Source organism: Carya illinoinensis, chromosome 11 (genome assembly GCF_018687715.1).
Source record: "Carya illinoinensis cultivar Pawnee chromosome 11, C.illinoinensisPawnee_v1, whole genome shotgun sequence".
Classification (NCBI taxonomy): Eukaryota; Viridiplantae; Streptophyta; class Magnoliopsida; order Fagales; family Juglandaceae; genus Carya; species Carya illinoinensis.
The window spans coordinates 28,242,058-28,314,146 of NC_056762.1; the positions used below are offsets into that span (position 1 = coordinate 28,242,058).

General features: G+C 36.5%; 4 protein-coding genes across 7 annotated transcripts; 3 read left to right on the forward strand and 1 right to left on the reverse strand.

Moving 5' to 3' along the window:
- Positions 1-1,803: 1,803 nt before the first annotated feature.
- On the reverse strand, positions 1,804-4,279 carry LOC122281830 (rust resistance kinase Lr10-like). Its single transcript, XM_043093633.1, has 3 exons — positions 3,522-4,279; positions 3,193-3,219; positions 1,804-3,113 (listed from the first exon to the last, which is right to left on the reverse strand). Exons 1-3 carry the CDS (start codon positions 4,234-4,236, stop codon positions 2,002-2,004), a joined length of 1,854 nt encoding a protein of 617 aa, XP_042949567.1. The 5' UTR covers positions 4,237-4,279; the 3' UTR covers positions 1,804-2,001.
- Positions 4,280-15,891: 11,612 nt separating this feature from the next.
- LOC122282875 (pentatricopeptide repeat-containing protein At3g49170, chloroplastic) lies at positions 15,892-18,929 on the forward strand. Its single transcript, XM_043094931.1, has one exon. It carries the CDS (start codon positions 15,946-15,948, stop codon positions 18,511-18,513), a length of 2,568 nt encoding a protein of 855 aa, XP_042950865.1. The 5' UTR covers positions 15,892-15,945; the 3' UTR covers positions 18,514-18,929.
- A 13,149-nt stretch (positions 18,930-32,078) lies between these two features.
- LOC122280861 lies at positions 32,079-42,996 on the forward strand. 4 transcript variants are annotated; one of them, XM_043091928.1, is made up of 8 exons: positions 32,079-32,332; positions 32,523-32,861; positions 33,002-34,288; positions 34,383-34,556; positions 41,349-41,753; positions 42,213-42,507; positions 42,593-42,717; positions 42,810-42,996. In XM_043091928.1, the coding sequence occupies exons 5-8, from the start codon at positions 41,437-41,439 to the stop codon at positions 42,820-42,822; spliced, it is 750 nt and encodes a 249-aa protein (XP_042947862.1). In that variant the 5' UTR covers positions 32,079-32,332; positions 32,523-32,861; positions 33,002-34,288; positions 34,383-34,556; positions 41,349-41,436; the 3' UTR covers positions 42,823-42,996. The 4 variants fall into 4 exon arrangements, 3 of the variants coding, with proteins under 3 accessions (XP_042947862.1, XP_042947863.1, XP_042947861.1); XM_043091929.1 differs by lacking the exon at positions 32,079-32,332 and having other exon boundaries at positions 32,346-32,861; positions 33,002-33,340; positions 34,022-34,288; XR_006230051.1 differs by lacking the exon at positions 32,079-32,332 and having other exon boundaries at positions 32,343-32,861; positions 41,832-42,507.
- Positions 42,997-57,832: 14,836 nt separating this feature from the next.
- On the forward strand, positions 57,833-68,454 carry LOC122280888. The gene is made up of 7 exons (XM_043091993.1): positions 57,833-58,163; positions 58,258-58,392; positions 66,811-67,223; positions 67,302-67,580; positions 67,689-68,001; positions 68,136-68,260; positions 68,353-68,454. Exons 1-7 carry the CDS (start codon positions 58,080-58,082, stop codon positions 68,363-68,365), a joined length of 1,362 nt encoding a protein of 453 aa, XP_042947927.1. The 5' UTR covers positions 57,833-58,079; the 3' UTR covers positions 68,366-68,454.
- The last annotated feature ends 3,635 nt before the right edge of the window (positions 68,455-72,089 follow it).

Here is a 72,089-nt window from a genome sequence, read left to right on the forward strand (position 1 = left end):
TATGTCACCTTCTTAAGCCTCTCGTTCATTTCCGCAAACCTTATCTCCATCCTTTCATTTGTTCGCTATCCTATTGTAAGGGCCTCCTAGTCATGAGTCGCCTAAGAGCACATTGTTGCAAGCATGCGAGAGGTACGTTGCAACAAGTCGATAAGAAACAGATCCTATAGACGGTGTCAACTATAGATAATGTGTTTTGTATGCTCCCCTTGGAGATTCCACCTACAAGCTGTTCAGAAGAGTAATGGCCCTCGGTGGTGGTAGGGATTGCTACTCTGATGGGTAAGTCAGCTCTTTTTTGTGTTGTAAATTCTAAAAGAGAACTAGAGAGAGTGTGTACCTTCCTTCCTCATTTTTTTTTATATGTATCTCATTCAAAGGTTGGTGTAGTTTCGTTTCCTTTGGGTGGCCTAATAGCTCCCACCTTTGAGGACGCACGTTGCAGCATTTAATGTGATAACCCTTATAGATTTCTTGATAACCTTTCTGAACTTTTGGGTTAGTGTGGCCTGACACAAGCATGTTTCCTGAGAGGAAAATTTACCACAGTTAATGCGATAACCCCTCTGAGTCTGAGGTGTGGTGGGCCATTTTGACATGACTTTATCATTGACCCACCCAGCCAAAGTATGTCAGCTAGTTTTGAAGGTGTCCCCTCCTCCTGTGGTGCCTAGCCAGGGCGCAATTGAATGGCCTTCTTAGTATGCTATTTCTTCCTTGATAGGCTGCTACTTCTCACCTAGAAGGGCCCTTTGGGGCCCACTCCCTGCTCTCCCTTTTTGCGTATAGGATATCTAATCTAGTCGAGCCTTGTGCTAGTCAGTCAGCCCAATGGGGCTAGGCCCTTTCTTTGGGGTAGGATTTGGGCCTAACAATATAGTTCGACATAAAAGCTTACGTCCATAAGTCATTTGAAGGGAAAATCCATTATATTTAATGATTGTATAGTCTTTCATGGCTCCATTAGCTCTAAATACAATAGAGAAAATAAGATTAAATGGAGATTGAAGAATATGTTCTCCTTTTGGAGAGAGAGCCCCACGCGTTGTATAATAGTAAAGAGTATTTTCTTATAAAGTTGTTAGATCCTTACAGATCTATAGAGACCCCCTTTTTTTATAGAAGTTTAATTCCTTCATTGTGATAGTTGAGTCTTATTTAGCTTATGTCATTTTTACATTTTAATATGCCAAATTAGCTTCTTTTAATTTTACATCTTCCTTATCTTATACCATCTTCTTATTTTTGAAATGGTTGGACCTAATTTATTTTGTATGTAACAATAGTCTTTTGAGAAGAAATCATGGGTTGATTTTACGACAAAGAAAGGGGGGGTGTGGGCCACGGATCCTCTTAGGGTCTATCGCCTTTTTTTTTTTTTTTTTTTTTTAAGTCGTTAAGTTATCCTTGTCGTTAAGTTATCGCTATTCAAGAGATAAGTCAGTGGCTCATCACGTTAGCACAATTCATCTATTCCACAGTAACACCGGGTCCACACGGTTTCCATGCGAAACCATTTATTACGGGATGGTGCTACAGGCACCGTTGGTGGCCACCGTTAGGCAAAAATAATTTTTTGTTTTTTTTTTTAAATTATTTTTTAATACTTTTAAACATTTTAAAAAATAAAAAAAATTATAATAATATTAAAAAAAAATTTCTTAATCATTAAGGAAAAGAAAAAATAAAAAAAAAAAAAATTAGGTCAGCGGTGGCTCCAACGGGAGCCACCAACGGTGGCCTAAGTGTTTTCCTTTATTACGTAGCCCGTTAATCTTCACCAATCATTTCACTCTCCTTGGAAAAACAAAATACGACATATTTCTAAAATTCACAAAGAAAGATTCCACACATGCAGGTTTTTCTTGTAGGAAGAAACTTTTATAAGTCTTTACATTGACTGCAATAGTAATGGTTCTAATAATTTCCATAATCATGACATGACTTCTACAGTTCTACTTATATCATGATGATGGCAAACTTGTAGTTTACATATTTTTTTTACTCTGGGATGGCTTCTAGCTCTTGGTTTAGACGTCTCGGAGGCATAGTTGAATTGATCATTCTCGTAGAACCTGCGGAGGCAAAGGGATTAGGAGGCATGGTTAAGTTATTTCCTTCCCCTTCCAACATTTGAACAACGTTTTTCATAGAAGGGCGATCCGCTGGATGCCATTGAATACACCATAATCCCACAATTGCAAGTTTCTTTGCAATTCTAGCATCTTCATCAGTTTCAATAAAGAGTCGTAGATCTTCTTTTTCCTCCAAAAGATTATAGATCCATTCTGGAAAGTAGATTTGGCCAGTGTTTTCCGGCGTAACATCACTAGTTTTTCTCCCACCAACTGCTTCAAGCAACAGCATTCCAAAACTATAAACATCTGCTTTGTAGGACACGTTCCCGAAATTCCTAGAGAACACTTCGGGTGCTATGTAACCCATTGTTCCCCTAGCTGTGGTCATAGACACCGCACTTTGATCCTTAGCACACAACTTTGCAAGACCAAAATCAGAGATCTTTGGATTGAAGTTTTGGTCTAACAAAACATTGTGAGGTTTGATATCAAAATGAAGGATCCGTTGATCACACCCTTGGTGAAGATATTCAATTCCTTTCGCAATGCCCAGAGCAATATCTTGTAGTTTCGCCCAACCAAGGAAACGGTCCTTGGCATCTGCTGAAGATATAAACTTTTCTAGAGAATCATTGGGTAAGAACTCAAAAACTAGAGCTCGTCTGAATCCATCAGCGCAAAAGCCAACCATACGAACCACATTAACGTGGTGGATTCTACCCATTGTCCCCACTTCGTTTATGAATTCTTCCCCATTTCCCTTAGAGCTATTCAGGATCTTCACAGCAACATAGATTTCATTGGAAAGCTTTCCCTTGAACACTGTTCCATAGGCTCCTTGACCTAACTTCTCAGCAAATTGATTCGTAATCCTTTTTAAGTCGGCATATGTGTATCTCGTGGGCTTCAAATTCCTGTAATCCTCCAAAAATCTTTGGATCCTGATTTGATTTTCCTTTTCAAGTTTATCATACCTGTAGAGACGGTAGAGTGCACAAACCGCTAGTGCTAAAAAAATAGAACCTAAGATGAAACCTGCATGTCAAACACTTGTGAATAAGAAACTCCTATCTCCCCCTATGAAAAAATTTCAAATGGCCAGCGGATAACTTACCAGCAGTCACTAACTTTGATTTTATATCTGCAAAAGATTTTAACAATGTTAGCATCTCATTAAGCTGAATAGAAAACTAAAAACACCTTGTTTGCACTGAGTTTTTCTTTATAAGAGTTAATTATTTATTCTGATGAACCGAATCAGCAAGGCAGGGTTAGCAAATAATTTATTTTATATTTCTCTGTTGGTTCGAAACGTAAGACATCATGAATACAGGAAACTTGCGGTCGTAGAGAGCAGTAACAGGCCAAACTTGACCAAATCAATATATGTTTGCTGGAAAATTGTGAAAAGTACAAAGATGGAAATTTGACAGAAGAAGATACCTTTTCTGGTTTCGGGAAAGCACACAGTCTCGTTTCCAGTACCATTGCGCTTCAACGTACAGTTCTGGTTGTTTGCACAGCGTCTGCAATCGGGAGTGTCCCAATTCAATTGGAGCGTATCATCACTTCCGGGAGTGACAGGAAATCGCTGAAGATTATACATCTTTGTACAATTTGCTAATGGCAAATCGGTGATGTCCTTTCCAGATCCAAAGGCATAAACTTTCTGGCCAGGTTCTCCCAGGCAACTGATAAAAGTTCCATCCGGATCTCTATCAGGGGGATGGCAACTGAACAAGGCAAAGTTATCAGGGCTTATGTTTGTGGATTGGAAAGGCTCGTAAGATATGTCTTGCTTAAATTGTTTTGGTAAGCAATTATCTGGGTCAGATACTCGAATCGTCTGAGACTCGTAGTCAATTTTTGTCACAAAAAACTTTAGGTTTGGCAGCTGGAGCTGGGTTTCGGTTCCGTTGATGCAGGAAAGAGTAAAGCCGGGATGGGGATAACCACAGTCCTCTGGCTGGGTATTCAATCGGAAAGGAAAGTGGATGGGAGGGCCAGAGTTTCCACACCGTTTTACATGGAGACACTTAGGATTGAGTTGGTCTCCTCTAAGGCCAGCCACGGATACCACAACCAACAAGAAGAAGGAGATTACCATTTTTGAAGAAACAATAGCCATCTCTGTAGTCTGAAGGTTTCTCTGCCTCATAAACACTCTTATCTTCCTAGATTTATGGCCCGGTTTTTCTACGATGATTGCCTAATTTTACGTCTCACTTCTACCAAGTGAGCAGGAAATTTCCGGGTCAAAAGTCTTTCCATTGACTCGGCAAGGGCCAATTATTTAACAACTTGCCACCCGCATTTTGGTCAATGACAATAATGTAGGGGACAGTCACAGAGAATGGTGGCCTGATAAGTGCAAATATATTTTTCTTATTTTTAATTATTTTATATATTTATAAATATTTTAAAAATTAAAAATTATTAATTTATTAAAATAATCGCTTTCTTAACTATTAAATAAAAAAATTAAAAATAAAGTCAAGCGGTCGAGTTTATAAACAGAAATTCTCGATTCAAATAACATTTTCCTTACGTCAATCATATGGGAAGGAAATTACCAGGGTGTACTGCAGGTCTTCTTCGTATTTAACTTGAATACGTCAGAAAGTTTTGGAAGTGAGATCTACGCGTGGTTTGGATAACGAAAGGTCTCATCTTAATATATAGATATTACAAATATAAATAATTTTAAATTTTAAAATTTTAAATTCTTCATTTAATAATTATCAAATTATTAAAATTTTTTTAGATTTTAAAATTAAATACAAAATATAATTCAATTTTTTTAATTTTTAAAATAAAAATAACATTTAAATAATATTTTTATTTAATTTATTTCTCTCTCATTCTACAAAACTTTTTAAAATATTTTAACCTTAGATCAATTTTAACTCATCTTATCTTGAATTCAAATATCTTATTATTATTTATAAATCATCTTAACTCATTTCATTTCAATTCATTATCCAAACCAATCATAAAAAGTAAAGACTCTAATTAATAAACAGAAAGAGATTAAGAGAAAGTAATACAACAATTATATTTGATTGCGTAAGTCTTATATGCTTCTTAATCTAAAATTTACATTAAAAAAATCAGATATTTACGTAAATGTGCATGTATTTATCATTTCTCTTATTATTTTTATCAAGAAATATGAGATTAGAATGATTAGACTCCATTCATTAAATGTTTTTCTATTTCAGATATACTACTTTCTAAATTCACTTTAAGCTAAGATTACGTTTGGAACATAGAAGAAGTTGAGTTTAAATTTAAGTCTAGTTTAATATTTAAATATATAATTATCAAATTATTAAATATCATTCATCTCAAGATTTCTATATATGTAAGATTCGTAATCTTTTTTAACTGAAGATCTCTTTACATATGATATCTATAACTTTTTTTAATTTCATATAAATATATTTAAATTCATCTTAATATTTAAATACATCTAAATTTATTTTTAATAACTTTTATAAAATTCACTCTATCATTTTAATTTATTATTATTTATAAAAAAAATTTAATTTATTTTAACTCAATTCAGTATTTAAATATAACCTAAATCGAAAAAAGGAAACTGATGATAATATATAAATCGATAAAAAAGAAGAAGTAATAAAACTAAAATTTAAGAAGAAAATCATCTTCGAGACAGAGACAGAGACAGAGTCAAGGTCCACGCCCAACTTTAATTCCATCAAAAGAGTGTGGACAGAGTTGTGGAAATATTTGCAAAACATAATCATTCCCCACTTAACACGGTGGAGTGAAATCTCGTGGAAGGCACACCTGTCTCTTTCGGTCTTCGGATAACAAATTGGACCGGAGCGTGCGAATGGACCTCTTGAGAGTACGATATCCACACAATATTTATATATATATATATATATATTAGGTCAAAACAACGTGCAAAACACGTTTATCTAGTTAAATTAAACTTCACGGTATTATTTTGTAATTTTTAAATTGTAAAATTTAAATAATGTACTTTCTTGATATTAATAATTATTTTTATATTTGAATTACACTCTAATTTAAATTATTTTATTGTTGGAGGTTTTGATTATTTTATTTTATTAATATTTAATTGTAATGTTTTTATTTGATTTTTCTTGATTTTTATTTTGCCTTTTTTACTTTGTTGAATTTCTAATTTCAGGTGGGCTTTATTCTAGTGGGTTTTTCTTTATTTTTGGGCCGAATTCCTTTAGTTTTCGAGCCCAGCCCGTATGCCTTAAGCCCAGCCCCCTTTCTCCCCCAAAATGACGCCGTTGCCCTCCAGCCCTTAGGGCTTTCTTTCTTCTTTCTTTCCTTCTGCTAACGCCGCTGCTTCCTCTTTCTTCTTCTTCTTCTTCTGTTTTCTTTTATTCTCTCCCTATCCTTACAAATCTGTGTCCTTTTACGACCCCATTTTCTCAATCTGATGTTTTATAATAGAATTGTTTCTCAGGGTATAGAGATATAGAGAAAGTTAAGGAAGGAGTAGTGATAGCCACATCACCAATATCATCTTGTTCCTTTATTTGTAAGGCTATTTCTTTGTTTGATTTTATTTCAATGTATGCTTTTTCTTGCACTGATCTTGTGCTGCCTCACCTCTAATTTCCTTTCCACACTCTCGTACCAGTGTTATTCCTCTTTACATTTTCTATATCCTCACCAGCTGCTAGTGCATCAAATCCTCTTCTTGCTACCTCTACCTCTTCCGGCATCCCTTTACTTTTACCTATAATTCCATATTTCATCCTATAGTTGATATGTCAAAGGACAATACTAGGATGGCCACTAAATATGCACTGTTAACGTCGTGTTTCACACGCCTTTAGGTTAGACTCTCAGCAACTTGGGTCTTTTGTCTTGGGATTGTGAATATAAAGAAACACCGTGAGACATGGACTATGGTGGTGGCCAAGGAGTCTCCGATGCCAAAATCAATATTGTCTTAGAGTAGAGTGTAAGTAAGCAGAGAGTCTAGAGAGCGTTCCTGATTACATAGGAGTTGCCTTTTATACTTGACCACTTGGATCAGACGCCCATGCTCTATGTCAAGGGGAGGTGTCCTCTCCGCAGTTCCTTTCGCCATGCTCCTTTTAATACGCTGTGGCTCTCTAGGGGGTGCATTTAATGCGGCGTGGCTCTCTGCCTTGTTCTGCCAGGGAATGCGTGCCGTTAGGATCTTCCTTCTCCTCTTGATAGAGGATCAAGGGCTCTTCACTATCTGCGCCCACCTGTACGCTTAAGGTTACATAGGATTCAGTTCCGGCGGGGTGGCGGGTTGATCCTTAGGGCGTTGGGGCAGCCAACCTTGAAGGTGTGGGGTGATCGGTCCCGAAGGCGTTGGGCCGACCCCGTCGGGCACATAGCGGACTTAGATGCTTCAGAAGTGGGCTCTATCAAGTTCAATGAGGACCCTGACGCCTCCCTTGTTTGATTTTGTATTTCCTTCACTATTGACTTGATTTAATACAATTTTCCTATTTCATTCTTTCCTTTTGTACAGACTTTGATTATTAACAGACCAATATACTTTTTTGTCATATTGCCATGTGCTCTGCTTTGTGGTGGTTTTTTTTTGTGCTTTTCTCTTTTCTCCCTTTTTTTTTGCACCAATTAACCTGACGGGAATCTATACTTTTTTGTCGTATTGCCATGTGCTCTGCTTTGTGGTGTTTTTTTTTTTTGTGCTTTTCTCTTTTCTCCCTATTTTTTGCACCAATTGACCTTACGGGAATCTCTACTCGCCTTGGCTTTCGCATCGTTACTTCGGCCGTTACAGTTTGGTGTCGTTCATTCTTAGAAAGGGTGACCCTTGTGCCTTGCACCTTTTACACACTTCAGGTCCCGGGACTCTCTTACTAGACTTGTTTTTCAGCTGATGAGATGTAAGTTGGTCCCCGCATGCTTCGGGTAGTTAATGCATTAATGGTGCTAGGTGGCCTCTGCCCCTCGTGTTGTGCGGCGCGAGATTCGTGCAGTGCCTGATGCGAGATACGCGTAGTATGGGCAACAAGATTCACACGGTACATGCCAGACTCGCTAGCGTTTTGGGATACGCATGTTCCCAAAACCTTGGGGTACGGGCTCCACGAGTGCCCATATAAGCCCTTCCTTCACAATTGGTGGTTGTTGTATCTCCCTTCCTGCCCTTCAAACGCTTAGGGCCCTTCTAACTTTCTTACGTGGGTTCTATTTTGGAGAACTCCAAGCCTGATGAACCTTTTGGTTCTTCTTGAGGCCCTAGGGATGAAGGCTCGCTATAGGTCCGTACTGAAGTAGACATTTGGTGACTTCTCATGGCGTTTGGCCGTGGCCTTGGATGGGTTGGAAACGTCGAAGATAGAATACAAATTGTTTGGCATTATCGATTTAGGAGTACTTTCCCTAGACAAGGGCGTTGCAGACCTCGAGGGGATTGTGTCAAAAGTTGAGCTGTACCCTGTCACTTGGTGGTGTGTTCAAGAGGCGATAAGGCCTGGGAGCCATGATCGTATTGTTAGGGGGAATTTTAGTTAGGGGCCTAAAGCGCATGCTGACAGCCCCAAACTTATCACCTTCCCTCAATTCCATAAGTCAAGATGTCACCGGTTCAAGCCTGTGAGGGCCCCCCCAACAGCTCAAGGCGGGCCCTTGACCTGTACGGGTAAGAGGCAACCACCCACTTTGAGATGGGAAGTTGTTGGAACAGCACGGGAAACCTCGACAGAGGAAAGAGAGAGAAACATGCCAAAAAAAAGGGATAGAACTGATTAGTAATACCAGAGGACCATGCCGCATTAAATGGAGATACTAGACAACCATACCGCATTAAATGATTGACACTATGAGACCACGCCATATTAAAGATAGCATGGCGGTGGAGGCTCCAGGAGAGGCCTCCCTCTTCCTTAGAATGTAGGGTATGATCTCCTAGCTTAAGGAACCGAGTATAAAGGGACGCCCAAAATTACAAGGTAAGGGAAATCAATTGATGACATAAAACTGTTATTAGACTTTTGTATTTTCTTTGAAACATTTTCCGAAGAAGAAGACTGACTTAGGTATGGAGGCTTCCAGGCCACCGAGGGCTACTCATTTCCTTGTTGCAGGACACCGATCGAGTGAAGGCCCGGACCACTAAGCAGCTCGGCCCAAAGGTGTACGAAACACGACGTTAATAGTTTGTGTCGTCTGTGGGATCCAACAAATTTTTAAGTCGAGCGTGTCCTTCATATGATTGCTAGGACTCGTTTTCAGTTGGTACGGGATCAAGATGAAGAGATGACAAACGGCGTGGAAGTGAGGGTGGTTGCTATGGAGTAGCTCGTTGAAAGGCTCACTAACGAGGTGGTTGTCCTTCGAGAAGAAAATCAAGCCCTCAAGGATAACTTCCGCTAGTCGGTGCATCAGGAAGACCCTAGTGCCAGCGAACACTAGGAATCTAGAAGGGAAGAAGAGGGTGGCAATGCCCTGGAAGAAAGAAATCGCATGCAGGATGAGCTACGTAACCTCCAGGGAAAATATGAAGAGGTGATGAGAAAAATGGGGAGCTCGTCCTCGGTATATCAGCTACTTGTCAGCATGGGCTTGCCTTACAGTGCAAGGGTAATGGCGGTCCCGTTGACACCGAAGCTCTGAATCCCATCCATGGAAGTGTACGATGGGAATCGAGACCCGATCGAGCACTTCGAGACCTTCAAGGCCCACATGATGTTGCATGTGTTTCTCGGAGAAGTGGCGTGCAGAGCCTTTCCATTGACCCTGAGGGGACCTGTGAGAAGATGGTTCGGCTCCCTAGTGCCTGGTTCTATCGAGAACTTTGATAAGCTGGCGTATCTATTCCTCACTCACTCCATGGCTAGCCGGAGAAGAAGACGCCCAGCCGCTTTTCTCCTCACCATCAAGCAAAGAGAAGACGAGAACTTGAAAACTTATCTGGCTAGGTTTAATAATGAGCGAATGACCACGGAAGATTAGGACAAGAAAATTACGCTGGCAACACTGCTTGGAGGAGTCTGGCCCCGATCGACATTCATGGCAGAGTTGGCGAAGAAGATCCCCGTGACTATCTGAGAATTCATGAATCAAGTTGACAACTTCATCAACATCGATGATACCCTCCACACCCTGACTGAGCCCAAACGATGGGAGGTAGATGGGGCACACAAGAAGGGAAAGGTCTTGACCAAAGGTCACACCCGGGAGAAGACGGAACATAAACAACAGGAATCAAGAAGGGAAGAGCATGCCGTGAGAGGCGCACCGCATAGGCATATCACTCAACGTTCACTATCATGAAGGAGGAGAAGCGGCCAACCTTTGAGGAACGTTGCTACTGAACCCACCACCGAACGACCTCCCACAGTACTGGATAATGCCAGTCAACTTGGAAAAGTCACGCTCCACCGTGATATCCCTCTTTCCAACAATAGGAGAGCCCATGGAGAGGACGCTCCAGGGAAAGGAGCCCTGCCAGGGAGTATCGATAGGGGAGGCGGGAGAGCCAAAGGCAGAGGAACCTCTAGCGCGAACCACCATGCTCCCTTCAACAAATGCCCGGGGGTGAGATTCGCACCATCGCAGGAGGGTTTGTCAATGGAGGGGCAAATTCATCTATGAGGAAAGCCCATACTAGAGAAGCCCGATACCGAGAAGTTTACGCAGCCTCCTACTGCCCCACAAAGTACCTCAAAACCGAACCCGCTAGTATGATCTCCTTTGGAGAAGCCGATGAGGAAGGGGTGTTCTATCCTCATGATGACACACTGGTAGTCACCATGCAGATCGCCAACTTCACAACCAGAAGAATCCTTATGGACAATGTTAGTTCTGCAAACATTTTGTTCTGGGAGGCATTCATCCTCATAGGGATAGATGCGACTCAGCTTTGGCCGGCCCTAGTGCTGCTCAAAGGTTTCTCAGGGGAAACAATCCAACCAGCAAGGGCAATTGCCTTGTCAATCTTGGCGGGCAACCCGCCTTGCATTGCCTCGGGATTCAGTTCTGGTAGGGTGGCGTGCTTCTCCCTCCTTTACGCCAATGTGGACTTCCCACTCTTTCAAATCTGTAAACTGACTTCTGCTAGGGGCCAAGAAACCTTTAATTGGGCCATTAGATTGTTCAGTCAGCCTAGGCCCCTCATGGTATTGGGCTTAGATATTAGGCCTTGGGCTCGAGGGGAAAACCCCTAAACATGCACACTAGTACAAATGAGTTTTTTTTTAATCATTTTTTAAACATCCTTAACTAGCAAGAAAAAAATTAAAAATATATACAAAAGCACTAATAGTCACTTTCTTAACTATTAAAAAAATAAAAAATATATAAGTGGGCATATTTGGTAGTCATATTTGGTAGTCATACTATCATTTTCCTATGTCAAAAGCAGGTATTTATCAAAACATCTTTTTGACTACCAAGCCTTGTACAATACCTGACACTCCTTTGTTTCCTTCAACACTATCACCCTTCCACCCGAACCTAAAACCTTTGCTTAGGCCAACAAGTCCACAGCTTGGACTCATGCAATGGCTACCGAGTTTGAAGCTCTAATTAAGGCCAATCAAACATGAGAGCTATGTCCATGACCATTGAATAAAAGTGTGATCAACTGCAAGTGGGTATATAAATTAAAGCTCAAGGCTGATGGTAGTATTGATAGACACATAGTCAGATTGGTAGCCAAAGGCTTACAATGGCAAGACGGAGTTAATTTTACTGAAACTTTCAATGCCGTGGTAAAACCAACAACAATTTGTTTGGTTTTAGCTCTAGCAGGCCCATTATAAGTGGCCAATCCGTCAATTAGATGTATTGAATGCCTTTCTACATGGCTATTTGAAAGAAGAAGTTTTCATGGAGCAGCTAGCTGGTTTTCGAAAGCGTCGTCACCTTGATTTTATTTGCAAAGCTGATGGTCTTCACCTCTACCAGTCAAAGTACATCACTTACCTGTTTCACAATGCTAAACTGCTTGGTGACAAGCCATAATCCAATTCCTTAGCTTTTAGTTCAAATATCTTTAAATTCTTTGAAGAGCCCTTAGCTGATGCAACCGAGTATAGACAATTGGTAGGAACACTTCAATACTACACCATCACGAGGCCAAACATAGCTTTACTTGTCAACCAACTATGTCAATTTATACACTCCTCGACAACTGATAATTGGTTTCCTCTCAAGCCAGTGTTAAGGTATCTCAAGTCTACTGCTGATCATGGCCTACAATACACTCAAGATCCTATCCAACTTTAGACTTTTTGTGACTCGGATTGGGTTAGCTATGTTGATGACTGCCAGTTCACCACTAGTTTTGCTATTTTTCTTAGACCTTGTCTTGTCTCATGGAATGCTATGGCATTGGTAAATACAAAATTATTTTGGATTTGCATGCTACTCAAAGATCTTCATATACATCTTCTCTCCACACCTATGCTATGGTGTGACAATTTAGGAGACATTGCTCTTGCCTCCAATCCCATCTTTCATGCAAGGACAAATCATATATAGATCAACTACCATTTTATTAAAGAGAAGCTACTCAACAAGGATATTACATTAGCTATATCTCCACTTCAATTCAAATTGCAAGCATTTTTACTAAAGGTTTGCCCGTAGCTCGATTCTCCTTTCTTCGTGATAGGCTCATAGTTTGTAGCGCTCCCATCAACTTGCAGGAGACTGTTAAGGAAGAATGAGCAGTCATATCTACATCAGCAATATCGTACTTAACTCAAGCGAAGACACACGCTAAGGGCATTGGCAATAGTAACATAGCTGTACCATCCATGATTCAAACACAACATGCAGACAAATCATTTGAATCTGGTTATGGCTAATATGACTTGCTTAATCTATGATCCTTGTTCCCTTATCTGTAAAGTTATTTTTTTGTTTGATTTTGTTTTCATGTATAGCATACAAAAGTAATGTATAGCTGAATGTATAAATAGGACATTACTTAATGAGAAAGATATACACTTTTTCTTTGACATATTATTTATTTCAAAAAGTATGTGGATGTGAATTTGTTAATATTGGTTTGTGATTGCATTAATTTGCAATTGCGATGGTTGGGTGATTAGTTGTGTATGAGTTTGAAAATGTGAGAATCTGAGTTTTATATTGAGAGAGAGAGAGAGAGAGTGAGTTTTATATTGAGAGAGAGAGAGAGAGAGAGAGAGAGAGAGAGAGAGAGAGGGGGGGGGGGGGGGGGGGGTGTTCCCATTTTGAGATTTTGGTCGGCTTCTCCTTGAAGCACTACTTTCTACCCGTGACAATTGGTATACGCTCTTTTAGGCTATGACTACATTTGTGTTCATCCATGTTTAATGATGCAAAGATCACCATCACAAGGGATAGATTTATGTTAATGTGTGAATATGAACAATAACCAGAGGCTAATTCACCAAACAAGATAGTAGAGCCACCCAAGAGGACTCCATGGCCAAGTGCTCTCTTTTTCAAGCTCAACACCATTGCTGCTCTCTTTAGTTCTTTGGGCAATTCTATGCACTTGCATAATCAACAAATCCTAGCCCATATCCCGAGTTAATCCTACATTCCATTGGTGAATACCAATGTTAATAACGTGTTCCACAGTCCTCTAAAGCTCTCTACCTGCAACAAATAAAGATGGCTGCCTAGGGTACCGATGCTCTTTTGATGCCTAAGTCATGTAAGAATGTCCCTTCTTACCTTCTTATCATGTATATATAGGCATGGTAGATTATCAATAAGTACCGGCGATAGACTTGACCCTCTAGTTATTCATATCAACTTGTATCTTCGATAGGATAGTCATCCTGAATATATTGGATTTATCCCAACTATTTAGTTTTATTGTCCTACCCATCATACCTGGTGGTTACAAAATGGAGTCATATTGGTCTCTAAGACCTAGTAACTACTTGTTTTGCCCTTGGTCTCGTATCAGTTGGGCATCTCACCAGTTGGGCCTCTAGACTGGGCCCGTTTCCTACTAAGGACTATAAGAACTCTCCACCCTAAGTTGACCTCTCAACCATCTCATTTGTGCTTAAATCATGTTTAATTTGTATAACATTTATTCTAAAAGACAGCTTCAATTAAAACTTCTCTTGGTCAGAGAGGACGATGAGAGGTTGAATACATCCATAGAAACGTGGACTTGGAAGCACTTTCAAATGAACACATAAAGGTAGAAGTGTAGAATTCAAGTAGGATATAGAAGTTGGATCTCATTTTATTTTGAAATTTTGGAGTCTAATCATCTCACTTTTAGTTTAGAAGGACAATCCTGGTGCATTGGAGTCCATGCATCTATCTAATCTTTTTTTTTTTTAAGGGTTAAATGCAATGGGTGCTTAGGTGGATTTAAATATTTCAAAATATTTATTCAGATTTTAGAATATAAAAACAAGTAAAATGAGTATTATAATATTTATTAAATATTTATTTTTATACAAGAAATTAACTCTGATAGTTGTGAATGTCATGGAACGCATTTTGTATTCATCTCTCTATTTTATACTCTAAAGTATTTCTTGACAAGTAAATTCAAAGCTTTTATCCAGTGGTATGTTATTGGGTAGCACTACAGCTGCTAGGGAATCCTCCAACAAGGCCATTTGAACCTTTTTTTTTTTTTTTTTTTTCCATACAATTTTTTTATATTCTTAAACATTTTTTAAAAAAAATGTTTTACAACATGGTTAAAAAATAATTTTTTAATCATTAAGTTAAAATAAAAATTGAATCCGAAAAATGCCGGGACCATCTCTTGGTGGCCCAAGCATATATAGAGAAATGATATATACAAGCCCCAAATAGAAAAACTTTAAATAAGCTTTTGTAAAAAAGTGAACCACATCTAAAAAAAAGTGTAAAAAATTTTTTTAATAGTGGAACCCACATTTTTACAAAAATACTTATAAAAAATTTGTTTATTTGAAACTTATACATAGCATTATTCTTTCATATGATATATCTATGCGCAGTCTGCAGTATCATACAAATTGCATATCATTTACCTTCAGATAGGAGAAAGACGAAGAGCATTCTTATTGACTTGACCAAATGCATCTTTTAAATTTAGCCAATATCACACTTTTTTACATTTTCTATTTCATTTAGATTCAATCCTCACATTATATTATTCATTCACTTTCTATATAATAACAAAATATTATTAATTTAATAATTTTTTATTTAATTTATTTTTATAATATTTTATAGTTCTACTAATTAAATATTAATAATAATTATATTTTAATTAAATTAATATTAAAAAATCATATTTTCAAATGTAATTTAATGTTAATAACAAAAAATATTGGATTAAACTCATCTAAAATTCTATCTAAATTTCTTAATTACAAACCTAATAATATGTTTGCTTGGAATGAGAAACTAATATTTTAATATTTGCTTTGAGTGAGAAACTAATATTTTAATATTTTATAAACCAACAGTGGACTTCTATATTTGGCCAAGTAGCTGAAATCCAAATTATTTTAAATATGCCCAACCCAACGTGGGGGTTTTTTGGCACAAATTATCTAAATTTTGGCCATCAGCCTCCTTTGGTTAAGCTAATGAGAATGCTTTAAAGTTCTGTTTGGATATAAAAATGATTTCATTTCATTTTATTATTATAATATTTTTAAATTTTTACATAAAATATAATAAATAAATCAACGTTTTTAAATCTTAAAATAATAATAATAATATTAAAAATAATTTTTTAATATTTTAATTTTTAATTTTTATTTGAAATTATCCCTTCTTATCTCAAAGGAAAAATTACACCCAACTGAAATAGGGAAAAAACGTACAAATCGTATCTTCAAAGTTGGGGAGTTGGTTCTGTTTGAGCTTCGAAGAAAACATGCTCGCCTACTCTTTTCCTTCTCCCTCCAAAGTCCCCTTAGCTTCTCCCAAACCCTCGAACCCTTCTTCAGGCCGTAACCTTCCATCGTCAAAACTATCATCCCCAACCCCAACCTTTGAAGTCCTTAACCACCGTCTGACCCATCACCACAATGTGGGCCACCTTCACGAAGCAATCTCCACCCTCGATGTCATGGCCCGAAAGGGTGTCCATCCAGACCTCACCACCTACGCCGTACTCCTCAAATCATGCATCAGGTCCCGGAATTTCCAACTCGGAAAACTTGTCCACAATCGGTTCATGCAGTCCCAACTTGAACCCAATTCCGTCATTTTTAACTCTCTAATCAGCTTGTACTCAAAGTGTGGGGATTGGGCTAAAGCAAAAGCCATATTTGATAGCGTAGGAGATAAGAAAGACTTGGTTTCTTGGAGCGCAATGGTCTCATGTTTTGCAAATAATGATATGGAATTTGAAGCGATTGGGACATTTCTTGAAATGCTTGAAAATGGGTTTCATCCAAATGAGTATTGCTTCGCGGCAGCGATTCGGGCGTGTTCGACTGTGGATACTATTTTGATTGGGAAAATGATTTTTGGGTTTGTGATAAAAAGTGGATATTTTGAGTCCGATGTGTGTGTTGGGTGTGCATTGATTGATATGTTTGTGAAGGGCAGCGGTGATGTGGATTTAGCATATAAGGTCTTTGAGAAAATGCCTGAGAAGAATACAGTGACTTGGACTTTGATGATTACTAGGTTTATGCAATTGGGGTGCCCGAGAGACGCAATAGATTTGTTTTTGGATATGATTTTCAGTGGGAATGTACCGGATCAGTTTACATTAAGTGGGGTTTTATCGGCTTGTGCAGAGTTGGAATTGTTGTCTCTTGGTCAGCAATTGCATTCTTGGGTTACGAGGGGGGGAATGCCATTAGATGCTTGTGTTGGTTGTTGTTTGGTGGACATGTATGCAAAGTGTGCATCAGTGGACGATTCAACCAAAGTGTTCAATCGAATGGTAGATCATAATGTCATGTCTTGGACGGCAATTATCACAGGATACGTGCAAAGTGGAGAATGTGATAAGGAAGCTGTTGAGCTTTTCTCTGAAATGATCACGAGTCACGTTTTGCCAAATCACTTCACCTTTTCAAGTGTTCTCAAGGCATGTGCAAATCTTTCTGATCCGCGTATGGGTGAGCAAGTGTACACCCATGCGGTGAAACTAGGTCTTGCGTCAGTTAATTGTGTGGGAAATTCTCTTATTAGCTTGTATGCACGGTCTGGAATGATGGAAGATGCTCGGAACGCTTTTGATATGCTATTTGAGAAGAATATGATTTCTTACAACGCGATTGTTGATGGGTATGCCAAAAATTTGAATTCTGAAAAAGCCTTTGAGCTTTTCCATGAAATTGTGGATACAGGAATCGGGGCTAGTGCTTTCACATATGCTAGTCTCCTGAGTGGGGCTGCTAGTATCGTTGCAATTTCTAAGGGCGAGCAAATTCATGCCACTGTACTGAAATCGGGGTTTGAGTCAAACCAATGCATATGTAATGCTTTGATCTCCATGTATTCTAGGTGTGGAAACATAGAAGCTGCTTTCCAAGTTTTTAATTATATGGGAGATCGTAACGTTATATCTTGGACTTCCATGATCACTGGTTTTGCAAAACATGGATTTGCCTCTAGAGCTATGGACATGTTCCACAAAATGCTTGAGGTTGGCGTTAGGCCAAACGAAGTCACCTATATTGCTGTTCTATCAGCTTGTAGCCACGCGAGGCTGATTTCTGAGGGCTGGAAACTCTTCAATTCAATGCACAAAGAATATGGGATTGTTCCGAGAATGGGACACTATGCATGTATGGTTGATTTATTGGGCCGATCAGGATCCCTTTTAGAAGCCTTTGAATTTGTTAACTCAATGCCTTTCAAGGCTGATGCGCTAGTCTGGCGTACATTTCTTGGTGCCTGTCGAGTCCATGGTAATAAAGAGCTTGGAAAACATGCTGCAAAGATGATTCTTGAGCAACACCCACATGATCCAGCAGCATATATCTTACTATCAAACTTGTATGCTTCCTCTGGTCAATGGGAAGATGTGGCGATAATTAGAAAGACTATGAAAGAGAGGAACTTGATCAAAGAAGCAGGTTGTAGCTGGATAGAGGTGGGAAATAAGGCGCACATGTTCCATGTTGGGGATACTTCACACCCCCTAGCACGTAAGATTTACAGTGAACTGAACCAACTAGCGTTGAAAATAAAGGAATTGGGATATGTACCTGATACGGATTTTGTTCTTCATGACGTGGAGGATGAACTAAAGGAGCAATATTTGTTTCAACACAGCGAGAAAATCGCCGTGGCATTTGGTCTTATAAGCATGTCCAAATCAAAACCCATTAGGGTATTTAAGAATCTTCGTGTTTGTGGAGACTGTCACGCTGCTATCAAGTTTATTTCATTGGCTACAGGAAGGGAAATAATTGTAAGAGACTCAAACCGATTTCACCACTTCAAAGATGGGTTTTGTTCATGCAGTGATTACTGGTGAGGTTGTTAAAGAACGATGGAATTTTCTCTATGAGAGTTCTGTGCTTATCGGACAGCTACATAAGTTTGTTTTCAACTGATATGAGATTCTCAATCTTCTGCTCATTTCTTGTCAAAACCCTTCAAAGGCTGTTTCTTAGTGTGCACGAACAGCAGCTTGCTTTCAGTACGGATCCCACAAAATGGAAAAGAAAGATTCAGAAGACATGATTGCCAGCTAAAAAATTAACGTTTTGAGTTTGATGTATATTTGCCAGTCTCATTCTTTCAGCTTTAGATGCATCACTTATATATTCTAATAGCTGTAACCTGTACCATACATTTACATTCTTTATGTAAACTGCATATCTGTAAATTTCATATATGTACCCTCATTTGATCGCATAATTTACAACTATATGTACTTTTTCCCACTAATATTGCCTATTCTTCAGATTTCTCTCACAAACTTCACAGGTCTTCAATTTTTCCATTTTTAATTCTTCGGCAGCCAAGATCATTTTAGTACAGAGAAAAAGTGCTCGATCTCGCAAACATTTCACGCTGTTAGTGCCTTCAAATGTCTTCGTTTTTCTATGATAATGAATCAACGAATCGGGGATTGCTATGATAAGAATGTAGGAATTACAACTCATATGATGGGTAAAATAAGCCCTATCCTCGAATAAGCACAGAAAAGGGATCCTGGGCTTCAGCTCTGTTGAATGCATTTTTCCAGCATAGCCGGAGCCCAACAATACGGTTGAATGGCCCACAATGATAACTTGGATGTCGGTAGATTCTCATTTATGAAATAAATAAAGCATATAAAATATAAATAAAAAGATATAAAATTTTACGTGATTCGGCATAAAGGCCTACATCTACAGGTCGTTCGGGATGAAATCTATTATGTTTGATGATTTTACAATATTTCGTGACCTTACATAACTCTCACTAGAATATAGGATATTAGGGTTCCTATGAGGTTGAAGAAGATGCCTTGGCTTAGAGATATGGAGAGGAGCCAATAATTTGAGGGGTCTATATGTAGAGAAGTCTATAGAAAATCTATAGATATTTAGAGATCCCCTCCTTTTATGTATGTCTCTTTCTTTCTTTAGAATAGTTGAGTCATATTTGTCTTATGTCATTTCACATTTTGTATATGAATCCACTTATTTTGACTTTATCTCTTCTCGACTTATTTTTTCATGGCTTTATTACTGGTGATGGGTTTGAACTGCGTTGGGCCCGGTTCATTTTATATCCAATAGATGCTCTCGATTCTTATGATCAATTTGTCCAACAAGAATGCTTTAAGAATCCTCAAGTCAATCATGATAAAGATAGTCTATAGAAACTGTAGAAAAATAAATGATGGAAAATTGTCCCTGGTTTTCTATTGTGTAATACAATGAAGATCTCCAAGGGCAAAACTCGAGGAGATTTGCAAAATTCTTGGTACGGGCCTTTGAGAGTGGGCTTCCAGGAAGTTTGCTTGATGATTGGGCGTATGACTTATAATTGCATTGAATCGTTCTCGAAGGCAACCTATGCAGGCGGTTATGGAGCTAGCAACAGTTATGGTGAGAGAGGTAGCCCTGGTCACATACGCATATGCTGACACTTCTCGCTCCTTGGAGCTTCGCTCGTCGTTGTTGTGACAGGTGGCTTGCTTGACTGCTTTGTTGAGGTGGAAATATTAACCTCCATTGGATGTGTGTGCGTTAACCGTGGTCACTTGTTTTGTAGGGACTCGATTGCTTATCTTTTGGGGCGGCTCTACTTTTTGTGCGAGTGTTAACCCCAGTTGCATGCGCGTTAACCTCGATTGTCAATGCCGCGAGTACTAACCAAAGCTTTGAATATCGTTTCGGTCAAGGCACTTGAATGAAATATTTCGGTATCAGTACCATTTCGTGTACCGTTTCAGAATAGTTTATACATGGATAAATTATATATGTACATGCATAAACTATATCCCAAAATAACAATAAAATAAGTCATAAACTCAACAATACTTTTTAATACAAGTCTTAAGTTTTAACAATATACATACTTGTAAAACTAAATAAGTTCTCAATCCAACCATTAAAATAAAATCACTCATCTTATCAAGTAAGTATTTTTACTTAATAATATAAGTAAGTATTTTGAATAAATTTATTATTTTTATTTTTTTAAAAGAAATATTTAATGAATTTAAAAAAAAAAAATTAAAGAAAAAAAAAGACAAGTTCTTTTTCTCTCCATATTCAGTGACTCTCTAGATAATTGCAAGGATCCATGCACCTCATCATCACACAAAACCACCACCTCTATTTATTTGCTCTCTCCTTATTTTTCAGGTATGCCCATCATCAAACATTTTTTTAATTTTTTTTATGAAAAAACCCATTAGCACACATAATCCGTGCACCTTCCGAAATCTCTTTATTTTACGCTACACTGAAGAGCGTGGATGTTACCATCCGTATCATGAAGGACACATGCTAAATACATATTCTGCATGATGATAAACACAACTATGTGGGTGGGTCAATGAATGGAGACAGAGGGAAAAAAAAAAAAAGGAAGACTGGAAGACGATTAGTCCAGAGAATACCCTACAATTTTACGAAAATGACCCTAAAGTTTACATAAATTATAAAACTGCCATCAATTACTAAGAAGTTAATGTACCTGGTGAAATTTGTATTTCGGCCAGTATCTTGGATTTCGGCCGGTACCGGCCAAAACACACCAATACGGTTGAAATTTCTTTTGGTACGAAACATGGCTCTTCTCTGTATCGGTTATTGTTCCAGTACGGTATATTTCGACCATATCGGCTGGTATAGTATGATTTTAAAAACCTTGGTACTAACTCCAGTTGCATGCGCGTGTGTTAGCCCTGGTCACCAGTTTCGTGGGGGGTCTAACTTTCTTATATGAATGTTAGCTCCAATCACATGCGCATACGCTAACATTGCTCTAACGAATGCATAGGTGTGCCTTGTTTGCCAAGGTGGGAGGTTCAAGTACTTGACTCGAAAATGGCTAGGCTATTAGTGGTTAGTGTAAACAATCCAAACCATGAAAGTGAGATGTGCAAACCTGAGCCAAGCGGCATGATGTAACACCCCCTTCACTTAGGCTAGAAGTGTCATGTGCTTTTCTTAAAATAAACCCAGCAAGAGATCTCATATTTTTAATAAAATAAAATGAGCTTTTATTTCATAAAAAGAATCATTTAACAACAATAAATCTCCATAAATATTAAATGAAATGAACTAAATAACATCCATTGTCATAAAAATATCATATTATTTTAAGAAGTCTAGGATTTAATTGACTGCTTCATCTAATCTTGGCCCGTCCGCTCATGGTCATCATCCTCACTTGGGTGGTTAAAAAAAATAAAATAAACTTAAAATGAGTTGAAGACTCAATAAGAAATCCATCACAACGTAAACGTAACAAATATATGATTTTTCATAAAACATTTCATGCTAAGAATTTAAATTCATGCTCATTCATATGTATACTCATGTCATGCATGACTTATCTTAAATTATTTGACTTATCTTACTTATCATACTGACCAATACACTTAACCATATGTGTGAGGTTGTGCCCCAGCCCCACTTCGTGTGACCACAAGGGGAATTGCTAATAGTATTCTATCATACTATGCTGGACCAAGCTTAGGTCCATGGCTTATACATCTACCCATACAATTGTAGTGGTGACATGCATCTAAATGGTCATTATATAAAACTTATCTTATCTTACACTTAATCATAAGAAAACTTATGTAACTTGACCATAGGAAGCTTACGTGTCTTTATGTATCATGAGATGCATGACATGCATAATACATACATAATTATTGAATGCTGAATTAAACGTGATGCGTAACTTAACATGATCATGAATTAAAATGAATGCTATGCTTGCATAACTCATGACAATATGAGGTACATAAAAAAAGGCTATGAAGAATTGGATTTACTAATAATTTATCTAAACTAACATGTGATAATCCTAATTTGTAATCAAATTACTTACCTCATACCGTAGATTCCAAAATCTCGTCTCACAGATCATTACCTATATGAAATACCATATGTCACTAATTTTCTAAAAATGTAGTATAATACTTTACTTAATTAAATAAATACTATGGAGAGAACTTTAATGATTATTTTATTATTTACCAAATTAATAAATACTAAAATGATTTAATTATTAATTAGTAGGAAATTATATTTTACCTAAACTTTATCAATTAAATAGTGAGGCTCATTTCTTAAAAATAGACTTGATCATATTTATAGCGTAAAAATATATATTAAACTTGATTATACTTAAAATTCAAATCCTTGTAATTTATTATTATAATCAAATCATAATAAGTACTTAATATAATTTAAACTGTATAAAAATACAAGTGTCTACTATATAGGTGTGTAAATTGGTTCGGTCTGGTCTAGTCTGGGGGGTGATGGACCAAAATTTGGTCCATCTTTTTCCCTAGACCAAACATCCATAGGGACCAGTCCAATCCGGCCCGCTATCGGTTTGGTTGGTCCATTCGGTCCAATTCAATTCTTTTTATTTTTTTTTAATTTTTTTCATTTTTTTCCAAATAAATTAATAAAAAATTTGTTTAAATTACTAAATTAAAATTAAATGAATTGTTAATGTAGATTATGTAACTAACTCATTAAAAAAATATTTTATATGGTCAATGATAATAAATTAGATGAAAATTACATCATTAACTTATATAATTATTATATAAAATAATATATTAAATTATTAAAAATATTTTAAAAATATATACAGGAGTTCAATCCGGTTCGGTACAAAGTTTATAGACTCCGGAATCAGACCGAATACCATTCAGTCTACACTTTTTTTGACAGAGATCGACAAGTCTACAATTCGATCTGGTCCTATTTGGTTTGAATGGGTCAGTCCAGTCTGTTTTTTCGGTCTGAATCGATAAGCTTACACCCCTACTACTACATGCAACAAAGACCAAATTAAAACCAAGTCAACATATTACATTTGTAAGAAAAATAGGTCCACGTAAAGAGACCCATTTTAAACACATTTTGTCATGCACACACAAAATCTGAAAACGTACTGAGACTATAAGGTCACTCAACCCTGTCATAAGCCTTTGAGATGTCCAATTTCAGTGCCATGCTGCCAACCCTTCCCTTTAACCTGGTCCTCATAGAGTGCAAGGCCTTAAATCCTGCTATAATATTATCTAAGATCAAGCGCCCAAGTATAAAAGCACTTAGGTTTGTTGAAATTGCAACATTGAGAACCAACTTCATTCTATTGGCAAGGCCCTTTACAATAATCTTATATAACATGTTGCAAAGACTTATAGGTTTGTAATCCCCTAGCCTCTTAGGTTTTGAAAACTTTGGGATTAAAGCAACATATGTGAAGTTCAGGGCATCCTTCCAATTTCCATCATTTAACAAATCCAGTACTGTCTCACATATAGCAGCCCCTACTGTACTCCAAAAAGCTTGATAAAAAAATGCACAGTACCCTAAAATTTGCAAGGCCCCATTTGCCTCAGGGCCAAATCCACCTCTTCTCTGGTAAAGAGTTTCTCTAAATCATCATTCATAGAGCTTGTGACTCGGGAATCTAAACTGTGTAGGCACTCCTCTATTAATGCACTGAAAGGGGCAGCAGTTCTATAAACTTCATCAAAATGCTCTTTGAATGCTTAAGCAATATCCTTCTATTCTACTCTCAGTTCTGACTGCCTATCCATTACAGAGAGAATCTGATTTTTCCTTCTTCTTTGGTTGGCACACGCATAAAAGAACTTAGTGTTCTTATCTCCTATGCTATACCAGTTCCTCTGGGCCCTTTGTCTCCATTTTAAGTCCTCCTACTCCAGTAGCCTTCCCACCTCTTGTTGCATATTACTTATTTCATTTATGTTCTGAGTCCCTTCCTCATCCTGCATATCCTTGATTCAAGCAGTAAGCTGATCAATACTACCACACCTCTCCTTGTCTTTCCTTCTAAAACCACTAGCTAGAGTGCCACTGCATATGCTTAAGAGCCTCTGACTTTCTCCATAGGCTTATGACACTATACCCTTTTAGACCAAGCCTTATCACCCATGTCTTTACACTCCTCTTCCTTCAGCTAGCTGGCCTCAAACTTGAATACATAGCGCCTTCTACTCAGCATCTTATCTGATTCCATGACAGACAACATAATAGGCTTGTGGTTTGAGCTTCTTGCAACAAGCCCTTCCACCAAGACAACTTTGAACCTAGATTTCCACTTTGCATTCGGCAAATATCTGTCTAACCTCTCTTTTGTGTAAGTGTGATCAGAGTGCCTAATGCTCCATGTGATAAGATTGCCCACATATCCAGCATCAAATAAATTGTTGCTCTCCGCCCCTCGAAATCGAGTCAGATGGTGCTTAGCTCTCAATTTCCCTCCAACTTTCTCTCTAAGAACTAATATTTCATTAAAGTCACCTGCAACATACCAAGGTGTTCCTTCTCCAAGCTTAATTCTGTTCAACCACTCCCAAGAAAACCTTCTATTTATTATGTTGAGATGTCCATAGAATCTAGTGAACAACCCAATCCCCTTTATTACCCTCTCTTACTTTTGCACTCACATGCCAATGGGAATAAGTTTGAATTTGTATGGCCTCTCTATCCTTCCAAAACAGAGCCAACCCCCCTCTCTTCACTACAGGGTCAGTTGCCAGACATCCCTCCATCCCTAACTTATTTTATATAGACTCCACTCTCCTTACTTTTATCATAGTCTCAATGAAAAAGACTATTTTGGGTCTCTTTTTCTTAACCAAATGGCTAAAGTCTTGAACTGTTTGAGGTAGGGCTGTGCATTCGGATCCGGATTTTAAAACCCGGGCGAGTATTCACTTGGATTAATCCAGTCTAAATCCGGGCGGATATTCGGATTTGGACCCAGATACTAGGATTGTAACTGGATATACCTTTTTTTTCATTTTTTTTAACTGTATCATAATAATGTTTTCTAATGAACGAAAAGTGAGGTAGCAACAAATAAAGAGATAATGAGAGGCTTACGCACAAAAAAAAAAAAAAAAAAAAAAAAGAGGAAAGAAGAAGATAATGAGAGAGAGGTGGCCAGCCACCAATCCAATACAAAAACAACTCCCTCAATAGTCTCAAGTACATAAAAACTCCCCTAAAAAAATCTCCCAAAAGAATTCAACCGAAACTATAATATTCCAAATACAAGTAGCAATTTCCATCATTAGGTGGGCTTACCATGATAAAACCGAAATTAAAACAACTAAAAAAACTACATAGGAATTGCTCAAGGCTGGATATCTCTAAGCAATTTTCTTTTGTCCACATTTCCCATGTCCCAAAAAAAAAAAAAAAATTGAGGAACAAGAAATGTCAAAGTTACATTTTGAACAATTATTACAACTGTGAGTACTACTGGTCGATCTGTTTTTGTTAATCTGTAAGTTGATATCATGTTGGCATGCGATTGAAGAAATTGAACCTCAAAAAACTGTGATATAGTATTATCTACATATATATGACATGTTAATGATGAAGTATGGTGGATTTTATGATCAAATAAATGAAATGTCTTAGGAGGTTGAGGGTCTCACAGATCCAATGAGGAAGGAAGTCGCGCGGTCTATGTAAATTTAATTGTTAAGGGATCAGAGGTATTAAAAAAAAGGAAGCCGCTTTGGAACGGTCGGGCTAATAAACGGAGAAAAACAGCCTTCCATTCACTGCTTGCCACGTAAGGAAATGCACCATAAGAGAAATAGGCTTCATCACATAAAAACACTTCCAACCAAAAGCAGTCCTCACTGATTTCGCCCAAGAGCACTTCGTGTTTTCATCTCTTCGTCTTCCTGACTGAGCCTCTCTTCCACCGTCACCATCTCAATCCAACGCCGACCGACTCAGTTGCCTACGTTCCCCTTCTCTAATCTACGTTCCTCTTTAAAAATTCATTTGGTTTCAGACGAATTAATATAAATCTAGACGAATTAAAGGTTTTCTGGTTTCAGAAATATTTCTGCGAAATTCATATAGAAATGTATAAACTCGTTCACAAATCAAAGCCCAAGTGCGAGTTCGACGTTCTTGCATCGAGTGGACGTGAACCAGTTGCCATCCATTGCAGACGGTGAGGATGAAAATGGACTAAAAATCATGTTAGCATGCAAGCCTTAAATACCAAAACGATAACTCAAGACAGCTAAAAATAAAAACTTTGCCTTTTGATTTGGGATTTTTTATTCTTCAACGGTATGACTTCTGGAACCTAGCCCTGGCATCGCGACCACCGAACTTCTTGGGTTCACAGCGTCTCAGGTCAGCGACAAGCAAGGTTCCGTCGTACCTGACGAGGATAATCTCCTTTTTGCTATGTTCTTCCACACACTTCTGGTATTACCTCAGGACCTCCGTTTGGGTTGCTCGATTATGAGAGAGTCGAAGAAGGTGAAGAATGGGGTCGAGATCTTCAGCGGTGGTCCTTGGCTTGGAGATAGATGGAGTGGGTCACCAAATCAAGGGGCGTTAGCCTCTATGTCGTGAGAGGAGACGAAGCTGTGTGGGTTTCAACCGTGCGAACTCTAGCCATGCAAGATGGGGGTGCTGTGCGAGAAGGGGGGTGCAAGCTGAAGTAGTGCAAAGGACCCGCGGGGGGGGGGGAAAGGTTTTTGCAAATACACTATAATTAGCTTAACATCCAAAAGCAACCAAGAAACTTTTCCAAAAAAAAAAAAAAAAAGCAACTAAGAAACGCAAATGTACACAGACCCAAGTTCACGGATAAAATCCCATTTCAAAGAGAACTTCCAATCTCGTACTTACAGTTGTCCAAATTGCAACTTTGGAAACAAATTATGCGTTTGGAGACATATTCAAAGTTATCTGGGACAATGTTTGCTGACCAAATATGAGGTATCCTATGACAGCAACACCACCAACGACAGCAACAACACCATATATAAAGACACACAAAAGGAAACTGCACATAAAGGGAAAAAAATAATAATAATAATAATAATAAAAAATTAAGGCATGAGTGATAGAAAGGCAAGTAAAATATTTGAACAAGAAGCAAACAAGATGGCTCATAGCTTCTTTGGTAAGAATGTCACTGACCAATGAACAACGGCATATGGAATATTGAAGATAAGTGAGACAAAAGTGCGAGGTCTATGACTCTATACACAAACTTTACACAAAAAAATAAAAAAAATCAAAACACTCCATAGTTTAAAGGATCATTCTACAGCCACAACTGGGGGCTCCCCGCTTGCTTAGAAAAACTTTGTTTTTGTTTTTTTTTTACATCATTTTTTAATATTTTTAAACATTAAAAAAAATAAAAATTTCATAATAATATTAAACAAATTTTCCTTAATTAGTAAGAAAAAGAAAAAGAAAAACACTGGGAGCGGTAGCTCCTAGCAAGGGATCTAGTATTTTCCTATTTTAAACTAAATACATACTATGATTCATTGCTTGAGATGAGATGACTGTCAGATAGAAAAAGATGTTGAGAATTGCCAAGAAAGTAGCACAAGTTTGATTGTGATATTTTAATAAAGGTCCAGATAAAGGCCCTCGTTTGAGCTATTTGAAAGTCCTCCTAAAGGAATGGACTTGCGAACAAATTACTATAATATAATGTGATCATCGATGGAGACAAGACAACTCTGTTCCAGAAGCACCTCCAAACTTCCATAAAACAAGATTGGATTCAAGTTTATTCAGGCCACCCAAAAATAAATTTATTCTTTGCTTTATTTCTGAGAAACATTTTATTGACCCATAATCAATCCAAGTGTTTTTGCATGGCATAAACATGAAACAAAGTCTCAGAATCACTTTCGGGTCATATAAAGTTTTTTCATGACAGAATATGCCTCACAGCCTTCTAATTATTCTCCACAGAACCGTCATCTCCATCCATAGCAAGAACATGCATGAATCTAATTAATAATTATCTTTTCCTTTGTATCTCTGTTTGCTGATCAAGAAAATTGCAAAGATAGTCTAAACATTGCTTCGTTTATTTGAGGCTTGACTATTTTAGTCCAATAAAATTGAAAATGGTGCTCGATCCTTAGTAGGGTTCATATCATTGAAACCCACTTCCTCATTATATCGAAAGTGCATCCGGTTTTAAACATAAACACTAGGGGTGTAACCGGTCCGGTTTGGTCCGGTTTTGAATAAAATTTAAGACCGAACCGGTATGCACCGATTTTATATTTTTCAAAACCGATTACGCACCGGTTACCCTCCTAAACCGGTACTCCGGTTTTACCGGTTTTAATGTACTATATTATATATTATATAATATATATAATATAGTATATAATACTATAGTAATAATATATTATAGTATATTATAATATATATTATAATTGTATTATAGACTATAATGATATATTATATTATATTATAATATAATATATAGTGATATAGTATAAGTATAACTATTAATATACACTATATAATATTAGTATAACTATAAATACGATAAGTAAAATGATATAAGATTTTAAAATTTAATATTATATTAATTAGTAATTTATCATATAGTACAAAACTATTTTATATATAGTTATATATTATATATAAATATTATATATAATATAAAAAATTAAAAAATATATATATAAATCGGTCCGGTCCGGTTTTAGAAAAAGAAAAATTGGAACCGGACCGATTTTGACCGGTTTTAAGAAAACTAAAACCGGTACCGGACCGAACCAACCTCGGAACCGGACCGATGGCACCGGTTTGGTCCGGTCCGGTCCGGTTTACCGGTTTATCGGTTTTTTTTTACACCCCTAATAAACACAAACATCTCTATACATACCGAGAGAAAGAGAGAGATTGTAACACACCTAATGGATTGATAAAAATTAAATTGAAGTGTAACAAAGAGAGAATGTGAGAGAGGAACATACTATCGGGGTTGGGAGGGAGAGAGAGAGAGACAAGGAAAATGGGGGCGATGGAGAGAAGGGATGGCACGCAGCGGCATAGTCTAGGACTCTAGAGTTTGTCGAGATTATGAGAACTTGAGAGAAAAAGAAAGAGACGCAACGTTTGTCTAGAGTGAGAGAGAGAACATCTGGACATGAATGAATATGAAGAAAAAGCAAAACAACGTCGTTTTCTGTTAGCAAAATGGCAATGTTTTGGATCAATTAGTTTGTTTTTAAAAAAGGAAATCGGTTACAGATAACGGGGTTAAAACTTAGATCTGGGTGGTTATCCTGTTGAATTGCCCGAATTTCTAGGTTTCAGACTAGACCAGAAAAAAATTATGCACGGTTCTACACCCCTAGTCTGAGGGTTCCCAAGCCATTGGCAATTCCAACTTAATAGATTCATAATGACTGGCGGGATTGAGCAGCAACCTCCACCATTAAATCCACCATCAGTTTATCCCCTTAAGCCAACTCCACCTTGGCCTTTTTTCGCTTACCACCCTTTAGCTTTCCCTCCATTACAACACTATACACACTTCTCTTCATAATTGTAACAGATGTTGGGGACTCACCAGGAAGTTTTGGCCCTTGAGCCCTTCTCTTCTAGCTGCCTCTCTTTTGCTTCTCCGGCCCATTCAAGCTGCCCGAGACTTCCCTTCTTTGTTCTCCAAATTCCTACAAAACAACATGAGTCAGAATTAATCCATTTCCCCTATTATCCAGTCCCCTTTCCACTGACTTCTTCATTCCCTCCATTGCTTCCATCCCCATGCTTTGATCCTCAGCAGGATCCTCCACTACCTCAGGGCTACTCTTCCTCTCATTAGCAGTTGTAGCCCCTTTCATATCCACAACAAGAATTCCCTGAACCTGATCCTGAGATCCACTGCCACCTTGCTGTTTATTCATTTCCCCTTTCCTCCTCACGTTCCTTCGAATACCTACTGGTGCTCTCATCCATGATCCAAACTGAGTGGATTCCCCCTTGCAATATTACCCTTCTTTATCCCCACTCCTACACCCTTGCTTCCCATGTAGGATAAAGCCACAATGAAAGAAAATCCTAGGCAGTTTTTGTATTTGAATAGGATCCACATATTTTGGCCCTCAAAACTCACTATTTTGCCACTTGCTAGTGCCTTTTGTAAGTCACATTCAACTCTCACCCTAAGGAAATTTCCCTATGCTACATTGCTTTCATTAGCATCCACTTCGCTTCCAATCGATCCACCAATCTTTGCACCAATTCTCCGGTTCATTCCACCTAGAGGGAGGTTATACATTTGGATCCAAAATTTTTCACCGGAGAAATCCTGTAGGTGTGACTGGGTCATTCCATTGAACACCTTCAGCACAAAGAGATAATTGTCATACAACCAAGGACATCTGTCCAGAACTCTATTCCTATCACCCTGATTTGCAACGTAATTACATAGCAATTTCCTCCAATTTCACTAAATCGCATCTGTTTATTTACTCGTCATACTTTCTCCGTAATCAATCTAACTAATTCCTTCCCGATCACCCTATCAACATAGATCTTCCCAGCAAACTTCTCTCCCCTTTCAACTTTAATTCATCCAACTCCTCTGTTTCAAGCATGATTGGGTTCTTTTCTTCTTCATTCAAGTTCAGATGATCCCATCGCACCTCTAATCCTTCAATTTCCTTCACTCCAACCATCGTAGTGATCGGAAAACACCTCCTCCCTACTTCCTAAGAAATAGTAGCAGACTCTTTGCTTCACCTTTATCACCTACAGGAGACGATAGAGAGAAGACTCTCTCGCTCATAAAAACCTTATAGTACTCTCAAAGTATTTGTTGGAAGATCTTATTATTGTTATTATTGTTTTTATTTTTAATAGTATGGTTTATATTACAATTAAATGATAATTCATCCTTTTAGTTTATTTGAAATGGATTGTATTTATTTCATTTAAATAACGAGTGTTTATTTATAAAATTTAGTAGGTTAAAATCAGAATAATCAAAATAATATATGAGAAATAATATTTGTTGTCATAAATATACATTTTCTTTAGAAAATAGGGTAAATCTGAGACCCACATAAAAAAAAGATTATCTTTTAGTAGTAAATTAATCAACTTCTTTTAAAAATAAGTGCGTAACACTTATAAACCTTAAAACTATATCTAACAAGAAAAAATTATTTTTAATAGTAGATCCCACATTTTTTAAAAATGAGTGTGTAAAATTTGCATACCTTAAAATTGTATTTAATATTACTCATAATTTATATGTGTTTTACTAAATGTCATGAGAAGATTTTTAACCGAATATAGGAAACATAGATCTGGAAACATAGATGTTGGGAAAACGATAACCCAATAATAATGAAGAAATTTAAAGAAAACAATCATGCCATATAAAATTTACTTAGTTATGCAACATGATTTTATCACAAAGATGCGAGAAATTTTATTCATGGACAAGTTTATAATATACTGTACGTAAAAATACAAGATTTATCTTTCCTCACAATCACTCCCTCTCTTTCTAGTGCCTTTGATTCTCCTCTAAGTTTCTAACCACGCCTTTCCTTTCTCCACTAAGGAAATAAATTCGTCCATTTTTGCTTTTCCATCTCTTTACTTTATGCTTTAATTCTTTAATTCTTTACCATGAACATCATAGCCCTTTTATAAGATGTTACAACTTTTTCTCAATTTGTTCGAACCGTACAAGGTGGCGAGAATTAATGGAAGATGAAGTAATTGGTCCTTTTATTTCAGGCTATGTTCTCATGGGGGATCCAATGGGCGGCTCAAAAGACTCCCTGCACCAAAGAGGTCCAATTGCCTTCTCTCTTCGAAACCCTTCTCCTTTCTCTCTTCGAAACCCTACATCCACTTTGTTCTTCGACTTTGGGCGGGGGGGGGGGAGCCGAACTCTTCTCTTCCCTCCCCTCCCCATTTTTTCTCTTTTCTTAGCTCAGTACTCTGTTTCCCGTTTGATTTTGTTTTAGTTTTCGTTGTGTAGTTTGTGTTTTCAGGCAAATAAGGAGGAGTGCCGACCGGGTTGCCTTCTAGCCGTCGTTCGCCAACAAGTGCCCCTCCAGGAGGTTCGCCAACCGCCAATCTTCAAGTCCACCAAATGCGGCGCCAAACGGAGTGGCGTGTAACTCGCACAAGCGGGACGAAGTCTCGGACGCTCTAGAGCGTGGCCGCCACGAGCCACCAGGGAGCTACCAATCGTTTCAAAACTAGGCTTTTCTGGGACCTCAGACTTCGGGAAAGCACATTCCGACCGTCGGCTCTCCTCCAGCTACTATCGCACTACACCCTTTGTTTTTTGTGTCTTCCGCCCCCATTTCAGTAGGTCTGTTTTGGTGTCTGTTCTGTTTCAGTGGGGGGGGGGGGGAGCCGAACTCTTCTCTTCCCTCCCCTCCCCATTTTTTCTCTTTTCTTAGCTCAGTACTCTATTTCCTGTTTGATTTTGTTTTAGTTTTCGTTGTGTAGTTTGTGTTTTCAGGCAAATAAGGAGGAGTGTCGACCGGGTTGCCTTCTAGCCGTCGTTCGCCAACAAGCGCCCCTCCAGGAGGTTCGCCAACCGCCGATCTTCAAGTCCACCAAACGCGGCGCCAAACGGAGTGGCGCGTAACTCGCACACGCGGGACGAAGTCTCGGACGCTCTAGAGCGTGGCCGCCACGCGCCACTAGGGAGCTACCGACCGTTTCAAAACTGGGCTTTTCTGGGACCCCAGACTTCGGGAAAGCACATTCCGACCGTCGGCTCTCCTCCAGCTACTATCGCACTACACCCTCTGTTTTTTGTGTCTTCCGCCCCCATTTCAATGGGTCTGTTTTGGTGTCTGTTCTGTTTTAGTTTTTTCACTGCCTCTGCTGCCGTGATTTGTGTTGGTTTTTGGTGTTTTTGTATGTTTTATTTGAAGTCCACGGTGAGGTGATGAGCTGTTGGGCGACCTCAATCTGAGGCAAAGAGTTGAGAGCAGCGGGCGATGCTACGGTCGGTGTTCGTACGGCCGGCCTTCGCTGAGGAGGTTTTTGTGGTCCGTACGCAAGCTGGGTGCTCGTGCCGTTAGGGCTCATTATGCCGATTGCCTGTGGAGGGTGTGCTGTCAAAACTCAAGTCGTGCTCGTGGTTGTGTTATTTTTGTTTTTGTTGGTTTTGTTTTGTAGGTGTCTGTGTCTTTAGCTTTAGTCTAGGTATATGCTATTGGACTATTTGTTCATAGTATTTGTCTCCACATTCCGCCTCCTTGGAGGTTAGAGGGGCAATCTAGTCTCTGTCATATAGAGCAGTTACTCTCTCTTTTGAGAGTTTTAGAAGTTTTAGACAATGTCCGTCACTTTGTGTGAGGGGAAGCTCCTGAGCAGTTGCGTTAGTTGATTTTATAGTCAGGTTCTCCTGATTTATAAGTCACAGTTATAACTTCATTTACTGAATGAATGCAATGAAGCATCTTTCCATTAAAAAAAAAAAAAAAAAAAAAAAGACTCACTGCACTGCTGCTGCAGCTGGCCCAGAATTAACTAGGGCGCACAACCTCGTCCAGAATTAGCCATGCTGACAGCACTGGAAAAGAGAGAGGATTTCTGCATTTCTTGACTCTTTTGGATTTAAACTTTAACTAGAGAAGTTTTCTCGGAGCTGAGAGGATTGTCTTGGGGTTGAAAGATTAAAAGAAACTGAGAAAAATGCAGGAAGGAGGGGAGGCACTCTATTTGCGGGTTGCTCCAACAGTCATCTGCGCTTTCGCTTATGTGATCTACTCCGACATCGATGTGCTGTCTCTCTATCCCTGTTTTTGAGTAAATCTGTTTGTCTTTTGTTTGCTCTGGTGATGAACTGACATGATTATGTGGCGATCAACTGTAGGTTCTAACCGAAACACCGTATGGGATACTAGTTTTCTGCGTGGTTGTGGTTATAATTGAAATGATGCTTCTGGCGGTTTTCTGCGTGGTTGAGGTTGTAATGATGCTTCTGCGGGTTCTTGTTTGGCTCCGGGATACTTTTCTTGAATTAAGCCGTGAAATGTCTCGTAAGATTGTGAGTATCCTGAATTTTTCATTGTACTAAAAAGTTTGTATAATTTATAGTTTCTTCCACTTTGATGGTACCTTATTATTATAACTTTTTAAAATTTTAATATAAAATTTAATAAATAATTTAATTTTCAAATTTTTAAATAATAATAATATTAAAAAATAATATTATAATAATATTTTATTTAACTTTTAACTTTTATCTAAAATAATCTCATTTTATTATTCAGACCGCGACTTATTCTTTTCAAATTTAATTTTATTATTTGATTTATCCTCGCTATTTGATATATTTTTAAGTAGCTTCTTGAACCAACCACTTAAATAAAACATTTCTAGAAATATAATAAGTTAACTAGTGTACTGAAAATGATAAAATGTTTTGATTCATAATCAGATATCACTTATTGCATTTGATTTTAATTTTATGTCTCTGTTCATTTAGTTGAGCAAAATATTATTAGAATATTAATTTTTAGTATTATTATTAATTTAAAATTTGAAAAAGTTAAATTTTTCATTATATTTTGTTGTGAGAATTTAAAAATTTTATAATGATGAGATGAGATGAAACACTTCTTTTATCCAAACGGGGCGGCCTCATTTGTTTTCACAACATATGTCATATCATCTAATCATTACAACTTTTCAAAATTTTTACACAAAATAAAATAAACAATTTAACTTTTTCAAATTCTAAAACAATAATAATATTAAAAAATATATTCTAACAATATTTTATTCAGATTTAAATTTTTATCTCAACTCATCTTATCCCATCTCATTTCATTTGAGAAAACAAGCGAGGCTAATAGTCATGTGTTGATCATGTTTCTTTTGTGCAAACTCTACTGTTGATTACATCTTAAGGGAGAAGTTTATTTATTTTTAATAAGTAAACAATTTTATTGATATGAATAGGCATAACCCAAGTATACAAGAAGATATACAAAAGGTCACACCTATTTAGAGAGAAGTAATAGAAACAAGAAAATCATAAAAATAGAGTTCACGACAATCTATAGCTATGGCCCAAAGAAAAAGAGTTCTAACAAAAAATAATTTAATTTCTTCTAGTGAGCGCTTATTGTCTTCAAGTGTCCGGTCCTTTTGCTCCCTTTATAGTCACCACATGATACAAATCAGGACCATTTTTCACACCTCTGAGATTTTTTGGAGACCTCGTAGATTTATCCAGCTGGCCATGAGCTCTGTCACTGTGGCAGGCATAACCTAAGCTAACTCCATTCTATTAAACACTTCATTCCATAATGTTCCAACCACCTCACAATGCAACAGTGAATGATCCACAATTTCACCATTTTTCCTACACATACATCATCAATCTAGTATGATCATGAATCTTACTTCTCCGTAGATTATCCGTCTTCAAGATTTTACCTAATACTGTTGTTCATATAAAAAATGTCACTTTGGAAGGCGCCTTGTTTCTCCATATCTTTTTCCATGGGAATTGCGTATTCTGTGGTTGTCTAAGTGACTTATACTGAGAATAGACCAAGAATGTACCTTTATCGATAGGTATCCACCACATATTATCTGCTTCTTAGGTTCTTGGCATCATGATGTATAGAAGACCAAAAAACTCCTAATGCTGCCAACTTCCCAATCTTAAGCAGCTATAGTGAAATTCACGTTTTATTGGACTAGGTCTCCAGATAACTCCATGCAATTAGCCACTAAGGCATCTTTTTCACCTGTAATCCTAAAAATTGATGGGAATGAATCCGCTAGGTCTTGATCTCCACACCATAGGTCAATCTAGAACTTGATTCTTGATCCATCGCCTAACACTAATCTATTATGCCTGTTAAAGATCCCACACCCTCTTCGAATGTGTTTTCAAATTCTCACTCCATAAACCACGTGAACCTCCCTAGTACACCCCCTCCCCATGCCTTCATATTTTCAATCAATTACTGACTTCCATAGGGCTTTCGTTCTGTATTATATCTCCATTACCACTTCATAAGAAAGGCTAGATTGAAAATCCTCAAATTTCTAATACCCAACCCACTCGAACAGATTAGAGAACATACCTTATCCCACTTGACTATATGATTCTTGAATTCTTCTCCTATCCCATTACAAAGAAAATCATGATACAACTTCTCAATACGGTTTGCCACACTTGCTGGAATTGGGAATACAAAAAAAAATAAAAAATACATTAGTAGATTAGAAATTGTACTTTTAATAATGGTGATCCTACTACCTTTTTTGAGAGATATAATATCTTCCAACCTGTCAATTTACATTCAATCTTTTCCACCACTATATTCCAAATTGATATACATCTTGCAACTACCCCCAAAGGAAGACCAAGGTAGTTCATGGGAAGAGCGGAAAACCTACGTCCAAGGATACTAGCCAACTGCTAGACGTTACAAACATTGCCCATTGGTACCAATTCTAATTTATTAAAGTTTACTTTTAACCCAGATGCCGCTTCAAAACAAAGGAATAATGCCCTCGATGTTTGGATTTGATTTTGTTTTGCCTCACAAAAAATTAATATATCATTTGCAAACAATATATAAGATAGGTTAATGGTGGCTTTATTAGGATTACTCACCGAGAATCCCTCGATAAAGCCACTGTTCACTAAGGCTAGAATCACTTTTACTAAGTGAGTCCATGACAAGAACAAATAGGAGTGGCAACAAAGGATCTCCATGTCTTAGGCCTTGAGAGCTGTTAAAGAAACCATTTGGGCTGCCATTCACCAAAACTGAAAACCTTATCGTTGAAAGACAGCATCTAATCCATGAGCACCATTTCTCCCCAAAACCATACCTCCCAAGCACATAGAGTAAGAACTCTCAATTAACATGATCATACGTCTCCTTCATATCTAACTTGAAGCCAGATTTTAGCCAACTGTCTAGGCATTCAATAGCAATGAGGACTGAATCTAGAATTTTCCTATCTTTAACAAAAGCATTTTGGGGTTTTGTAATGATCCTCCACAAAACTTCTCCTAATCAATGGTGAAGCACCTTAGAAATAATCTTATATATCCATTCACAAGGCTAATAGGCCGGTAATCCTTCTCTTCCGAGGTCCCAATCTTCTTAAGAATGAGTGTTATAAATGTGGCGCTGAGACTCTTCTCAAAATTTTGAACTAAAAATAATTCTTGGAACACTTTTATTAAATCCACCCTCACCACATCCCAACATGAAAAAATCCCATAGAAAAGTCGTCAAGGCCAAGTGTTTTATCTTTGACCATTCTCCTTATCATGCTGAGGACCTCTAACTCCTCAAAGGGCCGCTCCAGCCACAAAGCCTGATGTGGATCAATGGACTCAAATGCTAGCCCATCAAGTTTTGGCCGCCATCCCACTTGTTCAGAAAGTAAGCGTTTAAAAAATCCCACAACATGCTCCCTAATCACAAGAGCCTCCATATAGTCCACTCCATCTATTTTCAGCACCTCCATGGTGTTAGTTCTCCTATGGGAGTTGGCAACTATGTGAAAGAACTTTGTGTTGCGGTCTCCTTCTTTCAATCATAAAGCTCTTGATTTTTTACTCCAAGAGATCACCTCCAATAACACAACCCTTTCTAATTTTGCCTTTAACTCTGGCTTCTGAGATGCTTCCTCCATAAAAAGAGCCCTCCCCTCCTAAGTCCTCTCTACCTCCTAAAACTTCTCTAGCATAGACTTTTTACGGTCTCCTACATCACCAAAAGATTGAGTATTCTATGGCTTTAAATCATTTTTTAGAGCTTTCAATTTACCAGCAAAAATGAAGCTAGAGGTGCCATTAATTTGATAACAATCCCACCATTGCCTAACCCTTTCCACAAAACTTTCAGTTTTCAGCAACATTTTTTACCGATGCCCTCCTGAATACCTCCACAATTTAGTAATATTGGAAAATGATCCACACGTAGACGAGGCAATCTCTTTTGACAAAATTCTAGATTTTCCCACTCTGATGATACTAAAATTTGTCCAATCTAGACCACATATGATTATTGGACCACGTATAAGCATCGCTTATGAGAGGAATATCCATCAAACTCAAGTCAAAAATACACTCTGAAAATTTTGTCATTGTTGGTCGTAATCTGATGTCGCCAGAGCATTCGCTAGGAAATCTTGTAACATTAAAATCACCACCTATGCACCATGGTAAATTCCACTAGCTATGAATTTCAACAAGTTCTACCCATAACATTCTTCTATTATTGTCCATATTTGGCCCCTAAATACCAGCAAAGCCCACAAATAATTATCATCAATATTCCTGAAGGAACATGCCGCAGTATACTCCCTAATAAATTCCTCCATTTCCTCCACCACCTTTTCTATCCAACATCATCAAAATACCTCATGAGGCCCCATCAGAAGCAAGATAAACCCAATCAACATAAGTACAACTCCTAACAACTCTCTTGGGGGTAAATTTCAATTTGGTTTACTGTAAGAATACTATGTTCGCCTTCCACTCACAAAGCATGTTTTTCACCTGAAGGCTTTAATTTGCCTCATTGAGCCCTCAGACATTCCAAGATACAATCTTGGGCTTCATAAAAATGGAGTTGATCCCTACCCTTTTGCTCTTTCTCTACTTGAACTTGAACTGCCCTCATAGTTTAGAGACCATGTTAGCCTCTTTAGCTCCCATTGTTTTTTTGAATCTGGCTTATTCAACTAGCTATGTCCAACTTCAATGGTTGTTAGTAAAGCCATGAATTGTTCCTCAAAACCCTCACAGAGCTGGATCTCCTTTACTTTATGGAACACCTAATCAGAGACAGTAGCCTGGTTTGTCAACAGTTATTTTAGAGGTATCGGATCCCTCCCATTTCCATCTCATCTCTAGATGTCCACCGTGTCTTCATCAGCACATCAAGATCTTCCACAAGGAAAATAGATCTTTCATCCCCCTCAAAGGGGTCATTTGCAACAACTAGTATTTAAGAAAACCCCAAACCCCCCCCCCCCTCGGGGTCACTTTGTATCTCTAAAAATAGAACTCAAGCTACTTCTAGAGGTTGTAAAACAGTCACCAGCATTGTTACCAGTTGAATCTCGAGAGAAGGCTCAACCCCTCTGTCCATTGGAATTGTCTATCCAAGATTGGCCTGAGAATTGACACCCAACTCTATTACAACGACGTTATCTCCGACGACTTTTGTGTCTTTTAGGGACGTTCTTGCCATCATCTCCACTTGCTGGCTCACCGTCAACAACTTCTCAGCCGGGATTGAGGTCTTCTTCGACATCTACCTTCAGCCGGTGGATGGGCCAACTTCGCCTCCCACTCTAGCTCTCCACATGGGCTAGGTTTCACACGCTTACTGAAGTTTGCCTTTGCCCTTGAAGAACCCTAAAGACTTTTGCCCATTACCCTTTATAGTTGATAGTCCCACACTGGCCTCTACTTCACCCCTGGCCAATTGCTCCACAGGCTCTATTCACCCTTCTAGTCCAAGCCCACACCCCACACCCCACACCCCTGCTAATTGCCCCTCTCATGGTTCTACCCCAGGCCTAGGCTCACCGTAGTTGTCTCCCAAACACACTATATTAGTAAACAAACTTGCTCCTGCAGTGCCATTAACTAGTCTTGCATTTTAGGTAAAGTACTATACACGCCATTTTTTTACAAGCCGACAATGGACCTGCCACCACCTCCTTCCCTCTGCATACGTATTGTGCCAGCAAGCTAAGGTGCCGCATTTGTTTTCTAGCCATTACTACTAGCTGTCCTTTTGCTTGTAACTCCAATTTTGTTCTATTGCCTAGGCTACGCTGGCACCTTCGACTGTACTAGTGCCTCCCTATATGATTGAGAAAACATACTAGACCTCACCTCTGACAGCCTTTGTGAGCAACCTCATCCCCTGTAAATCACATTTTTTTTTTCTTCCAAGGAGATCTCTCCCAGCACAACTACCATTTTCCTCCAGCCCCTAACCACCACATCTTCAAGGATGAAGATGAAGTTATGTCTTCCACCTCCACCATATTCCACCAGCGCCATAAATCTTCCCTGGGCATTTGAGCACCTCTATGCTATAAAGCTTCTGTCACTGCCCTTGTCGTCGCATACAGCTACTTCATCCCACTCCTTAGGCTTTCCTCCAATGTTTTGAAAAACCATTGCACCACAACTTTTCCAAGTCCTAACTCCTTCATTACCCTCAAGCTCCTCTCTATAATGAGCACTGAGCCTCTCTCCTTCATCAAAACAAAGGCTTTTGATTCAATGACTAATCTTATCGGAACCCCCATGTTCAACAAATAATATCCTACACATTCTAATCAACCTCAGAACTTGCCATTAGACCCAAAACTCCTCATCAGAATGATGAATGTATGGAGAGAAAATCTTTGAGTGTACGGAGAGAAAATATGTGAAGCCAGTACAAAGTAGATAATGTTTTTCAAATAATTACTAGCACCACCAATGGCTTTTACTCGATTGCCTAATCGCCGTTGGGTGATATGGATTATTATTATTATTATTATTATTATTATTATTATTATTATTATTATTATTATTATTATTATTATTATTATTATTATTTATGTTATGCCTTCTAACAACCCCATATCAACTAGGAGAGCTAGTATTAGATCATAAGATGTGAATTGCCTATATGGACATCAATTATAAGTAAAGACTAGGGCATACATTTCAAGTGAATTTTACTCAACACTCTATGCATCCATTTTTGTATATTAAAATTCTATATCCATTATTGTAGCAAATAAAAGTACTGTTTTTAATTTTGTAGTTATATAATTATCACAGGTTAAGAATTCAGGAAATATTGCTCGAATGTTGGACCCAAGGGCATACTACTCTCGTTGCCATTGCCAGGGAAAAAACTAGTGGTTTCATGATTCAAAGACTGAAACATGATGTCGTGAAACGAATCCGTGATGGAGTTTATCATGTCAATGTAGAGAACACAGGAGATGTCGTATATAGTGTTGCACCCCGAGATAATTCAATAAGTAGAGAATCCTACAATTTGGCAGCAGCATGCTCTAATGAATTTGTGTTGAAGAGTCTTTATTATTTCTATCCGAACTACAACCAAGTTTGCCATGTAATGGAGTACTACCAGCAAAGTCTTGAGCATTGGTTGCAAGAGAATTCTCTCTTTGATCATCAAGTGAAAAATCTGAATCCAGAGTTTCTTCAGATTATTAGGTAACAATTTGATTATTTTTCTTCTTGGATACCAAGTTTTAGAGTTTTACTTGTTTCCTTCTTCCTTTATGTGGGTAGGGATGTTCTGAGGGGCATTGATTATCTCCACTCTATGAAAAAGAGATGTCATCGAAATTTAAGTACGTTAAATATTGTGATCGTAAATGGTCGAGCAAAGATTACAGGAATGGTAAATGATGCCGCAACCTCAAAGACTAAGCAAGATGATCATTTGGATTATAAGCACTTCGCCAACATTATTAGGACTTGCTTTGGGAGCAAACAGCAAAAGATTCCAACAGGACTTAAGTTGTTTCTTACCTATATTTCAAAAGATTCAAAATCGAGCCGTTATGTGAATAGACTACTTGAAACATCTCTGTATACATATACATGCATAAAAACATACATGGATCTGACTTGAAATAGCTATCTCTAACTTTTCCTGGTCTGGTTCAGGTTGCTCAATTTTGAAAATCATCCAATATTTCTATCCCCTTTACAAAGATTGTGCTACAGGGTGACTGCTTATACGTTCTTGTATTTTGGAAAATCAAAAAATTCCTTTGAGTTGACACTAAATAAAAAGCTCCAAAAATGCAAGTGGAAGGACAGGGTTGATAAATTTCAAGTGGTGCTTCATTTCCGTGAAAAAAAACAACGGAGAAAATTTCTGTATGACCAGTCTGCCATATCTTTTATGAGGTTTGCCAGAAATGTCATTGTGCATCTTGATGACAATTTTAGTCAAGATGTAAGTTAAATACTTGATCCAGCATAGTCTGTAATTGAACTAGTTATATATCTGTTTTATGGATTATTGTTTCCTGGTGATATAGTTAGTTAGCAAGAAACTGACTGCAGAGGAGGTTGAGGAAGAGCTTAATACATGCATGCCCAAGTTCATGCCCATCTTACATGAAGTCCTTGTTGACCATGGCCATCTTATGATTGTACTTGATGCGTAAGTGGGAGATGATGAGACACAGTTTAGTTGATTGTTTGTTTTATCTGGCCTATCAACTTTGTGTAACTTGCTTTGATGATCTTTTGCAGGGTTCTCAAGTGAAACTATTAGGATATTTCTCAGAAATGGATATGAGACAGATTTGTCGATGTTAATGCTTTGATTATCATATTGTTATTACATTTATTTATTCTTTCACTTTTTTCTGAGTGCTACTATACCACAACTTCTATTATAATCATTTGGGTTGTATCTAATTTGTTTCTTATTTGTTTATTTCTCTAGCCTCAAATTTTGAGTCTTAATTTTTTGCTGTTCTTATTTCTAGGCCATGCGAATCTTCATTGTTTTATTTGGTTTTCTAACACTGGATACTTTTCTAACAATGAATAAGAACAGATCACTGTATAATATATGATTCAGTTCTTAACCCTTAGTATACACAGAACTGAAAATGACTGTGAGACCTTCGTGAAGGCACTAACTATACCTATAATTCTTGCCCAAGAAAGGTGAAATCCACATGTAAGAATCAACTAGATGCTGTTACCAAGATTTAGCTCTTGACTCTTGAGCCCCGTTTGGATGTTGGAAGATATTGAGATCAACTCAATTCAATCTAATTTTAAGTTGAGTCTAACATCCAAACACTTAACTCTCAAATCACTAAACATCATTCAATTCAAAACCTCTTTACACGTGGGATCCACAACCTTTTTCAACTCAAGATCTCATTACATGCAGAACCCACAAACTTTTTCAACTTGTCATAAATATATCAAAACTTATCTTAACATCCAAACACACATGAAATCATCTTAGGTGGGCTTAACTAAACTTACTACTATTCATAAAGAACTCAACTCATCTTAACTCAGTTTAGATAACCCCACTTTTGCTATTGCCAGAATTTTACGGACATTTATTGATGCTTCATCAAGTTTGTTTTTGTATAGTTTTATCCCCACTTTTCTTACCTCTGCTCATGCATGCTGCATATTTGTGTCCCTTTGATACAACAAACTTGTTGTTTGGCCAACATTGATTTCGATGCATTGAACAATGGTGAATAGAAATGTGTGTATAATTAAAGCCTTTCGTCGTATATGTTCTTGATAGTAGTAAATTTGCAGGTGATCGATGTGATATTATAATTCGGTGATCGTTTAAGGTAGTGTGTATTAATAAATGTATAGCAACTGCGTTTGTATGTGTGCGCATGTGTGTATATATGTAGAGATATATATATATATATATATATATATATATATATATATGGTTTACATGGGTTTGTACCTCTGGACATAGAGGGCATATGTGTATAGGGAAAAATATAGGTCGCTTTGGTGAGGATCCATTTCCTTTTGACTTATGTGATGGAACCGATTAAACTACATTTCCTTTCCAAATCAGTATTGTTTGTATTAAGTATATATAGCTAGCTTGATCCAGAAAATATGCTTGTTATATTGTCGTCGGATAATGTAAAATAAAATGTGCTACAAGCTGGTTGGTGAAAAGGAAAGAAAAAAGCCTAGTGCTACAAGTCGTTTGAATAAAGATTTGGGCATGTTAAAAAATAAATAAAGATTTGAGTTGGGGAGTCTTTTAGCTCGACAATAATTGGTCCTTAATGGGCCTTCGACAAGGCTTGTCAACATGATAGAATTTGGGTTCCTCCAAGCCCAAAGTCATACCAGACTTTTGAGGATTTTTTTCTTTGACACAACATGTGAAAACAAGAATATGGGTGGCAATATATGATACAATTTGTGAATCCGATTACTTGACACAACATTAATGGGTTTACATTTGATATAAATGTGTTTGGGTCAAAATAGATTGACCTGATAATACATGATTAATAAACAGGTTAATTGCAGGTCAACTTGCGAAATCCGCAATCGACCTGTTTAACACGAATAAATCTTATTTTCAAATTTTATCAATAGAGTCAATAATAGTTTTATATGAATTTTATTGTTGTTGGAATGTAATATTAATTTTGGTATTTGACTATTTAATATCTCAAATTATTAAATTTTTTTTTTTATCATGAATCCAGTTATATGCTTTAATGATTTATATAGTTATCCTTGCATTATATATGAAATTATATTAATTAGGCTAATATATATATATATATTTATATATATGGGCCAATTCAACCCATTTATATGAAACGGGTTAAATGCGTTATGTTTAGGTTAATCCAATAAAAGTTAATTATTAAACGGGTTAAGCATGTCGGGTCAGATCACCCAATATATAAAAGGGTTGTGTTAGAATTTTAAGGTCTGACTCGTTTAGTTAAACAAGTTAGGTTCAGATTCACTATTATAATTTTATACTTATGACTTGACACGACATGAATACTATTCACGAATACAGATTGTCACCCATAGTATAGATGTCAAAAGCCATAGGTGGATCCATAGCCTAAACCTTAGTTTAAGGCAGATGCATATTTAGGTTGAAACTCAAGACCTTGTAGATGCCAAATCAGTCATGACTAACTCAAAAGCCATTAATGTAACGCCTGTCCTTATGGTGGGTCTTTCTCATATCGATTTTGATAAAAATCAACGGGAATTACTATTCCTTTTAAATTTCTTTTCCATTCATGTCAGGATACAAAAAACTTCATGTCATAAATAAAATTCATTTTTTCTTAATTAAAGATTTCAGCAGAAAACATTACATTTCATAATTAAAGTTTTCAATATAAAACATCTTGCCTAGGCCTTTGTGCCCTTTCCCTTGGGCTGTACCCGTCCTGACTTGTCATGCTCATCTTGTGCCTGTGAGGGTACACATAAAAACTAAAATGAGTCGATGACTCGTAAGCATTACTTCATACAGTCAAAATATAATAACATAGCTTTTCAATCATGCAATTATCATTCCATACATACATATCTTACATAGCATGCATACGTCTTTCTTTTCATTTGAAAATGTTGCGAGGTGGGGTTTTTCGTTATAAACATGCTTTCTTCTTAAAAACAGTTCCCCACGCATCGCTACCTTCATTTATTAAAGAATCTTTTCATGCATTTATCTTTTTACGTACATTCATGCATACATACATACATTCATGCATTCCGTTCATCCATACATACATGCATCCTTTCTTAACATGCATCCGTTCATTCTTATCACTTTTATTGGCCATTGCACACTGTTACGCCCTGTGTGATGGGGTTAGCAGTCTTTTGGACCTAATTCCGCCCGTGGCCACGGGTTGGGAATCCATTCCGTCAGGGGGTAGCACTGGGTGCACTACTAGTACTACTTACCCGACATTGTAATCTGCCCCGTCCAGTCCATTCTTTTGGTACCATTTCCATTCCAGTCCATGTGGCCCTTATGTATTTTCGTACATCATACATTCAGTCCGTTCATTCTTTACAGTCCTTTCCTTTCCTTTACAGTTCTTCAGTCCTTTACAGTTATTACGGTTCATCAATTCATCAGTTTATAAAGTCATTTTAGAAAAAGTCGTCTTTCATGGCATCATTTAAAATATCGTCTTTCATAGGGACATTTTAAACATAGGGCCGAAGCCTCACTTTCAAATGGACATTTTAAAAAACTTTCTTTGCGTCGTTTAAAGCATGGTTTTCTTTCTTTTTCATAAAAGTTGCTTTAAGAGAAGTTATTTTATTTTAGAAAATATAGTTTTCTTTCCTTTTCGGTCTTTACAGTCCTTAACAGTTCTTACGTCTTTTGAAGCATCATTTCGTTTCCTTTCGTGAACATACGTACAATACGTACTACTTATAACATCCATTCACATGCATACACGTACATACTTTGGGTGCGTAAAAAGGAGCTGCCAAGGAAGGCTGCTACGTACTTATACTTGAAACTTACGTTTCGTTTTCCTTTTAGAGAAAAGCTTTCGTTTTCTTCTTTGTTTGTATAGAGAAAACTCTAGAAGAGTATGAACGTAATACTTACTTGGACTTCATGCCATACTCAATCCATGCAGTCCATTCATGTGTGTGTCAGATGGCAACCTACATGCATATACATAAAACCTTACGTCATCATCTATCTAATACATACGGAACTATTCTAGAAAATAGAACTATGCCTCGCTTGAAACAATCTACATCCATCCCTGGGCTCTTACATGCCATTTACTATGCTAAAACCTTCGGGGTCTTATTCCTTAAAGTGAACATCTATGATTCACCTTAGGGTTAAGACATTAAGACCTCCGTCTCGTTCTTCTATTTACACAATCCGATGCATGATTCCGATCGACAGAGTCATGCGTCCCAACCTTAGACTATGTACCCGTCACTACTTTCACGTATCCTAGCCCATACTAAATCTTCATTCCCATCCACTTAAGCTACATGAATTCAAGCCAACTCTGGGGCTAAAACACCATGTAACCATGATCAAGACAGATTACCCATTACATATGGTAAACCTGTCTGGTACACGTGTCTCGCTAGAGACACATGTATCTCATCCCCTTTTTATCACCTAAGAGTAACTTATAGTTCCAATAAACACCCGCTTGTATAAACAAGCTCCAGACTCCAATACCAACTTGTTCAGACCCGGTCGATAGGACTCTTCCTACTTCCCGGCCCTTTACAAGTTCATCCCAACACTTGATAAGAGAGGATTGCATCCACAAATGCACCTTTGTCATGTAACGTAGTTCGAGACTAATCCCGAGTCACGTCACGATACCCATCATGCTTCCGCTACACGCTCTGATACTTTTCCACCACTTCCTTGTACTCTTAGTCATAGTCAACCACAAGGTGACGCCCGTCATCCCTGACTATAGGCCATATCACCATTACTTCGAGATACTGTTACACAATTCCCGCCACTTAACAAGAGGACTGCATCCACAAATATGCCTTTGTCACATTATGCAGCTCAAGACAGATTCCCGAATAACAACACGAGGTCCATCGTGCTTCCGCTGTGCTCTCTGATACCTTTTCACCGCTTCACACTTACTTTTAGCCACAAGTCAGTCTCAAGGCAACACCCGTTACCTTGGACTACAACCACATCACCATTGCTTCGGGACACTGTTACACAGTTTCCCGACGCTACACCATACACTCCACGCTTCTCTGCTACTCCATCTGACCCTTCGTGACATGCCATCCGGTGTATCACGACCTAGCACAAAGTACACTCACGTGAACTCTCTTCCATCTACAATACGACACACATCACTACGATACACGCCTCACGGTGCATTGCTACGTGACATGGAGTACACGGAACGTGTACTCCCTTCGCTACAACACTTGATATCACGATGCACACCACACGGTGCATCGCCATACAACACGGAGTACACTTCACGTGTACTCCCTTCATTCTACGCCACACATCACTACAGCGCACGTCACACGACGTGTCGCTGCACTCCACAGAGTACGTTCCACGCATACTCTCTTCAAACTTCACGCCGTATCACAACTACAGCATCCATCTCACGCCTGCTTCACATCACAGTCCACAATACTACACAATCAAGCCCAAAACTTCACAACTGCACTTCACCTCACAACTACGCAGCGAACTCCACAAATACTAATTACACAGTCTACAGACCAACCAATCAACTACTTTAAATGTAAATAACTAAAGATAGAGGGTTATACTATTGACAGGATAACCCATGCATCGCGCACTGCTCGTCACGATCAAGCGTTGGAGGAGCGTATGTGGCGGTAACACTGCGTACGATGGTTGTCCACCACGTAAGGTGGCAGTTTGGGCTTGAGGATAGCTAGGCGTGGCCTTGGAAAGGCTCATGATGGCCTCGTGGTGGTCAAAGGTGGCAGAGCACGGTGGCATCATGCCGTGAACAGTGAATCTGAAATGCTAGGAGTTTCCTTGAGGTGGTGGAAGACCATAGAACTTCTTGAAAAGCTAGGGAAAGGTAGACGAAGATGTGGTGGAGCTATGGTGGCGAGGTGGTGGCCATACGGTGGCTCATGGCGGCGGATCGGCCACTTGAAGTTAGTTTCAGCCTTGGAGAGTGAGGGACAGTGAGGGCTGTGTACAGCTCTGTTGACCATTAAATTTCTTGGGGGAGGTCGTGGTGATGAGAGGAACAAAGCGGTAGTGGTGAAACACTGTGGGTAGCCGTGTACGGTGGCGTACGGTGGTGCAACTGAAACTCTAGCTATGGAGACCCATCGGAGAAAAAGAGAGAGTTAGAGGAAAAGAAGGACATAGGGAGGAAGCCCATGACGTGGTGAATCTATTGGTGGCTGTTTTAGCCGTGTATGGTGGCTCAAGGAGGAGAAAATGAGTGTAAAACCCATTTTGAGGGCGGTACCATGGAGGGAGGAGGAGGGTACGTGGGGGCTCGCTGGTGGGAAGGAATGATGGGCGGAGGGTGGTGATCATTTACTGACCAGAGGTGAGACCATAGTTGCCGTGTACGGCGGCGTGGAGGTGGAGAATGGGTTATTACCCATTTCGGCTAGTGAAGCCGTGGGTGGAGAGAGAGGCAACACGTGAGCTAGCCGACGGGCGGGAGTGGTGGCCGGCATGTGGGAAGTGATTGGTGGCTGGAGGTGAGACTATCGGTGGTCGGAGGTGGCTGGGCTAGCGGTGCAATTTGCACGGTGTAGAAGACGTAATGCACGTCGGGCATGGAGAAGAAAGAGAGGAGAGAGAAGAGGAAAAGGAAAAGAGAAAAAGTAAGGAGGAAAAGAGAGGGACCTGGGTATTTAATCTCAGTCATATGCTTTGGGATTCTCAAAACGATCTAACGATGAGTTTAAACACTGATTTGAAAATGCATAAGTATTTTATTAAAATAAAACACTTAAATAAAATACTGAGAGGAATTAAGATAGAATATTATTTTATAAACTAAAATTGATAAAATAATATTTATTCATCATTATTTAAAATGATAAAGTATCGTTAATTACTCGAAGAGGATAAAACTATTTAAATTAAATAAGAGTTTTCAACGTAAAGTTAAGCCTCTTAATATTTTAAAACAACTAAAATATTTAATATAAGTAATTATCCACGATTATAATATTTTCAGAGCTCATTAAAATATTATAATTGTGCTAAATTAAAAACAAGCTTATCTAATAATACTGAAAATATCTTCTATAGATATTTTCATAATATTTAAACATCCGTAAGCATTAAAATATCTATGTTGCTTTGAAATCCACTTGATAACTTTCGGAACACACCATTGAGGTACAACACTTAGGATAAGGTTCAGCACGTAGATCAAGGCTCATCAGATAGACTGAAGCTTGGCATGTAGGTTGAGGCTCAGCACGTATAACGAGGGTCAACACGTAGACCAAAGTTTGACACGTAGATCGAAGCTCATAAAGAAGAAGAAAGAAGGAGCGGATATTACAATTAAGCCACCGCTCTTGATGGTGCCAGAAAGATAATTCTAAGCCCTAATTGTCTTAATATAAGCCAATTGGTAGGGTAGAAGTTCAATAAAGAGAAACTCCAAAAACAAAATCTATTTCTGTTTCCTGCCTCTACGATTTTATTACAGTAGTGGTTTTTCCTTGCAACGCTTCAATGAATACTTCCAATGGTGAACTTCTAGGTAGCTTCCTTAAGCTACAAACCTCGGTCCCTCTTGTACATGAAGGTCGTGATGAACCTATATATCCAACACTTAAAAAAAAATCCTTATTACAAGAAATACGGTGTTTTTCCATGAATGCTTTTGATGGGAAAAAAAAATCATTATTTTTGGAAAAAACTCTATTCTCACCAATTTTATTTGTGGAAGGCTCGTAGGATATTAGACGCCATAAAAAGTATTTTATCCCACAAAAGGTTCAAGTCATGGGAAATACCTAGTTGTTCCCATGACAAATCCCATGGCAATAGCCTACTATGTTCGTCGCAAAAGCATATTTTCTTTCATTATTGTTTGTTGGAATATGACGAATTGCTGCGAGAGGTATTGGTGGGTATTAGTATTACCCACTAGAGCATGCCTGTATCAACAAAATATTCAACAAAGCTAACCTATGGAAGACTCACACTACACCTAAGCTTATATATTCTGAAAAAATTAGTTAAGGTTATAATTAGAGTTTATTTTTATTACTATAAAAAATATTAACTTTTCATTTCCATGTAATATGAAATCTCATTCACTTTTCCTGTCAAAAAATGCCTCAAATATAAAATTGCAGTATTATTTGATATAACATTATCAACTGTAACAGTAAATATCTTATCAATGCCTTAATAAAAGAGGCACAATTCAATATATTTTCCAATAGTATCCCCTCGATGTTTAGGGATTAACAAAAAATTAATGATTTTCTTTTGCATTTTTCAATCACTATCAATGAAATGTTTAGTTAGGCACATATAATTAAGATTTTATACCGATGTCTATGTATCAGTAGTTAATGAAATCCTCATTCCCCCATCTTTAAACAACTTTTTAAGCTTGGCCTTTTCAGATGCAAATAGTTTCATTCAATCTCTTGCAACTATAACTTGACATGACACTTTAAGTCTAGATTCAAGCAACCAAACTATCTTCTTAAATCTTTGCCTTTCAACAATTCTAAATAACAATTCATTGATGATTACCATCTCTGCAAGCGCCAACCTCACAGCCTCTTCACTATATTTTTGAGTTACAAAATTCCTTAAGACACTATTACTCTCTCCAACCCCCTCCGAGATTGCCTCACCTGCAAATGTATTTTGGTATTTATCCAAAGGCCCACGTTTATGAGGATTTTTGGGACATGAAGGTGAATGGTTTTGAATTGTTGAAGTTTCATTCATCTTAGAATGGCAAGCGTACATCTTGCCACAATAATTACACTTGGCTTTCAGATCATCTATGGCACAACTCTCAATTTTTGTAAAATGGTCCCAAACAATTGACAGATCATTTCCCTTCCATTTCTTAGGAAGTAGACAACTATTACTATTAGGGGTACTTGGGGGTCTTGGTGTTTAGGTCTCTTCTAAATTAATTATTTAGGAGTTCGAATCAAGATCAATTGGACTAATTAACAAAGAATCCATCTACCATGTGAAAAATTATATACATCATGTCATTACACAACAATTAAAACAAACAAAAAACAAAAATCAACACAATTTGTCAATTTCACAACAGCTAGTTTGCAACGTGGCAAACATTACAAGTCTAAGACTCTAATCTAGATTTTGGATCACTCATCAACCTCACAAATTATTTTAAGAATTAAAATAATTTTATAACAAAACTGAGTCCACAATATTAAATCAGCAAATGCCACACAAGTAAACAATTTGATTTTGATCTGACAGGAATACTCACAGTGAATTCATTGAATTAGGCCTTGGATTTAATTTCACAGTGCAACAATTTGGTTCAAAATTTGTCAATCCCTGTCCAATGTCTATACACAATACACAATTAATTATTTAGATAACAAATAATATGATGATAAATTAAAAACCCCAAAACTGAATACACTAAAAATTAAAAAACAAAATACTTTTGTTGACGTGAGGAGATAAACTACAAATTGTGAAGGGACTGAACTTACAAGTGAGAAAAAAGTGCAAAAACTGAAAATCATAGCTAAAAAAAAAAAAAAAGCACCGGCGTGTGGCGGACTCTGTGGGGGGGGTTTTCTTTAAGACGCGGTGGACTCCGTGAGGGGACGGAATTGGAGTGGGTTACAAGAACCAAGGTTGCACTGTTTGCCAGAGGTTAGAACTGGGAGGTGGTGTGGAGGTGGAGGCTGGAGAGGGAACTCTGGAGGTGGAGGGCTGGACCCTGGAGAGTGGAGGTTGCGAAATGCGAATTTGAGAAGTGAATTCAAGAAGAAGAAGAAGGATGCATGAAGGTGTTTAACCCTAGGATGAAACGGCACCATTTGGATTAAGCCAAAAGGCGCCATTTCATTAAATTTTAAAGTTTTTTTTTTTTTTTTAACACAGGCCTTAAATAACACCGTTTTACTCATTTAAGTGAAATGACATCGTTTTAGTTAGGTATATGTAAAATATATATATATATATACTTATTACGTCAGCTAGTTCAACGATTTTTTGGAAGGTCGAACAATTGTGGAACCAACTGACGTCGGTTTTGAAGATTTTGTACTGTTGGCAGACCAATTACTTGTCGGTTTCAGCCGATTCTATGCTGCGGTGGCCGGTTAGAGACGATGATGGTTGGTTGGGTCAGTTTTGTACATCCCTAATAGAGCGCTCTGCGTCTGTTCTTTCCTTTGTGCATGAATCAGCGAACCTATTAGTCACTTGCCCGTAAGTTGGGATGACAAGGTTAATGCCCACTAGTCTTGGGGTTGTTGATGCACATTGCATGTCCCCATGCAACGTGCCATGCATGATTCTATTTCTTCTTCCTTTTTCTTTTTTTTTTTCTTTTTTTTTTCAGTAACCGTCCTAACAAAATAAAATGTAAATAAATAATAAATACAATGCACGGATGCTTGTCCATGAAATAAACACAAAGATTTACGTGGTTCGGTATAAAGGCCTACGTCCATGGGTAGTTTGGGGGCATTGATCCACTATATTTGGTAATTTTACAGCTTCTCATAGCCTTACAATGCTCTCAATACAATAGAAGAAATTAGGATTCCTGGGAGGTTGCAAAAGTCGCATTCGCTTAGAGATCTGGAGATGAGCCAATAATCTGAGGGGTCTTTATCTGTAGAGAAATTTGTAGATATGTAGAGAATCCCTCATTTTATAGAAGTTTATTCAATATTTTTAATTTTATTCTGTACCGACTGGTACGGTCGGAATTTTCCATTCTAATATAGTGTTTGGTACACTATACCACCCTGTTCGGTACATTATACCACCATGTTCCATTTCACTTCAAATTCTAGCCATTCCAACCGGAATTGGCATTTCGGTCCCCATTCATTTCAGGTTATTTTTGTAATTTTCTTGAACTTAGATGACGTTTTTGTAAATTTTTAATTTAGATAGTATTTAATTAATTCTATAATATAAAATGTATTTATATAATTTTAATTTTTTTGTAACGTTAAATATGTCCCATTGTTCTCTTTTGTTTTTTTCAATATCATTATTTTTAATAATTTATCTATTCTTTAATTTTTTTTCCTTTGTTGCTATGTCTTAACTCAAGTTTGTGATTTTTTAACATATATTCATTTTATAAATTTTCAATTCTTCCATATATATACACATATACAAGATACACACTTACATATATATGTATTTATTCTATTAGTTGTTAGTTTATATATACATATAAATATTTATATATAATATATAATACGAAATGATATCAGTACCGAAATATTTTGTTCTAGTATCTTAACCAAAATGGTTACCGGAATGATATTCAAAACTTTAGGTCTATTTCCTTATTTAGAGTAGTTGAGACCTATTTGCCTTTTGTCATTTTCACCTTTTCGGATTTGAGTTCACTTCATTTGACTTGTTGGGTTTGGATGTTGGATTGAGTTGAGTTGAGTTGAGTTGAGTCGAATAAATTATTGTTAGAATATTAGTTTTAAATATTATGAGTGTGTTGGGATTTGAAAAAGTTAAATTTTTTATTATATTTTATATAGAAATTTGAAAAAGTGTATGAGGATTTGAAAAATGTGTAATGATGAGATGAAGTGAGTTAAGGAGGATTCAAATCCATTTTTGATGATGGATTTGAATTGGGCTCAAACCCAGCTTATTTGATATCCAAGTCGGTCCATCACTCACAAAGAGCTTGAGACAATACTCCAATTTGGCTTCCAATCAATTAGAGATGTGTTTGATTTATATAAAAAGATTTTATAAAAATAAACAATATCTGATATTTTAAATCTACTTTATATTTAAACTAGTCTGACATACTTAACATATTCATTAATTTATAAAGAGAAGTACTATAACTACAAAAAGATCTCATAAAAATATATAAAGTCATAAACTGATATGACTTCATATGATAAGCTAGATTTACTTTACAGGAAAAATAGTTTTATTTAACGTATTACATTAAATCATATCAATTTATAAATTTATTTTTATAAAATTTCTTCGTGGCTAAAGCATTTATCATTTATAAATCTTTAAGAAATAAGAAAGAAAAGGCATAGCACTTAGGCTGGTTTGGTTTTACAAACCTTTAAAACCATCTCATCTTATCTCAACATCCAAATACAATTTCAAAGTTTCAAATTTTTAAAATTTTCATCTAATCATTACAACTTTCTCAAATTTCTAAACAAATCACAAAAAACAATTCAACTTTTACAAATTTTAAAACAAAAATAATATTAAAAAATTATATTATAACCCTATTTTAATTTAATAATTTTTTTAATTCAACTTTTTCTGTTTCTTTTTCAAAACTCCATAAAAATCTTTACTTAAATTATTTTATTATTATTAATAAATTATCTCATTACCATTCATAAATTTTTCATTTCATTTCATCTCATCTGTACAAGTAAATAAGATTTTAAAATATTAACCTAATAGATACCCTCGAGAAGAAGGAACTAGGAAGTGACTAAAGGAGAGATTTCGCAATAAATTTACCTACCTACGTGATATAAATCACTTCAGGAAAGAGATTTCGCACATAACTTCTTCTTTTTTTTTTTTTTTTAATTTTTATTCAATTCTTAAGAAAATATTTTCTTTAATAAAATTTTATTATTTTTTATGTTTAAAAAGATGAAATTAAAAAAAAAAATCTAAATAAAATTTAAAAAAAAATATTTTACTAATAAATTACTAGTTTTATCCAAATAATTATGGCATCCAAAACTCCTACAAAAAGTTGAGTATCACATATAGTTAGCCGAGATGTGATAAAAGTCGAATAAGATATTATTTTTAATATTATTTTTATTTTAAGATTTAAAAAAGTTGAATTATTTATTATATTTTATGTGAAAGTTTGTAAAAAGATTCTTGCAAACAACCCTTTAGAGCATTAGTAGTGGGTTCAATAAAATTTGGCCAAAACTTGACTAGGAAATTTACTTCTACAAATTTAACTAGTCACTTTTCAACAACACTAAATAACATATTCAACAAAACTATCATTATTCTATTAAAATATTAATGTTGACATTTTTATTTATTTTAATTCTAATTATAATTTAGATATTTATTTGTTATTAAAAAATTATACATTAAATTTTTGACATTCATATTATTATAACGAACAAAATTTTCTAACAGTCTTTTCTTTTTATTTTATTTTTATAAAAGTCATATTTTTTTCATGTATAGTATAGATGCAAATTAAAATAAAAAGTTACACAAATGATTAAATATGTTTAAGAAATAGAGGGAGAGGGAATTTTTTATGCCAAAATAATATTTGGCCAGCATCTACAGATTTGACCAATGAAATTGATGAAAATTAAAATTATTATAAGTTTGTTGAGTTCACTATAGCCTATTTCTATGCTTCACAGTCAAATGTTAGCCAAATTTTAACTTTGATGAACCCTGCTACTAGTGCTCTTACTTGTTTATAAGTGCGATTTCGCATGCCCAGCTGACGCAGCCCAAACTTCCCATGGGTGCTTCTCTGTCTCTCCCCAAACTCTTCAATAAGTTCAATTGAAGGACTCCAAAGGGAAATGAGTACCCACTCTCAGTGGGTTTAAATGTGATAATCTATATCTAATTTTAACTAAAACATCCAGAAATGATCTCAAATGGATAATTGCACTTTTAAATGCAGCACTTTATATATTTATATTATTTTAGATGAGTTAATAATTAAATAAATTTATTAAAATTAATAACAATAATAAAATGCCATTAGTATTAATTAAACTCACACATAACAGATAACTGCATACAAACAAATGCCAGTCTTTCAAATATAAAATATTGTGATTAAAGAATAATTAATTCTATATATAGTTCCCTCTCAAAGTATTTGTTGGAAGATCTTATTACTGCTATTATTGTTTTTATTTTTAATAGTATGGTTTATATTACAGTTAATTGACAATCCATCCTTTTAGTTTATTGAAATGGATTGTATTTTTTTCATTTAAATAACGAGTGTTTATTCATAAAATTTAGTGGGTTAAACACAGAATAATCAAAATAATATATGGGAAATGATATTTGTTTTGATAAAGTATGCAAGTGTCATCTTGATACAGATAGTTTTACCTCGTCGGATATTCATTCTAGTATCTGGAACGCGTGGAGTATATGAAATAGATTACAAACTATTATAACTATGATTCATATTTCATATTCAGACCTCGCTTGCCGGACTCCAAAAAAAGAATTAACCAAAAAGAGTTAAAAAAAAGGGTTAGAAGTTATAAATTGAAATATTTTGATTCTTTTTTTGTTATATTTTCTTTAAAAAAAAAGGGGTAAATTTGAAATCTATATAAAAAAATTTATTTTTTAAAAGTGAATTCAATTTTTTTATTAAATGAGTGCACGAGATCTATAAACTTTAAAATTATATATAACAAAAAAAAACATTATTTTCAATAGTAAATTTCAATTTTTTTAAAAATAAGTAGGTAAAATTTACAAATCTTAAAATTATATTTAACATTACTCATAATGTAGATGTGTTTTACTAAATGTCATGAGAAGATTTTTAACCGAATATAGGGCATTACTGCAGTACTGTAATGAAGTGGTTACTAAACATGAGATCTGGAAACAGGGATGTGGGGAAACGATAACCCGAGATTAATGAAGAAAATTGAAGAAAACAATCACGCAATATAAAATTTACGTAGGTCTGCAACGTAATTATATCCACAAAGATGCGAGGAATTTTATTCATGGAGGAGAAGTTTATAATATACTGTAAAAATACAAGATTTCCTCACAATCACTCCCTCTCTTTCTAGCGCCTTTGCTTCTCCTCTAGCCACGCCTTTCCTTTCTCCTCTAAGGAAAGAAATTCAAGCATTTATGCTTTTCCTTCTCTTTACTTCTCTTTTGTTCTTTTCTTGTTTACCTTGAACATTCTAGCCATCCTACAAGCTGTTACAACTTTTTCTTATTTTATTCGAACCGTACAAGGTGGCAAGTATTCATGGAAGATGAAGTTGGTCCTTTTATTCCAGGCTATGTTCTCTTGGGGGACCCAATGGGCGGCTCAAAAGACTCCCTGCGCGCACTGCTACTGCAGCTGGTCAAGTCTCCAGCTTTAATAACTACAAGGGGCGCACAACCTCGTCCAGAATTAACCATGCTGACAGCACTGGAAAAGAGAGAGGATTTCTGCATTTCTTGACTCTTTTGGGTTTAAACTATAACTAGAGAAGTTTTCTCGGAACTGAGAGGATTTTCTTGGAGCCGAAAGATTAAAGAAACTGAGAAAAATGCAGGGAGGAGGGGAGGCACTCAATTTTCTGGCTGTTCTAACAGTCATCCGCGCTTTCGCTCATGTCTACTCCGTCATCGATGTGATGTCTCTCTATCCCTGTCTTTGAGTAAATCTGTTTGTCTTTTATTTGCTCTGGTAATGAACTGACATGATTATGTGGCGATCAACTGTAGGTTCTAACCGAAACACTGTATGAGATACTAGATTTCTGCGTGGTTGTGGTTGTATTAATGATGCTTCTGGCGGTTCTTGTTTGGCTCCAGAGGGATACTTTTCTTGAATTAAGCCGTGAAATGTCTCGTAAGATTGTGAGTATCTTGAATTTTCACTGTACTAAAAAGTTTGTATAATTTATAGTTATCCTTTTCATATTTAATTTTATTATTGGATTTATACCGGCTATTTGATATATTTTTAAGTAGCTTCTTGAACCAACCACTTAAATAAAAAATTACTTGAAATATAATAATTAAGTCAATTAGCGTACTGAAAATTATAAAATGTTTTGATTCATAATCAGATGTCATTATCTGATTTTAATTTTATATATTTATTCATTTAGTTAAATAAAATATTATTTATTAATATTATTATTGATTTAGGATTCAAAAAGGTTGAATTTTTCATTATATTTTATGTAAAAATTTGAGAAAGTTGTAATGATGAGATGAGATTATATGAGATAAGAAACTTCTTTTATCCAAACGGACGGCCTCATTTGTTTTCACAACACATCTCATCTGATCATTACAAGTTTTTCAAATTTTCACACAAAATAAAATAAACAATTCAACTTTTTTAAATCTCAAAATAATAATAATATTAAAAAATATATTCTAATAATATTTTATTTAATTTAATTTAAGTTTTATCTCAATTCATTTCATCTTATCTGTGAGAACATGAGGCTAACAGTCGTGTGTTTATCATGTTTCTTTTGTGCAAACTCTACTGTTGATTACATGTTGAGGGAGAAGTTTATTTATTTAAATCTCAAAATAATAATAATATTAAAAAATATATTCTAATAATATTTTATTTAATTTAATTAAAGTTTTATCTCAATTCATTTCATCTTATCTGTGAGAATACGAGGCTAACAGTCGTGTGTTTATCATGTTTCTTTTGTGCAAACTCTACTGTTGATTACATATTGAGGGAGAAGTTTATTTATTTTTAATAAGCAAATGATTATATTGATATGAATAGATATAGCCCAAGTACACAAGAAGATATACAAAAAGTCACACCTATTTAGAGAGAAGTAATAGAAACAAGAAAATCATGAAAATCGAGGTCACAACAATATACAGTTGTGGCCCAAAGAAAAAGAGTGCTAACAAAAAATAATTTAAATTCTTCTAATGAGCATTCATTGTCTTCAAATGTTCAATCATTTCGCTTCTTTCATAGGCACTACATGATACAAATTGGAACCATTTTCCACACCTTTGAGATTTGTTGGAGACCTCGTAGATTTATCTAGCTGGCCATGAGCTCTATCACTGTGGCAGGCATTACCCAAGCTAACTCCATTCTATTAAATACTTCATTTCATAATGTTCCAACCACCTCACATTGCAACAGTAAATTATCCACAGTTTCACCATTTTTCCTATACATACAAAACCAATCGAGTATAATCATCTTATGTCCCCATGGTGTATTCGTCTTAAAGATCTTACCTATTGTTGTTGTCCATACAAATAATGCACTTTGGAAGGTGCCTTGCTTCTCCATATCTTTCTCCATGGAAATTTTGTATTCTGTGGTTGTGTAAGTGACTTATAAAAAGAACGGAACGAGAAGGTACCTTTACCGATGGGTATCCACAACATCTTATATGCTCTTTGGGTTCTTGGCATCATGGTATATAGAAGACCAAAGAACTCAATGCTGCCAACTTCCTAGGGGTAAAAATTTGAACCAACCGAACTGAACCGGCCCAGATCGGTTGGTCCGATTTTGAAGCTGTCTAGTTTGGGACCGGTTCTTACATTTTAAAAACTGGTTAAATTTGGTCCGGTTTCGGTTCTTAACTTTTTGGCACCGAACCAGACCAGTTTTATATAAAAAAAACATAATTTTTAATATTATATAAAATATTATATATACATAATTTTTATTTATAATATATGTAATTATATATGAAATAATTATATATTATAATTTATAACATAAAATTTTAATATTAAATATGAACATTTGCTTGATCATATGTTATTAATATAAAATATGTATAACATATAGTATTAGACTTATTATTATCACTATATCATTATAATATATATATATATATATATATATATATATATGTAGTAGTAATACTATAATAGTATAATATATAGTATTAGTACAGCAACTCCCCCTTGCGGGCGGGGGGAGCGGCCCTCCCCTCCCTCTCCTCTCATTTATTTGTTTTTAGGTTCTTTGTGTTTTAATGTTCCTTGAATAAGGCATTCGGGGGTTGAGGTCGAGATGGGGGTGCTTGTTCTCGAGGCCATAGCGCAGGGGCTGAAGGCATGATCTCGTCTGCTTCGTGAACAAGAGAGCAGATCTATTCAAATACCAGAGAGGTTCAGACTTGAGCTGGCCCCTAGCTCTATTCTGGATGTGGCCCATGGCATACGAGCTAGTGGAGATGGAATGAAGACGAGTTGGTCCACAGCGTACGAGCTAGTGCTGGTTAGAACGAAGATGAAATGCCAGAGAAGTGCGTGGAGATGGAATGACGATGAGGTTGCCTTGTAGTCGTAAGGCGACATTTCTCTGATTTGGATACTAGAGAGCAGAGCACTTTTCTATGTGGCCCGCGGAGGACCGCTAGAGAGCATGCATGTATCTGGTAGTTTTCAGACGGCATGGAGGAGCGTGGAGCCGTGAGAGCAATCCTTGTTTGCCCATGGAAGGAATGAGAAGTGCGCCTGGGCTGCTATGAGCAGTGCTTGCATTCCAGCTTGAGCTGTGGAGGAGAAGTATTCTCTGCACTTGCTCAGAGAGGGGGAGCCACACGAAGAGGGAGCAGTAGGAAAAAGAGATGAAACCCTAAGGGGCCCTCCCAATAGTCTGTACTTTTTGTTTGGGCTGCTCCCAAGGTGATTTTTTCAGCCCATGTGTTTTTAGTTTTTTATATTGTGTGTTTTTGAGTAGTTTTCATGTATTTTCGTTTATTTAGTTTGTTTTAGGTAGTATTAGGAAACATTGTCTCTAGGACCTAGACTCCATAGAGTTTGTACTCCACTCCATGGGAGGGGGAGTTGTGCGGGTTGTCTTAGACGATGGTCTAAGACAGAGTTGAGTCTCTCAGACGGTTAGTCTGGAGGCCTGTCTCTCAAATGGTTAGTCTGTTGGTGTTGGACAAAAGTCTGTCAGCAGCAAAGAAACTTGTGGGTTGGAGAGCGAGAAAAAGTTAGAATTTGGCTTGTATTTTTCAGGTCAGAAGTTGTAATTGTCTGTTTAATGAATGAATGGAATAATGTTTCACTATAAAAAAAAATATATATACATATATATATAGTATTAGAATATATTAATATATTAAAAGAATTATAGCATAATATATGTACAATAATATAGACCGAACCGGAACGGAACCGATAAAATTGAAAGTAGGGTAACGGGTCCAGGAGTGGTTCTTGAAAATACAAAACTGGTGTATACTGGTTCAGTCTCAAAATTTGTACAAAATCAGACTGAACCGGACCAGTTATCCCCTAACAACTTTCCAATCTTGGGCGGCTCTAGTGAAATTCATTTTCCATTAGACTAGGTCCCAAGATAACTCCATGCAATTACCAATGAGAAATCTTTTTCACCTGCAATCCTAAAAATTGATGGGAATGAATTTGTTAGGTCTTGATCTCTACACCATAGGTCAGCCTAGAATTTATTCTAGATCCATCGCCTAACACCAGTCTAGTATGCCGATTAAAGATCCCTTACCTCCCTTACCCTCTTCAAATGTGTTTCCAAATTCCCACTCCATAAACCCCATGAACCTCCCTAGTGCACCACCCCTTACATTCCTCCATATTTGCAATCAATCACTGACTTTCATATGGCTTTTGGTTTCCTATTATATCTCCACAACCACTTCCCAAATAAGGTTAGATTGAAAATCCTCAAATTTCTAATACACAACTCACCCGAAGAGACTGGAGAACATACCTTATCCCAATTGAGTAGATGATACTTGAATTCTTCACATATCCCATTACAAAGAAAATCATAATATAGTTTCTCAATATGATTTGCCACACTTACTGGAATTGGAAATACAGATAAAAAAAAATACGTTGGTAAATTAGAAATAGTACTTTTTGATAAGGGTGATCCTACCACCTTTTGAGAGATATAATCTCTTCTAACTTGCTAATCTGCATTCAATCTTCTCCACCACTATATATCAAATCGATATAGATCTTACACTGCCCCCAAAGGAAGACCAAGGTAATTCATAGGAAGAGCAGAAACCTTACATTCAAGTATGCTACCCAGCAACCAGACGTTACAAACATTGCCCACTAGGACAAATTCTGATTTATCAAAATTCACTTTTAACCCAGATGCCACTTCAAAATAAAGGAATAATGCCCTCGATGTTCGAATTTGATTTTTTTTGTGCCTAAAAAAAACCAGTATATCATTTGCAAACAATAAATGAGAGAAGTTAATGGTGCCCCTATTAGGATTACCCACCAAGAATCCCTCAATAAAGCCATTGTTCACAAAGACTAGAATCATTTTACTAAGTGCATCCAGGACAAGAACAAATAGGAGTGTGGGCAAAAGATCTCCTTTTCTTAGGCCTTGAGGGCTGTTAAAGAAACCATTTGGGCTGACATTCACTAATACTGAAAACCTCATCGTTGAAAGACACCATCTAATCCACGAGCATCATTTCTCCCCAAAACCGCACCTCCCAAGCACATAGAGTAAGAACTCCCAATTAACATGATCTTACATCTTCTCCATATCTAACTTACATAGGATTCCTAGCTGGCCCAATTTTAGCCTATTGTCTAGGCATTCATTAGCAATGAGGATTGAATCCAGAATTTGCCTATCTTTAACAAAAGTATTTTGGGGTTTTGTAATGATCCTCCTCAAAACTTCTCCTAACCGATTGGCAAACACCTTAGAAATAATCTTATATATTCCATTCACAAGGCTAATAGGCCAATAATCCTTCACCTCTGAGGACCCAATCTTCTAGGAATGAGTGCTATAAATGTGGTATTGAGGCTTTTCTCAAATTTCCAGAATGAAAATAATTCTTAGAATACTTTTATTAAATCCACCCTTACCACATCCCAACAAGTTTGAAAAAATCCCCTGGAAAAGCCATCGGGGCCAGGTACTTTATCTTTGACCATTCTCCTTACCACGTTGTGTACCTCTAACTCCTAAAAGGGCCGCTCCAGCCACGAAGCCTGTTGTGGATCAATGGACTCAAAGGCTAGTCCATCAAGTTTTGGCGGCCATCCCAAATATTCAGAAAGTAAGTGTTTAAAAAATCTCACATGCTCCCTAATCACAAGAGCCTCCATATAGTCAATTCCATCTATTTTCAACATCTTAATGGTGTTAGTTCTCCTATGGGAGTTAGCCACTCTCTGAAAGAACTTTGTGCTGTAGTCTCATTCTTTTAACCATAAAGCCCTTGATTTTTTACGCCAGGAGATCTCCTCCAATAACACAACCCTTTCTAATTCTACCTTTAACTCAACCTTCCGAGATGCTTACTCCATAGAAAGTGCCCTCCCCTACTGAGTACTCTCTACTTCCTGAAGCTTCTCTAGCATGGATTTTTATGGTCTCTTACATCGCCAAAAGATTGAGTATTCTATAGTTTTAAATAATTTTTTAGAGCTTTCAATTTACTTGCAAAAATGAAGTTAGGGGTGCCATTAATTTGATAACAATCCCACCATTGCCTAACCCTTTCCACAAAACCTTTAGTTTTTAGTCACATGTTTTTGAACTTAAAATACCAACACCTTCCCTTAATACCTCCACAATCTAGTAATAATGGAAAAATGATCCGAGCATAGATGAAGCAGTCTCTTTTGACAAAACTCCAAATAATGAGTTTCCCACTCCGATGATACTAAAAATCTGTCCAATCTAGACCAAGTATGATTATTGGACCATGTATAAGCACCACCCATGAGAGGAATATCCATCAAATCCAAGTAAAAAATACACTCTAAAAATTCTGTCATTGTTGGTTGTAATCTGCTGTCATCAGAGCATTCCCTAGGAAACCTTGTAACATTAAAATCACCACCTATGCTTCATGGTAAATTCTACCAACTATGAATTCCAGTAAGTTCTTCTCATAACATTCTTCTATTACTGTCCATATTCAGCCCATAAATACCGAAAAAAGCTCATAAATAATTATCATCAATATTCCTGTAGGAACATGCTACAATATACTCCCTAATAAATTCCTTCATTTTCTCTACCACCCTTATATCTCACATCACCAAAACACCTCCTGAAGTCCCATCAGAAGCAAAGTAAACCTAATCCACGTAAGTACAGCTCTATAAACTCCTAACAACTCTCCTGGGGGTAAATTTCAGCTTGGTTTCCTCAATATATCCGCCTTCCACCCACGAAACATGTTTTTCACCCGAAGGCATTAATTTGCCTCATTGAGTCCTAAGACATTCCAAGATACAATCTTGGGCTTCATAAAAATGGAGCTGACCCCCACCCTTTAGCTCTTTCTCTACTTGAACTTGAACTATTCTCATAGTTTAGAGACCATGTTAGCCTCTTTAACTCCCGCTGTTTTTTAGAATCTGACTTCTTCAACTGATTGTGTCCAACTTCAATGGCTGTTAGTAAAGCTATGAATTGTTCCTCAAAACCCTTACACTCGATTCCAATATAGTGCTGGATCTCATTTACTTATGTAGCACCCAATCAAAGACACTAGCCTGGTCTGGCAACAAGTATTTTAGAGGTATCGAATCCCCCCTCCCCCCCCCCCCCCTCCATGTCCATCTCATCTCTTGATGTCCACTATGTCTTCATTGGCACATCAAGATCTTCTACAAGGAAAATAGACCTTCCATCCCCCCAGAGGGGTCATTTGTGACAATTAGCATCTGTGAAAATTCCAAATCTTTCCCCTGTCACTTTCTATCTCTGAAAATAGAACTTGGGCGACTTCTAGAGGTTGTAAAACAGCCACCAGCACTGTTACCGACAGAATCTTGAGAGGAGGCTCAGCACCTCTATCTGTTGGCATTGTCTATCCAAGATTAGCCTAAGAATCGACACTCAGCTTTGCTACAACGATGTTATCTCTGGTGACTTATGTGTCTTCCAGCGGTGTTATCACTATCGTCTCCACTTGCTAGCTCACCATCGACAACCTCTCGATCGGGATCAAGGTCTTCCTCGTCGTCTCCCCCTGCTGCCTCCTACCGATGGATGGGCCACCGTCGCCTCCCACTCTACCTCTTTGCACGGGTTGGGCTTCATAGGCTATCTAAAGTTTGCTTTTGCCCTTGAAGTGCCCCATAGGCCTTGGCCCATTGCCCTTTACAGTTGATAGTCCCACACTGGCCTCTGCTTCACCCCTGGTCAATTGCCCCATAGGCTCTGTTCTCCCTCTTGGTCCATGCCCACACCTGCTAATTTCCCCTCTCATGGTTCTGCTCCAATCTCAGGCCCACCTCACTTGCCTCCTCAACGGACCATATTAGTAAACAAACTTGCTCCTACAGTGCCATCAATTGCTCTTGCATTTATTTTAAAGTACCATGCATGCCATTCTTTGACAAGCCAACAAAGGACCTGCCACCACCTCCTTCCATCATATGATTGAGACTGCATACTAGACCTCACCTCCAGTAGCCTCTACGAGCAACCTCCTCCTTGTAAATCACACTTTTTTCTTCCATGGAGATCTCTCCTTGCGTAGCAGCCATTTTCCTCCAACCCCTTCCCTCCACATCTTCAGGGATGAAGATGAAGTTACGTCTTCCACCAGCGCCATAAATCTTCCATGGGCATCTGAGCATTTATGTGCTATAAAACTTCTATCACCTTCCCTTGTCGTCACATACAGCTCCTTCATCCCACTCCTCAAGCTTTCCTCCAAGGTTTTGATAAACCATTGTAGCTAAGCTTTCCCAAGTCTTAGCTCCTTCATTACCCTCAAGCTTCTCTCTATAAGGAGCACCACAGCTTTCCCAAGCCTCCCTCCTTCTTCAAAACGAAGGCTTCTGATTCAATGACTAATCTTATTAGACCTCCCATGTTCAACAACAAATATCCTACACATTCTAATCAACCACAGAACTCGGCGTTAGACCCCACACTCCTCATCGGAATGATGAATGTACGAAGAGAAAATATGTGAAGCCAGTAAAGAGTAGATAATGTTTTTCAAATAATTACTAGCACCACCAATGACTTTTACTCGATTACCTAATTGCCGTTGAATGATATGGATGATTAAAGTTTAACTTTCTTCTGATGTTATGCCTTCTAACAACTCCATACCAACTAGGAGAGCTAGTATTAAATCATAAGATGTGAATTGCCTATATGGGCATCTCTTATAAGTAAGGACTAGGGCATACATTTCAAGTTAATAATACTCAGCACTCTATGCATCCATTTGTGTATATTAAAATTCTATATCCATTATTGTAGCAAATAAAAGTACTGTTTTTAATTTTGTAGTTAGATAATTATCACAGGTTAAGAATTCGGGAAATATTATTCGACTGTTGGACCCAAGGGCATACTTCTCTCGTTGCCATTGCCATACCATAAGGGAAGAAACTAGTGGTTTCATGATTCAAAGACTGAAACATGATGTAGTGAAAAGAATCCGTGATGGAGTTTATCATGTCAATGTAGAGAACATAGGAGATGTCGTATATAATGTTGCACCCCGGGATAATTCAATAAGTAGAGAATCCTACAATTTGGCAGCAGCATGCTCTAATGAATTTGTGTTGAAGAGTCTTTATTATTTCTATCCGAACTGCAACCAAGTTTGCTATGTAATGGAGTACTACCAGCAAAGTCTTGAGCATTGGTTGCAAGAGAATTCTCTCTTTGATCATCAAGTAAAAAATCTGAATCCAGAGTTTCTTCAGATTCTTAGGTAATAATTTGATTATTTGTCTTCTTGGATTCCAAGTTTTAGAGTTTTACTTGTTTCCTTCTTCCTTTATGTGGGTAGGGATGTTCTGAGGGGCATTGATTATCTCCACTCTGTGAAAAAGAGATGTCATCGAAATTTAAGTACGTTAAATATTGTGATAGTAAATGGTCGGGCAAAGATTACAGGAATGGTAAATGATGCCTCAACCTCAAAGACTAAGCAAGATGATCATTTGGATTATAAGCACTTGGCCAAAGTTATTAGGACTTGCTTTGGGAGCAAACAACAAAACATTCCAACAGAACTTAAGTTGTTTCTTACCTATATTTCAAGATCAAAATATTCAAAATCTAGCCGGTATGTGAATAGACTGCTTGAAACCTATCTGTTTACATATACATGCATAAAAGCATACATATATCTGACTTGAAATAGCAATCTCTAACTTTTCCTGATCTGGTTCAGGTTGCTCAATATTAAAAATCATCCAATATTTTTATCCCCTTTACAAAGATTGTGCTACAGGGTGACTGCTTATACGTTCTTGTATTTTGGAAAATCAAGAAAGTCCTTTGTGTTGACACTAAATAACAAGCTCCAAAAAAGCAAGTGGAAGGACAGGGTTGATATATTTCAAGAGGTGCTTGATTGCCGTGAGAAACTGAAGCATTTGTCAAAAAGACAAAGGAGAGAGTTTATGTATAACCAGTCTGCCATATCTTTTATGAGGTTTGCCAGAAATGTCATTGTGCATCTTAATGACAATTTCAGTCGAGATGTAAGTTAAATACTTGAACCTGCATGGTCTATAATTGAACTAATTATATATATATAGAACTAATTATATATATATATATATATATATATATATATATATATATATATTATGGATTTTGTTTCCTGGTGATATAGTTAGTTAACAAGAAATTGACAGTAGAAGTGGTTGAGGAAGAGCTTAATACATGCATGCCCGAGTTCATGCCTATCTTACATGAAGTCCTTGTTGACCATGGCCATCTTATGATTGTACATGATGCGTAAGTGGGTGGTGATGAGACACTGTTTAGTTGATTGTTTGTTTTATGTGGCCTGTCAACTTTGGGTAACTTGCTTTGATGATCTTTTGCAGGGTTCTCAAGTGAAACTATTAGGATATTATTTCTCACAAATGGATATATATATATGAGACAGGTTTGCCAATGATAATGCTTTGATTATCATATTTTTATTACATTTATTTCTTCTTTCACTTTTTTCTGAGTGCTGCTATATATACCACAACTTGTATTATAATCATTTGGGTTGTATCTAATTTGTTTATTTCTTCGGCCTCAAATTTTGTCTTTTTTGTTGTTCTTATTTCTAGGCCTTGCGAATCTTCATTGTTTTATTTGGTTTTCTAAAACGAATACTTTTTTAACAAATAATAAGAACATATCACTGTACAATATATGATTTAGTTCTTGACCCTTGGTATACACAGAACTAAAAATGACTGCGAGACCTTCGTGAAGGCACTAACTATACCCGTAGTTCTTGCCCACATTGATTTGGCCAACATTGATTTCGATGCATTGAACAAAGATGAATAGAAATATGTGTATAATTAAAGCCTTTCATTATATATGTTCTTGATAGTAGTAAATCTGCAGGTGATCGATGTGATATTTTAATTCAATGGTTGTTAAAATGAGTGTGTATTAATAAATGTATAGCAACTGCGTTTGTACCTGTATTTGTATGAATTGTATGTGTGCGCATGTGTGTATATATCTTGAGAGAGATATATGTTGAGTAATATAAGTTAATACTCATGACTTGACTCGACATAAATACTATTCACAAATATGAATTGTTACCCCTGGTATAGATGGCAGAAGCCATAGGTGGATCCATAGCCTAAACCTTAGTTTAAGGCGGATGCATATTTAGGTTGAAACTCAAGATCTAGTAAATGCCAAATTAGTCGGGACTCACTCAAAAGCCATTAAGCCACCACTCTTTGGTGCCAAAAAGATAATTCTAAGCCCTAATTGTCTTAATATAAGCTAATTGGTGAGGTAGAAGTTCAATAAGAGGAAACTCCAAAAATAAAATCTACTTCTATTTCTTGCCTCTACGATTTTATTACAGCAGTGATTTTTCCTTGCAGTGCTTCAATGAATACTTCCAAGTAGTGAACTCCTAGGTAGCTTCATTAAGTTGCAAACCTTGCGCGACCTCTCGTGTACAAGAAGGTCTTTGATGAACCTATATATCAACACTAAAGAAAACATCCTCAGTACAAGAAATATCGTGTTTTTTCATTAATGTTTTTTATGGCAGAAAACATCATTTTTGTGGGAAAAACTCTATCATCACCAATTTTATTTGTGGAAGACTCCTAATATATAATTCGCCACAAAATTATTTATCCCACGAAAAATCCAAGTCGTGAGAAATACCTGGTTGTTCCTATGACAAATCCCGTGACAATAGCCTTCTATGCTTGTAGTAAAAGTACATTTACTTTCATTATTGTTTGTGGGAATATGACCATTTGTCACAAGAGGTATTGGTTGGTATTAGCATTAAGAATAAGCCTTTATCAACAAAATATTCAACAAAGCTGGCCTATGGAAGACTCACACTACACCTAAACTTATATATTCTAAAAAAATTAGTTAACATTACAATTAGAATACTTTATTTTAATTATTATAAAGAGTAATAACTTTTCATTTCCATGTGATCATGATGTGAAATCTCACCCATTTTTCTAAATCAATTCAATGTATTATCAAATTAGGGGAAGAATATGCCAACTTCATCCGATTGTGTGGGATTTTGATGATATTTCACATTTATATGCTTGCTTTGAAAACTATAAAAACAAAGTAGGGAGTGGTGTTCTTAATCTGTTTGTTAATGGTGTGCATGCAACTTTTTTATAATTATTTTTATAATTTTATTTTAAATATAGCGCGTTTATATAAAATCTGAAATTCCAATAAAAAAAGGTTTTAATATTTTTTAATAAACAACACTATCACATTTATTTGTTGTAAACTAGCTTTATGAATATCATTATTCAACGAAGGGTGATATTTGTTATAAAATATCTTTATGAATATCCTTATTCAACGAGTTGTACGTTTCTTGGATCCAAATTCGTCTAACATCTGCCTAACTCAGGAAAATATCGTCTTCTCAGAAACTTTAAAGAAAGAATTAGAAGATAGAGCCCCATTCCTTTCATGGGAAATCGTGACCTTTCAAGAAAAAAAGTTTGCTTGAAGCTTTTCAAACTTTAATCTAGATGTAATTGTATGTCTGTAGAGAAAATATCAACCCCCAAGTTGGGGATGTTTTTTTAGTAATTTGATGTATTTTTTCTATTTAATTACTAATTTTAAAATTGTTTCTAATTTTTTATGTTTGTTATCGTGTACTTTCCTTTACTAAAAGTAAAAAAAATCTTACAAATGAAATTTCTTTTATATTCATTTGTAAGATTTGTTTTTTAGTTTCATAGGCTTTTGCGGCAAAATTATTTCGTCATAAATATTGACAAAACGGTAGAAAATATGACTTTTTGGTCGCAATTTATTATTTGCATCAATTTTACCATCTCAAATATTTATTTCCCAAGGTATATTCGTTGCAAATAAGATTTTCTAACCAAAACTAAGTATTATAACTAAGATGTTCTGGCAAGAGAAAATAGCCAGAAAAAATTCTAGTGGCAATAATTAACCATGGTTTATATATATTTGTGACAACAACATAGACTATTTGTGGAGATATAAAATTTCACAAATTGTCAATATTTTTGCGACATTATTATTATTGGATGCGGAAGATGGCTTTAAGATGCATATTAATTAGTGTTCCTCATGCAGTGATGTTTAAGTGAAGCTAAAATAATGTAAATAAAGAAATAGATATAAAGATTTATATGGTTTGGTATGAAATTTTACATCCATGAATGATTTGGGGGTGAGATCCACTATATTTGGTGAATTTACAGTTTCTCATAATCTTACAATGTTCTTAATGCAATAGAAGAAATTAAGATTTCAGAAGTTGAAAAAGTCGCCTCTGCATAGAGATAGTTTCATATGTTATTTTAGATTTATTTTATAATAAAAGTAGTTTTGCAATCTAATGTTTTATATTAAAACACGTATGTTCATAAATTTACTTTTATGTCATTCTAACTAAAGCATTTATCATTTATAAGGCTTGGTTGGGATAGTGACTTGAGATCATGAAATAAGTTAGAATGGTTTGTAAATATTGAATAGTAGTGAAATATATGAATTGAGATCATATGAGTTAGCAATAGTTTAAATTAAAATATTTTATGAGGTTTTGAAAAATGAAAGAGAGAAAATTAAATAAAAATATTATAAAATTAAAATATTATAAAATATAATTTTAATACTATTTTTAAAATAATAAATGTTTTAACAAGAAATTTTATAAAAATAAAGTTATGAATTAAAATGACTTAATGTCATACATTAGATTGTAAATCTATCTATTAATGTGATATAAATCACATCGCCATTAAATGAGAGAGATTGCCATATATTTTTTATTTTAAAACTTTTATTCAATTCTAAATAAAATATTATCTTTAGTAAAATGTTATTATTTTTTAAGTTTAAACTGACGAAATTAAAAAATATATATATATATAATTAAAAAATATTTTATTAATAAACTAATATTTTCCAAATAATTATAGCATCCAAAATTCCTACAAAAAGTTGAGGCGCATGAGACGTCTCTCGACAATAATAAAAATATTATTTATTTATTTCTATTTATATATATATTTTAAAAAATAAAATATTATTAAAAAATAATTTTTTTAATATC

Coding starts and splice junctions, on each gene's coding strand:
- LOC122281830 (XM_043093633.1), bottom strand. CDS start 4,236: ATGAGGCAGAGAAACCTTCAGACTACAGAGATGGCTATTGTTTCTTCA. Junction 3,220..3,521: donor CTTTCCCGAAACCAGAAAAG/GTATCTTCTTCT, acceptor AATCTTTTGCAG/ATATAAAATCAAAGTTAGTG. Junction 3,114..3,192: donor ATCAAAGTTAGTGACTGCTG/GTAAGTTATCCG, acceptor TTTGACATGCAG/GTTTCATCTTAGGTTCTATT.
- LOC122280861 (XM_043091928.1), top strand. CDS start 41,437: ATGATTCAAAGACTGAAACATGATGTCGTGAAACGAATCCGTGATGGA. Junction 41,754..42,212: donor GAGTTTCTTCAGATTATTAG/GTAACAATTTGA, acceptor GGTCTGGTTCAG/GTTGCTCAATTTTGAAAATC. Junction 42,508..42,592: donor ATGACAATTTTAGTCAAGAT/GTAAGTTAAATA, acceptor CTGGTGATATAG/TTAGTTAGCAAGAAACTGAC.
- LOC122280888 (XM_043091993.1), top strand. CDS start 58,080: ATGCAGGGAGGAGGGGAGGCACTCAATTTTCTGGCTGTTCTAACAGTC. Junction 58,164..58,257: donor ATGTCTACTCCGTCATCGAT/GTGATGTCTCTC, acceptor GATCAACTGTAG/GTTCTAACCGAAACACTGTA. Junction 67,224..67,301: donor GAGTTTCTTCAGATTCTTAG/GTAATAATTTGA, acceptor TTATGTGGGTAG/GGATGTTCTGAGGGGCATTG.
- LOC122282875 (XM_043094931.1), top strand. CDS start 15,946: ATGCTCGCCTACTCTTTTCCTTCTCCCTCCAAAGTCCCCTTAGCTTCT.